Raw genomic sequence first — 72,089 nt, forward strand, 5'->3', positions numbered from 1 at the left:
TCAATGAGATGAATGGACTTGTTACAAACAGTTAAAATATAATAGCATTCGCACACACAGTCAGTGTAAAATATATTTAGATCATGTTTGCCATGGTTTAATCAGCACTAAGTGACAAAATAACTTTAAACTCCAAAAACTGTTTACATAAATTCCTGCAAACCTTATCTATAATTCTAAAAAGTTCTCAAAACACACACAGACACGCACACACAAAAGATAAAAATGATAAAAACAGACTCAATAAAGTGATAAATTATCAAGATTTGTAAAGAGAAATTCATAGAGAAGGGTTCATTCTAAGCAATAAATCCAAAACGCTTCGTAACTTAATTGTATTTGTTAATGAAGGTTATTCATTTTAATATTAGCTCAGTACATGCTTAATAAGACTGGGCTAGGTCGCTTATAGCATGTTAGCCACAGATCCACATCATCTTTCTGGATCAATTCAGGAAAACCTTCACTTGATACACCAACTGAATTCAATAAATGACACATACACATATCTAATAAGTAACAGATACATTATATTTACTAACTAATAACTATAATAGATGAAATGTATTTTGTTGTTGTTGAACGAAAGGCTTGAAGTCAGTAAACATGTTGAATCAATCCAGTGCTGGTCAGAAAACAGTGGATCGATCCATGGCAACAGATCAACATTAAAACACAGATGACTCAATATCCCTATAAAAACATGAAAATTTAATTTACCTGGAGGGGCGGATAAGCCCGTGTCGGGTGGACCGGCGGACGCCATGGTGATTCGGGTTTACTGGACCGATCCTGACCGGAACCAGAGCGACAGACAGTGTCCGGTTCCGCCCGGACCGACTCTCTAGCGCCCTTCACTGTCACTGACCTCTCCGAGACTCAACCACTCATTTAATAATGCAAAAAGCGTTTCTGACCACAATCTAAACTACCATTAGATATTTTACATAATATTTCATACGACGATCTAGTTTGTATCCCAATAATAATTTATAATCCAAATAATATAATGTGATATCCGCGGTTATACTGACGACAGTCTTGCCTTGTCAACGACCCATTAGTTTGTGAACCAAGGCTTTATGTACAGAGCTAAACATAACAAAACTGTTCACAGAACAGATAACATCTTGCACAGGTTGAGCATGCATGACTATTTAAAAGTCCTCATTGCACACTGGGGGTAAAAATTGTTTAGGCTATATATATATATATATATATATATATATATATAGGCTATATATAATGAATCAAATGATTCGCGATACACGATCCGATTGGAGCGCTTCGAAACAATGAATCGCTTTGCGACGCAATGGTTTAACTGATATTCGGAGTTTCAAAAAGCTTGTGGTGTTCTTTGCTCGCTTTCTCTATATAATTTGTTGTTTGAATAACAGTGGACATTTAATCATTACAATTAATAGGCCTAACGTAGGTCTAAAATGTTTTTATTAAACTGAGAACACTAAATAGTCTCCGTCGTTTCATTTCATTAAAAATTTCAAAAGCATCCGCCCTGTTTTCCCCCCACAAATCGCAATCTGTATATAATACATAAGAATGTAAATGATGCTGTGTGGGAACAACAATCATAAGACTTTATATTTATATATTATATTAAATATAGAATGTGTTATATTGTCGGGAACAAAACATTCTGAACTGTCCAAGCAGTTCAACTTGTATGAAAAATGCTCACAAATGTCTCTCGATAATCAACATTTTGCAGGAAAATTGCATAAAACAAAATATGCATTTTAAAAGACACAAACAAGAACTGTTACAGGTTTGGTTCAACTCATACTGATATATGTGCGCACTGCAAATAATGATCCACGATCAACAGAAGCTGGGGGCAGTTCTTCCTCCCACTGTCTTTATTTGTCTTGCTCATACAGTGCAGGAACAGTTTTGACACGGTTTTTGATTTTGGGTGCGCAACAATGAGGCGTCAGCAGCTCCTTGGCTTTACACGTCTCAGTCAGGTGGCTGTCAAGCTACAAGAAAATAATATAGATCGTTTTGATGTAAAAAGTTATGAGATGAAGAAAATTTGCATTTTTGTGGCGTTTAATCTTTTAGCCATTCGCTTTCTTAAAAAGAGACCGTTTAAAAAATAACAATAAGATTTATTAAACCGATTTTATTATGTGTAAATTTATCAGCATATGGAGCAAATTAACCAATGAGCTTGGCCTTGCTTCATCCTGTTTACATGCAAATCTTTCTTGTAACACTGGAGGGCAGCACAGTTCAACCATTTAATCTACAGAAAGATTAAGAATAAGATTCCTGTGGGGGGGGGGGGGGGGGGTAATTCGATTTCAGTTAATTATTGAAATAATTACATTTCCCAGAGCCTACAGTTTGCTGCATGTTAGTAAAAACAAAAACGAGCCATCTTAGAATTAAATAAAACCTTTTAGTTAAATATATATTTGGATTTTCATGGTCCTGAATCAATGTTTTGCCATGCACAAGGCTAACCATATCACACACTCTGCTTATTTTTAACCATCCTTGTTTTGACTGGCTTTCATGGTCACTGATGTCTGAAAGGAAGTGGATAAACCTAAACTTGGATAATTAAACAAAAACAGCACTGTATCATCAAGATTTAAAGAAAACGTGTTGGCATGCGTTACCTAAAATCATATTACAGTCATAGTCATGCAACGCTGAAGACTGGAGCAATGCCTGCTGACAGTTCAGCTGTGCCATTACAGGAATAAAAAAAAAACACTTTAAAATGTATTAAAATAGAAAGTGTTTAAGTGGTTTTTATTGTATTTTACTGTACTTCTCACAAACCACGTGCAAGTCTGTTAAACATGCAAGTTTGAGTGAAGCGGGTCTTCCATGCCCTGGACAGTTGTATGTGGATCACATCATGTCTTGGGGGCTGGAGGAGGAGCAGAAGGGCGGAGAGCTCCATCAGTGGACATATATCCTGGATCTGGGGCAGAAGTTGCAAAACAGGAGTACTGCTCTTCTTCCTTATTCTTTGCACAACACTCAAACTGCTGTCCTTCGGCTTTCTTATCATCCTTACAAAACTCATCAACCATCATCTTCCACTGAAATGGATAAAAAGAGAAACGTTACCATTTAAAGAAGAGATATAACGATTTATGAGTGACAAAAATCAACCATTAAACAAGAGAAGGTAATGCCAGTTTTTTCCTCTCTCTCGCTCTCTCTTATCAGCTTAAAGGAATGGTTAGATTTACTGCTTAGTTCTGCTGAATACCATTTCTGTGTATTCATATTTATAAGTAGCATTCTTTATGTTTTAGGTTCCTTATATTAAAATAGTTAGTTAATGAGCTCAGAATTAAACTGTAAACCATTTCGGATTCTTTTTGTCTTGACCTTCTTCTCAGCGCAGAGTTGCTTGCCCTTTTCCTCCTCACAGCACTGGTTATATTCTCTCTCCAGGACATTGATGGCGTTCGACTGACGGATCAGCCATTCATAGCCAGTGTTAGGAAGATGTTTGGGCATGTATCGTGGTCGGGTCTTGTGTGGAGCACAGATCTGTGCGATGTTGGAGGAATCAGGAAGGCCAGGTGGAAAGCTGATGTACAGAGCTTCGGTCTGCTCCGTAAGTGCTCCTGGAGAAGCCTCAGATGAGCTGGAGGATTAAAGAGAGAGGAAAGTTGAGCATGTTTAATATTCATACATTCTCCATTCATTTTTCTTTTTATCCAATTTGCAACCCTACAAATGCTTATGGTGGGATATAGTAATTTAGTATTTGTTACATCAACTACAACTAGAAAATGAAGCAGTGTTGAGGATGACCAATTCCTTTATATAGGTAGAAAAGATGACTTTCAATCCAACTGCATTTTGTCTACATTGAAAAATAAATAATTTCCCTACTTGAACATATTATAGTTCTGCTAATTTAAGGATTAAGGTGTTAAAAATCAGTTGGTACAATGGGCCAATTATGAGTGGTACAGTATGACAAACCTATTGAAATTAATTTGAAAATAAAACACTTTTGTAAAAGAGTTTTGTATTTCTTGGGTCTCTTTGCAAAATATAAATTAATCTCATTCATGAAATGGTCAAATTTCAGGTGGATGCACAAATGTAAAAGAAAAAAAAACCCATTCAAATCCGTTAATTGTAGAGTGAACTCTGGGGGGGTGAGTGGGCAAGAAGTTTAATTAAGATCATTTCATAAGATATTTATTTATTTTTAAACCTTATTGGACAACATTGTTACATTCATGCAAGTAAGGGATGGGCAGAATTTCAGATACATGCATTTAAAACAAAGTACTATTTTGTATTTTAAAGCCTTTGGAATTTTTTTTTTAAAAATACATTTAAGATTAGTATTTTCAAAATAAAAACACTTTGTGCCAGTGAACCTCTTTATCAGGGTGTCGATTTGTGCATAAACTAGTTCAGACAGCTCCCCTACTCTTAACATTTATGCTTGTGAGCCAGCCAATAGCGTTAGCCAATCAATTTTGGTTTTTTTTTTTTATCATCCATCTTGTTAAAGCATTACTGCATGTTAGGGCTGGGTATTATGACAGTACATATTGTGGCACATTTTTCCAAATCGTTAACCTAGAAAAAGACCACTTGGGCTATATGCACTTTTTAAGTTGGTGGGAAAACACTGGAGTGGAAAGAGAAGCATGGATGAATGATTGAGTAATGGAGGGTGATGTGCTTGGTGCAACTGTTATTGTAAGTGCAGTATGCCACAAAAGGAAACTCAAGTTCACACTCGCAGGTTGGCAGGCAATGTTGGGCGCACGCTCAAAGACCGTGAAACGCCGACAGGTAGGCCTACAGTTTTGACTTAAGGGGGGGGGGGGGGGGGTCCATATGACGATGCTAAATAGGGCTGTGTATTGACAAATCTGGTAATACGATATGAATCACGATACCAGGGTTGCGATACGATGTTGCGATACTGTAAACAAGGTGATATATTGGGATTTCTTATTTTAGAAAGTATATACTGTAAGGAAAGTTGTCATTAAGAACACCACCATATGAAACCTTATCAAATAATAATTACATCTGCTTAATAGCAATGAAAAATAAAGTGATAACCGGACTCCTAAACTAAATGGCCCGCCTTTCTGAAACGAGATTTTTACAAAGCTCATGGTTCTGAAAAGCGAGGTGTGCTCTGATTGGCCGGCTATCCAGTGCATTGTGATTGGGCGAATACCTCAAGCATGTGACAAATGTTACGCTCTTACCATAATGTGATGCAATGTCCTAACATGACGAGACAAACAAAACCATTATGAATGAGGCATTGGTTGCATCCAGTGGGGACATAATTACTTATGCTTTTTATGCGTTGTTACATCTGATGTTGGCTAAAAGCTATGATTTTCTGGAATGGAATTTTGAAAAACGGATTTAAAGGGAGACTGATTTCACTTCTACTTAACGATCACGGTCTGTCAGAAGCGCTTTACTGCTTCATTAGGGAAGTCGTGGCCTAATGGTTAGAGAGTCGGACTCCCAATCGAAAGGTTGTGAGTTCGAGTCCCGGGCTGGCAGGAATTGTGGGTGGGGGGAGTGCATGTACAGTTCTCTCTCCACCTTCAATACCACGACTTAGGTGCCCTTGAGCAAGGCATCGAACCCCCAACTGCTCCCCGGGCGCCGCAGCATAAATGGCTGCCCACTGCTCTGGGTGTGTGCTCACAGTGTGTGTGTGTGTGTGTGTGCATTTCGGATGGGTTAAATGCAGAGCACACATTCTGAGTATGGGTCACCATACTTGGCTGAATGTCACTTCACCTTCACCTTATTACACAAACAGACTAACATTACCCTGAAGAGGACAGTTTTTCATTGTTTATCATGATGGGCAAAGTCTATGACCTTTTGGTCAACCCTCGTATGTTTGGATAGCATTAGTGTACCTTGTAGTTAGAAAAGGGAGCGCAGTGCACCGGTGCATATAACAGACGGTCATCGGACTACTCCGAAAAGTAATTTCATCCGATCCTTCATCTCTAGATGTGAAAGTCCATTATGACGGTTGGTGCTAAAGCACCTCTGCAGCATGTTCTTAACTTGAAAGAACATTGCTTAAGGCAATAAAATTGCTATTTTTCTGCACTAAACAAGTGAATTTTGCCAAGATATTTCAGAGATGTTAGACAAGATGTTATAGAATAATAATTGAATTAAGTCCGAATTGACAAAAACCCCACTACATAACCTATTTTTCCAATTTCCTGAAAACGTCCCAACGTAACATCCGACAGGTTTTTACATTTGTGATCTGAGAAACAAAACAAGCAGTAGCCTAATCTACACCGCTCAAAACTCATGTTTAAATTAGTGGCAATTTTTTTTTTTTAAATATGAAAACTTACAGACTGCGAGTCAGAAGCGCCAGACTATTCTTGCAAAGTTGCAATAGCCCAACTGTATAGAAATAGACACCGTATTGTAGGCTGCTCTCCCAGGAAACAGTCCTTGTCCTCTGTAAAATGCGCTGCACACACCCGAATATTTGGGTTGAACGGTTCTGGAAGTGTTGTAAATACAACTTTACCACGGATTTCTAGTTGGCCAAACAAAGTTTTGCTTTCACAACTAAAAAGAGCGTCTCCATGACATGGCAGCAAGAATAAAAGTCACTTCTTTCTTTGCCTGAACATTTTGGCAGCGTTATGCAAGTCTTCCCACATCGTGACGTGGATATGTGGGGACATGTTTAAACAAGGTGTTTTAGGAGGGCGTGGAGGACTTAACTTTAATAAAGAATCTCTTAGAATTTAAGACTTTAGTCTTTACAAGTTTACAGATCTTCTGTATGCACCAAGATCTTGTAATACACTGAAAAAGGAGAAGAAAAAAAAAAAAAGCATCATGTGACCCCTTTAAAACCGGACGCAGCCTGCGGTGAATCACCGCGCAGGTTGAAGCCTCCCTAAAAGGACACTGCTTTGACACTTGCTCCCCTTCATATAATTCTGTGAAACAACAGGGGGCGACGGAGTAATTGTTCTCCAAACCATCAGAAAGCAACAGTGAGAGGAAGTAGTTTGCGGGGTACTTTGTCAAACAGAAGTTGGATTTCTTCAAATATAAACTAATAAAGGTTTTGGGTCATTTTGGAGAACACCTGAAAGAGAATTCAATCATGTAAAACACAGTAAGGGGCCGTTCACATATCGCATCTTTTGCGCGCTCAAGTTCGTTATTTCCAATGTAGGCGCGCGGTATGCGCGCTCCTAACGGAAGCGACGTGGTCGATGCGCACGTGGTGCGACGCGCCCCGTTTTTTCCAGGCTTGTCCGCACCACATCGAGTTAAAAACATTTCAACTTTTCAGAATGCCGCAAGCGCACCGCGGGTCATGTGACAAGAACTAACCATTCAGCTTCATCCTTTCCCGTAACAACGTTGAAAGCTCAGCCAAGATGAAGGAACAGGTGATCATAGCTGTATATGGATTGCCATTTTGAAATAAATTTAGTAGCAGAGCTACTGAAAGCGGTTTGTGCTGCAAATCCATTTATCCTTTCCTGAAATTTCCGCGTCTTCATGGAGAGAGCGCGTCATGGTTGCTTAGCAACAGCAGACGCCTCAGGGGGGCAACTGCCCAAGCGCTTTGGAAAGAAGGAGAATGCGGCGCGCCTAGCGTTTTCCAAGCATTTTTAGGCGTGGTGTGAACGGCCCCTAAAAAGAGCAAATAGTGAAAAATGCTATTTAACTGAATTCTATTGAATTAATTTTAAAATGGATGACCAATTTCACATGTATTGTGTAATTTCAAAATACTATATTCGTATTTAAATACATTTTTCCTAGGAGTACTTTTTTTTTAACAAATAAACCATTTTCATGCATTTATGTCCATATTCCCAGTCAATATCTATGAAAAAGCTTGAACATTACTAAATACTGTATGTGCATTTTAAAGTTAAAGCTTAAAATTGTACACCACATCAACAACACATTTAATTCCTGCATTAAATTTTAAAATAAATTTGAAAAGAGGCATAAAAACCATTTAAAACGGTTTCATTTGAGACTTTCAGATCTGTAAACTACACAAAAAGGGAGCCATTATGAAACTAATATGGTTTACAGAAATATACCATGAAATAAAATGTTAGAAAAGGTTAAAAGGTCTTAACATCTTTCTGTAATATATGCTAAAACCTCAAGCATGGTAAAGATATGTAGAATATCATAATTAAACATAACACTCAATCCAATTCACTTGGGTAACATTACAATCATTGACAATTTATTTTGTTTAAACCCCCCCCCACTAAACTAAAGTCACACTGCATGTAGTCCAGTAGAAACCTACCCTTTGCAAGCGCTGGAGTTATATTTGAAGTCTTGACTCTTTTGTGGACCATTGCCATTTGAGACCACGGAGGAGACGTTATAGGAGACCACAGAGGAGACGTTATAAGTAGTATTTGAAGCCCTTTTATCAAAACAGCTCCATCTGGCCATCTCGCTCATTTTGCAGCAGACATAGTGACTGGTCTTAACAGAGAATTCCTGAAAACAGTAGGCAGCCAGACTCTTCTTCCACTGATTGAAAAGACAATAGGCAGAAATAAAGGAAAAACACTGTAATTGCAATGAAGTACATCTACAATGAAAAAAAAAAAAAAAAAGCTGCAGGAGTCATGAGAGAATTATACATGCACAAACATCAGTTTACTTTGACATTGGTCCATTTCAGACCCCCAATGTTTTGGATATACTTTCTCACCAAAGACTAAATAGTGAAAGGAAAACAAAAGATTTGTCTAAAGACTCTGAATGTACTCGAGAGCACAGATATTTCCCTGGTGCACCAGATGTCCATATAAAGACAAAGTATACAATAGAATTAAGCAAAAAAAAAAATTATAGCCACACAATGTTGATGCAGTATTTTACAAAATGAATATAAAGCAGGGTAACAGAAGTCAGAAGATTTAGGCCTAAACCAGATGAGAGCGTAAACCAACGCAGAACCTGATTTTACCAAGACAGACATGTTCCTGGGACAACATCTCTGTTGTCCCTGGAACAACATAGTGATTAACAGATTTGAAGAACCAGTTTATAGATTTTGTGAAGTTTATGCTTAAAATCACTGTTTGGTGCTTGTACATCAGTGTTATTCATCTATAATTTCCTCTGATTTTAGGGATTACTCATGGTTAAGGATATGGTCAAGAATACATTTTTGGAGTAAAATGTTGCTCCAGGGTCAACAAAATGTTGACCTAGGAACACATCTAACTCAGCAAAATCAGGACGTGCATAAACCAACACCGCAACTAAAACATTGTTTGAGAGGGGTAATGCTGCTTCAAACAATAACAGAAGTTTGGTGCTGGATTGACAAAAATGACATGGAAACCTGTTTGGAAAATAGAAATAGAGTGCTTCAGGAATGACATGTTACTTCTAGAAATAGGTTTTAGCATTTTAGCACTTCCAGTTCCATTGTCTTGAAGTCAATGGACTGAACTAAAACGAGCTTGTGCATACCAATGTGATGACCAAAACATGTAAGAATTATACTTTTGTTAGTGACAGAACTTGCTTTCTGCAATAATCCAAAGCCAATAAAAAGCTTTTGTTGAGAGAAAAAGAGTGATGCCAACTTCTAGGTCGGCCAGCCTATAAAATGTCATCACTGCAGCATCCAGTTTAATTTGTTGCTGCTTCCATTTAATTTGGAGGCATGGAATTCATACACTAAAACGTTAAAGTATTATTTCCTAATTTATACTACAATAGAAGTACCAGAGGTAAAAATGAGCTTGGATAGAATGTCCTCTGAAAGCCTATCATGAGAAAGTATAATAATGTCAAGACTCTCACCGCTTGCTCAGCACAACAGATTTTCTCTTCCTGTGTTCCATTGATGCCACAGCAGACAACGTACCAGGACTGGAGTTGATTGATAGCATCAGCCTGTCGAGTCTCACAGCCAAAGCCATCCAGAGGAAACATGTCCTTAGGGTACCGGACCGGAGCTTTACTGAACTGACAGATATCTTGCAGGTTGCCGGTATTTGGACAGGCTGGGGGGAAATCAACCACTGGTGCTATGAAGCGAGGGCCAAACACTGGGTGATCTGATGAGAGAAATGTATAAACAAAAATCACCCAAGATTTTGACAGGCCAAAAAAATTATATATATATATGCTGTAAAATGCTGTTATTCAACCAGTGTTCTATTGATGGAACAGCAATTTCTCTCAACATACAAAATGTTCATCTAAAGACCACTCTAATTTCTTCCTCAGATTTTGAGACACACTGGCAAACAACACATAGCATGCAATTGTACCTATTGGGACAGTCTCAGAGGGAACGTTTGTGACTTCTTCCTGGGTCACGTCTGAAGAGCCTGCACCGAAATACACACAAAGAAACCCGGGGAAGGATGTAAAACACCATCCGACTAATTAAAATTGATTTTTCATTAAGAAACAGCAATGGAAACAGCTTGCAATCGCTCACCAATCACTTTGGAAAGTTCAGGGACGATAAGACCCTGCATAATCAAAACGTTCAGCCCTGAAATAAAACTAAGCATAAACTTTTTTTTTTTTTAAATTGGTTTGTGTGTAAACAGTTTACAGCTGCGAACGACATTTTAACAAAACCGATCCATTAGAAATATTACCCAATTGATTGATCAACAGGACAAAACAATCACTGCATGGCCTTACCCTCAGGGTTAGGTGGCAACTCTCGCTGAAGGCCATCTGCCAAAAAAAATTGATTGGATGAGTGTTGGGATATTTTCAATCCTTTTTATCACCTGGAGAACTAGAAACCTCAAAACAGAGCCAGGGCCGAGTGATAACAGAACTGTTTGTGAGGAGACCGCAAAATCGTTTGCTTGAAGGGTGAATTAAAATGATCGAAATTTAGTTAGCAATAAAGTTTCTCGGTCTACTACTGACAAAAATAAATAAATTTAAAAAATGGCTATGTATGAAGCACAGTTAATACATTAGACAAACATCCACTTGACACCAGCTTTCAATCTGTTGCGTTGGTGACTCGCAAAGTTTGATGCTTTTTTGGAACAAAACCATGTTAATGGCCTTTTTTTGTCTGAGTTGTAGGCTTTAACGAGGATAAGTTAATAGTAACTGCCCACTTATATTGTTTTTAATAGATAGGCTTATATCATACTCGCAATCATGCTGAACTAAACATTTGCAGATGAATCGCTGAGTGCTTGCATGGTTCCTCAAATCTTTCCCTGAAGGGCCAAGAGTTTACTCCAACCCTGATCAAACTCACCTACCTGTGATTTTCTTATGATCCTGAAGACATTGATTAGCATGCTCAGGTGTATTTGATTAGTGTTAAAGCTAAATTTAGTAAAGTGGATCTTGTGGGCCAGATTTGAGGTTCCCTGGGTATAAAGCTGAAAATATAAATCAAACAGACCTTTATGAACCACCTGGTCAGTAACTTCCTTTTGGACAGTAGGGTCTGGAAAAGTAGGACACATTAGCATTAGTCAATAAGAAAATAAATAATAAAAAACCTGTCTAAGATCCAGATCATCTGCACGTGTTTTTATGTAACTCGGTTCACAAACACTTACAGAACATGACATAGGCTAAATAAACAACACATCTGTCGTGAATGCCCCAAGAACTTATATTCGTTCGCTTAATTCTTGATCATAAGATATATAATATGCAAAAGTGATTAGTGTCTGACTAATTGCGACATGAAAACATTAGCATGACGCACGCCTGAAAAGATGAATTTAACGTTACCTTCCGATGCATCGCACAGAAGAGCGAGTAAAAGCATCAAACAAAATCCCACGCCGCGTGAAGAACTCATGGTCGGTGATGTGCCCTCAGTCAAACGCTTCTCGGTTGAAGTTAACGTGTTTCAGACGGGAAGCCCTCTGCTCTGACTGTCCGCTTTTAAAGGCAGAGCCTCCTGTCCATGAGCAGAACGCGCCAAGTTCAGGAGATCGTATGGTGGAGGAGGAGGTTGTTCTGCTTTCTCAGTCAGACTTGCTGACACTTTAGCTCCTTTCACAGGAGTTTGCTTCCGTGTTTTTTATTTTTTATTTTCAAGTAGTCTACCCTACTTGCACCGTCCTATCCTCTACCAGCCTAACCCCCGGGCCAAACAAAATAATGGGTCAGGACGAAAAGGAGGGCAGTGTTTACTGTAAAAAAAAATACACTAATTTCCATGTAATTTATTTTACCAAATTTGATTTAAAGTTGCCTTTCTAGAAATCTAGATTACTTTCTAGGAATCGCTTATGATGCCCATGACGCTTAAGAGTTTTTGTTTGTTTGTTTGTTTTTTAACCTGCGAGCCTTTCTTGGTAAGTTTACCAAAAAGTCATCCATTGATTATTTACTATAGAAAAAATTTCCCCAATATTTTTGTGGATGCATATATGTCTTTCCTACAAAAAAGTGTATATATATATATATATATATGCCTGTCATTTCCATTTTTTCCCCACAGAATAACATTTTTAATAAAACAGTAAACGTGTTAAAGGTGACTATACACTACCAACTATTTAATCAATTAAAAAAAATGTCAAACTTTAAGAAAAATGTATGAAACATAGTTTCATATATTTTCATTAAAATCAAACCTCCATCATACACTTAATTTGATTGTTATTTATTTATTTATTTTTATCCAATAGCTAATAAGTGGTAATTTTATTTTAAAGCTGACATTCAAAACTAGAGAAAAAAAGCACATCTGTATAACTGGACCTTTTACTCATAATCTACTGTAGATACTGGATGACCTTGTGAATGTGACAAATAACAACTATAGTCCTTCTCTTCCTGCTGGTCATCATCAGCCACCCCACACTCTAGTTATTGTATCAGCGTCAGTCAGTGAAAATCTGTTGACTACTAGTTTCGAGACACAACATGTTTCACATACGACATCAGCAGGGTTGGGTTGTCAGGTCTTGAATGTATTTTGGGTGGTGTGATAATGTGAATGTTTCTGTCTCTATAATACATTGAATTCCTGTCTAACAAGTTTAAACATTGTGCAATAATTTGATTTAAACCAATGTCAAGTAGAATAGAAGATTTCATTTACCATTCATTCTTTCTAAGATTCTGCTTTATACTCTGCTTTATACTTCTGCTGTCAGATATTCCATTTCAAAATTCATGTTTGTTGATCATATAACTAAGCATATGCATATTATCTTACTAAGACATTTTTGGGAGCTATAGATAAACAACTGATATTACTATGCATTTTATGTAATAGTCTGGTATGAAGATCTCGTTGATTTACATTATTATCAGAAGCATATGAACCATAAAAGCCTAAAAAAACGTTTTCTTGAGCAGTTCTGTTTAATTTGATATGTTAGGATTTACTAGTTCAGAGTAAGGGAACTGAACAAAAAACTCATTTGAATGTTATTCCCAGATGAATTTGGTTACAGTGTGATGGCTTACTGATTTTGGCTTCAAGTAGGGCTGGCAGGGATATCTCAGATGTGGAAATGAGCAATAGAAAATTCAACTGCTCTGGCATATCTTAGATAGACCATTGTCATGATAAATACATGAAATGAAAGTTATTTACTAAATAAATAGAGCAAAGTATGAATCAAAACTCTGTGACACCAAGAAAAACAGAAGTAAAATAACTCACAGTATAGGAAGGGAAATGCACAGTACATATGGTAAATACAGAGTTGTTAAAATAAAGAGTTAATTTACATTTATTAATTTACATTAAAAAAATCATAAAAATTGTAATGAAGAAAAATGGCTGATTTATTAGAAATACAAATATTAGAAACTCTAATACCTAAAAACTATCATAATTACACAACTGATTACATTCACAGTGCAAATTACCTGTGACTCAAAACGGATTAAGATGGTAATTATATAATAAAGGTCCTTACAGCAAAAGAACCAAAACACACAATGACACTGACCAAGCAAAAAATATATTAAACAACAAGATAAAAAATTACAAACTATTTGCATGACCCCACTCATGGAAAGTGGTTTGCAAAGCAGCAACTTTATAAATAAAATAGTTTCAGGACTGAAAAGCTACATGACATTTCTTAGTAGTGAGATGCAAAATGTTGCTGTTCTTGAAGCAGGTGAATTTACAGTTTCGCTAGAGAACTACTTCACACATGCTTAACCAATCTCTCTCTCTCTCTGTCTCTCATAAGTGCCTCAAGACTATTTTACTAGCTCTAAAATGAGATGTTGGAATTACAACCCTAATTCCAGAAAAGTTGGGACGTTTTGTAAAATGCAATAAAAACGCAGTCTGGTCTGATCTGGGTTTTATGTGATGTGTCCTTGCTTGTCTGGAGTAGAGACCTGCGCTCCCGTGGGAGTACTGCGGGACCCAACGCAGCATGGAGCGGAGTGGGAAAACTCTTGATGGGTGGGTGGGAAGAGACTCATGTGTGAGGGATGCGGGAGAAAAAAATTATTCACGGGACTCCTGCAAAATAGAAATGATCTATACAAAGTGTCTAAAACATATAAATCGTTATTTATCTGTTGCACAAAAGAAAAAAGAACAACTAATATTAACATTAAAATGATTGACATGCGCAAGCTTGACGTGGTTTCTATTTACAACATTTCACGAGTTCACCCTTACATCTAATCTGAAAGCGAATAGTAGGCATATTTTGGCGTGCTGTCCTGGGGGAGGGGTCCGGACCCGGAGCATAGTCCGAACCCAAATAACTCCCCCATCCCTTATTTGGGATAAATAGATTAGAAGTGAGGAGTTGGAGTGGAGGAGGGATGCCGAGAAACTGTCGTGGAACAGGAGATCGGAAGACTGGATATATATACACACTTGTCTGCTAGTTAGTTATTAGTTAACACATGATAGGTAAAAATTGATAGCCTCAATGCACTGTAAGTCGCTTTGGATAAAAGCGTCTGCTAAATGCATGAATTTAATTTAATTTAAATTTAGTTAAGATGATTAGCTAAATGAGATGCATCTGTGCCAAATTGGATGATTATCTGATCGTGCTCCTCCCGAACTTTGTTAATAAAACCCCATTTCACGAGTTTACCCTTACATCTAATCTGAAAGCGAATAGTAGGCATATTTTGGCATGCTGTCCTGGGGGAAGGGTCCGGACCCGGAGCATAGCCCGAACCCAAATAACTCCCCCTATCCCTAATTTGGGATAAACAGATTAGAAGTGAGAAAGAAGCTTAAAGGCATAGGACAGCAGCCAGAGAGCTAAATTTAGTTGCCCCCTAAAATATGCATGTTGAGAAGAAAAGCGCAGAGAGACCGGGAGGGCCTGTGCAGTGTTCGATGAGAGTTGTGGCTTGCAACGTCTTACCGGTGAGCCCTCCGTGTTGCTTATGAGAGGAGCACGATCCCGGATATATCAAAAAATGAGGGACTTTTGCTGCATCCGAAGGGAGCTGCGGCTCTGCTGCACCGGAAGGGAGAGTACCTCTTGCGGCTGACCTCCGACCTAAGGGAGCCAGCGGCTGTACCCCATGGGGAGGGAGATCTCTGGCCGCCATTGAGCATGCGACATGACTCGGACGGGGGGTTCAAACTGCAACCGAAAGGAACCGCGGGTCTGCTGCACTGGAAGGGAGAGCCCCGTCAGATGCTGAATAGGCAATGAGATTCGAGCCGCGGTTTGTTGCGTCGGATGAAGGGCTCCTAATGCAACCGAAGGGAGCCAGTGTCTGTACCCCATCGGGAGAGAGATCCCTAGCCACCATTGAGCATGCAACATAACTCAGACGGGGGGTTCACACTGCGACAGAAGGGAGCCGTGGGTATAATAAGCAGAGAATAAGCAGTGAAACGCTGATGGAGGGACTCTCGCTGCATCCGAAGGGAGCTGCGGCTCTGTTGCACCGGAAAGGCAGGTCCCCCTTGCAATTGAATGCGAGGCTTGGTTTGATCCGCCTGATGGAGGGCTCTCACTGCGACCGAAGGGAGCCACCGGCTCTATTCCACCGGGAGGGAGATCCCTGTCCAACATTGAGCATGCAACATAACTCAGATGGGGGGTTCACCCTGGGACCGAAGGAAGCCGTGGGTCTGCTGCACCGGTAGGGGAGCCCCGTCCGATGCCGAGCAAGCAAGAAAACGCGACTGATGGAAGGACTCTCACTGCATCCGAAGGGAGCTACGGCTCTGCTGCACCGGAAGGGAGAGTCCCCCTTGCGACTGGATATGAGGCATGATTTGAAGCGTCGGATGGAGGGCTCTCTCAGCAACCAAAGGGAGCCACATTCCTGCTGCCCTGGAAGGGAGAGCCCTGTCCTATCCTGAATAAGCAGTGAAACGCTGATGGAGGGACTCTCGCTGCATCCCAAGGGAGCTGCGGCTCTGCGTGGTTTGATGCATCGGATTGAGGGCTCCCACTGCAACTGAAGGGAGCCAATGGCTCTGCTGCACCGGGAGGGAGATCCCCCGTCCGCCACTGAGCGTGCAGTGCAACTCAATGACAGATGAAAGGCTCACACTGCGACCGAAGGGAGCCAATGCCCTTCTGCACTGGAAGGGAGAGCCCAGTCCGATGCTAAATAGGCAAGGAGATTTTTAACCATGGCAGGAGGGCCCTTACTTTGACAAAAGAAGCGATAACCAACTGCATTGGGAAGGAGAGCCTCCGATTAATCAAGTAAACAACATGATCTAAAACGGTGATTTTTTTTTATAATCAGGGCTACATGGGCTGCCTTTTTTGTAATGGAGTTGATCATACCTGATGTAATTTGTTTGATGACCAACAACCGAGGGCCTCTATCTGATTTTGTGAGAGGCCCTTTTGAGCTGCTGAAGTTGCTGCCCCGATGCGAAATGAGTCAATGGATTACGTGAACGATTCGTTTACCCAAAAGAATCGTTCAAAAGAAAGATTCGTTCACGAACGACACATCACTACAACGGACGATCTTCGCCGCTAGTGGAGGCAGCCTCAAACTGTGCCACGGCCGGAAAAGCCGCGGTGAAAGAAAGCTTGCAGCGGTGAGAACTGGGGTGCGGCCCAGGCTGGTAAATGCCTGCTGCTGCTGCAATCCAGCACTCGAAGAGAGCCCAGGCTTGATCGGGACGATCGTGGTGTCGAACGAGGCGAGTTCTGGGCTTTGCACAGTCTATTGGCCACAACGTGTGGCTTGGCAAAAAGAGCAGACTCGATGACGCTTGTTGGTGTTCAGCGGCCGTGTTTGGCTGGGTAGGAGTGATCATGGGGCTGGCAAAAAGCAGCAGATCTGAAAAATCCCTGGTATAGATCTCTTTGTTGGAAGAAAAAGTGGGTCTGTGATAGGATGACAGACAGAGCAAACCAAATGATGCTAAACCGTCCATGCCGAAAAACTGTCGTGGGACAGGAGGTAGGAAGACTGGATATATATCCACGCTTGTGTGCTAGTTAAGATGATTAGCTAAACTAGATGCACCTGTGCCAAATTGGATGATTATCTGATCGTACTCCTCCCAAACTTTGTTAATAAAACCCCATGTGTTACAACAGGACTATAAACAGGGTTGCGCAATGTAGCCAATCACAGACTCAGCTGTTGATTTCTGGAACGCAATGCCGAATCAGAGGTGATTAAGTTAGAATCCACACACCGCATTGCTGAAATTACGTGGTTACAAATCCTCTCATTTTAACACACGAAGTGTAAACACTGTGAAAGATTCATTGTGCATAAATTGTGTTATAATAGAGCTTTATGAGATCGCGATTATTTGCGATGTCAGCTTTTAGTGATAATAAAGGAAGTGTGCTGCTCACATTCTGCCATGCCAAACCATGCACACAGGAGCCCATGCTTGCTTTTCTGTTAAAAATAACAGTGGAATGTTGATGCTTAGCCTAAATAATAAATATTTTACCAGTTATATGGCCCTATTTTAACAATTTAAATGCAAAGTGTAAAGTGCATGGCGCAAGTACACTCAGGACGTGTCCAAATCCACTTTTGCTATTTTAATGATGGAAAAACGGTCCGTGGAACCCGTGGAACATTTTTGGAATGGGTTGTCCCTATTCTCTTAATTGGTAATGGGCGTAATGTTCAATACACTAATCAGTGTGTCATCGCCCGTGGAACATTTTTGGAATGGGTTGTCCCTATTCTCTTAATGAGTAATGGGCGTAACATTCAATACACTAATCAGAGTGTCATCTCCCATTCCCTTAAGAGCGAGATGTGCATACGACATGATGGATCGCTATTTAAATGGCAGAATTTGTTGGCGGAAAAGCTGAATGCTTCTCAAGCGAAGAAACCGATCTACTCGTGCACAAAGTTAAAGCATGCGAGCAGATCATCTACGGGACAAGCAGGAATCCACCAAAGCATCCCGAGGTGGAGAAGGCGTGGGATGAAGTAGCAGTGTAGGCTTTTAAATAGCTCCGCGTGATGAGTCAGTTAATATATATGTGTGTGTGTGAATTGGCATGATTGTTCAATAAATTCGCCAATTTCATTCATCGTGATAAGTAGAGTTGGTCTATGGTGCAGTCTATTTTCAGCTCCTTAAAATAGCAATATGCCAGCAATGTGCCTGAAAACACGTCTTTTTTGGACCAGCACGCCCATGGGTGCAAAAATGGGTGCAAATGCATTTGTTAATTAAACGGCGTGGCGCTGGATGGGAGAATGCGGATGTCACCGGACTGAAAATAGCAAACACACTTGCGCTGCGCCTTGTGTCAAATTGCGCCGGGTGTATGATAGGGCCCATAGTGTTTATGCTGGGATGTTGTGGTCTTGTGGAGCCATAGGAGATGTTACAGAACCATTTCATGTACATTTCTTGGATGTATTGAAAAAAAAATATACAGATTACTTTTATGTGGGCTTTTGTGGGAGGGAGTGGGACAAAACATAAATGTCACGGGCAGGAGTGGGACCAGATAAGATTTATTTCTGTGGGAGTAGGACAGAATCTTGTGGGAGCAGGACTGTAAAATCCATCCTGTGTAGGTTTCTAGTCTGGAGCACATGGTTGTCATTTGGTATTTGTGTTTGCCATGAGCTCTATTGTCTATTATTACCCCACCCCTTCTTGTTACCTGATTATCTTCTTAGGCTGTACACCTGTCATTAGTCACCCTTTATATGCCCCTCTTGTTTTCTGTCCTGTGCAAGATCGAATCTCTGCTCTGTTGAGTTAACCTGGCTTTAGTCTGTGTTGATTGTGCTCTTGTTTCTGCTGTTGTCAAGTCTAGTCTTGCCTAGTTTCCCTTCCATTTATTTGATAATTTTTTATATTAGGGTTATTTCTTTATGGACTAGCTTTGTGCTACCTGTTACCTTGTTTCTGAGCTTATAACTTTAGTTTCATTTTTGTTTTTCCCTTTCCCTTCTGCTCCCCAGATTACCCATCTGTTCTGGGTGCTGGATTCCCCACTCTCTGCCACCATACTCCCATCCCACGCTACCCAGTTCTACCCACTCTCCTGGCCTTCCTGTTTCTTCCATTCAGCTGCTCTGCTAATATCAGCCTTGTCCTCCAGCCCCAGAAGATTCCAGTCTACTCAGTCAGGCCTCTGTCTCCACCTTCCTGTTCCCATTCTTTTTTTTTGCCATTGCCATTCCCTGTTTCCTGGTGCTCTTTGATAACTTGTCTGTCTCTTTGCCTTTGGACTGTGTCTCTCAGCCATTCACTCCGGAACCCCCTTACCAGACACCACCTATTGGGCTGTCATTCACTTCCATGGACCTGACTGGAATCTCTCCTGGTTACTCCCTCAGACACTGGCTTAATAATAACTTCCAAGGTTCATGTATTCATGTTTTTGAATTTCAATAAATCATTGTTATCCCTGCAATTGATTCCTCCTCTTTTACAACCCTGACAGTTTAATCTGGCAGCATGGAATAAGTGGAATCTAACCAGATCTGGGCAACCATCGTCCAGCAGGGGGTGCTGCATGACTCACGGTAACTTCCAGAGAGGTAGATGTCATGTCTTCTCAAGTTACTGAAGTTATTAACCAGGTCAGGGAGTTGATGCAGGACCCAGACAGCCTTTGGTCTTCAGCTGTTGCCTCTGCTTCTGCTCCTGTTCTTGCCTGGGTAACTTCAAAACCTAGAGTGCCATATACTCCTCCTTATGATGGGGATCCTAAGGCATGTCACTCGTTCCTGTCCCATTGTTCCATCATGTTTACCCAGCAAACAACCACCTTCGCTACTGAAGCAGAGAAGGTGGCATTCGTTATAACCATAGACTGTATAAAAACATGGACATAGTGTCCGTGACGTCACCTGTAGTCTCCTGAAGTCTGTTTTTGAAGCCTAAAGTGTGTAGAGCGGGCCGTTGCCATCTTGGCAGCGCGTCACCGCGTCACCGCACGACTCTGCCGGACAATCAAAAATGGGCAAAAAGGCGGAAGCTAGTTGCTGAAGCCACACCCACCTAGCACGACGGCAGTGTCAGCAGTGGCAATCCACCTGTCACTCAAGTGGCTACGCCCTTAATTATGCAGAACTTTAAGTCTTAATATAATTTAAACGGATGAGTTATAAAAAAATTCCCCCCCCTCACAGTTGTCATGAAGGGCAAAATTAGCTATTTAGACCAAAATCATTTTTTGAACCAGGCTGTAAACATGTTTTTTCCTGCTGTAAAGTTGGGCATTTTAACATGGGGAGTCTATGGAACTGACTCCCTTTTGCAGCCAGCCTCAAGCGGCCAGTCGATGAATTGCAGTTTTAGTCACTTCCTTATTGGCCTCACGAGAGAGTCACTGGCAGCTGGCCTCATCCGTTGTTCCTCTTCTCCTGCAAGTTTTGGGTTCTTCTTGTGGGGAAGAAAGATTGCTCATTGCTCCCCTGCATTGATATCATGGGCTGAATGTCATTACTGTAATCAATAATTACCTCCTGCCATCGATGTCCCCGGCTCCCGAGCTGTTGCATGGAGCACAAATTTTTACAAAGCTGGACCTCCGCAATGCCAATCACTTGGTTTGAATAAGGGAAATGGACGAGTGGAAGACAACTATTAACACCCCTACTGAGCACTTTGAAATTCGAGTGATTCCCTTTGGGCTTACTAATTGCCCAGCTGTCTTCCAGGCACTGATTAACGATGGGCTAGGAATAATAATAATAATAATAATAATTCCTTACATTTATATAGCGCTTTTCTAGGCACTCAAATCGCTTTACATTGTCGGTGGTATCTCCTCATCCACCACCAGTGTGCAGCATCCACCTGGATGATGCGACGGCAGCCATATTGCGCCTGAATGCCCACCACACACCAGCTTACAGGTGGAGAGGAGACCGAGTGATGAAGCCAATCAACGGATAAGGGGATTTTTAGGAGGCCATGATGGTCAGAGGCCAATGGGCGAATTTTGCCAGGATGCCGAGGTCACACATCTACTCTTTTTCGAAAGACATCCTGGGATTTTTAATGACCACAGAGAGTCAGGTTTAACGTTTCATCCGAAGGACGGTGCTAGGAGACATGATCAATCAATTTTTCTTTGTGTACCTTGATGCAATTCTGATTTTTTTGTTGTTGTTGTTGTTGTTGTTGTAGGTACACAATATGTCCGTCAGGTGCTGCAGAGGTGACTTGAAAAACATATAATCTTGGTGGTGGGGGTTATGGTTGATCCTGCCAAGGTAAGGGACGTCTCAGAGTGGCCAGTCCCCGACTCTCATAGAGCATTGCAGCAGTTCCTGGGATAAATTGGGGTTGTACCACCAGAGGCTTAAGATAAGATGCTACATTCAAGAGTGTTTTGTCTCCAAAACCTGACAAATGATTTAAAGGAAATGTCTTCAGGAGTATTAACAGAATAATTAACTTGAACTATTAGAAAATAATGCTCAGCCAAGGTGTAACCATTACAACCTCAGGTGTGCACTATGCTCTCTCTCTCTCTGCCTCTCTCTCTCTCTCTCTCTAAGGTAACATTTTACATACATGCTGGGTACATTTAACTGTTTGTGTTTTATCTTCTCTTTTGTAACCAATTCAAGCGTAACCATAATTAAATACTGTTTCTGATAGATATTATTAACCTCATTAGTAGTCCTGTTGTTACATTACAAAGGATTTTCAAATAATGATATACACAGTGAAGCAGTGGATTAGGCATATTATGTAAAATATTTGTTCATCCAAAGTCATATATATATATATGAACAGAGCTATTTATCATTGTACATATAAAAAAGATCAGTGTACATATATAAAACAGAGTTATCACTGAACATGCATTAACTGCAGATGTTTAAGAATGTTTAAACTAATCATGTTAAAATTTATAGACTTGACAAAACATTAGAATAGTAGAATAATAAAAAGAAAGTAGAATAATAATCAGTCAACTTCCCATTTTTTGGGTTGAATGCAAAGTATATTCTGTACAAGTCCCACATCTTTTAAGTAAACACAAGTTGTTGTAATCTCATTGCACTTGATTAATTGAACATCAGGTGAAATATAATTTCCCCTAACTATCCTGGAGAAAGCAGTTACTGGTTGTCTATCTTAAACCATTTTAAACTTGGCTGTAATAACTGGATCAATAAAGGCGTAGCCCCTCTATCAAAACCACATCAACAAGTGATCTCACCAGTGCCATTGTGCCTGGTTCTGTTACAACTGCATGGTTAATTCTTCTGTCAGCTTGTCTTTGAATTAATCCTCTTTCCATTAATTATAGCTATTGAATAAAACTCACATCTCTCAACAGAATTGCTTCCTTTAGGTGTTGGCTTTCTGACTGTAAGATTATGTTTGTCTTTTTACACAGTTTGTGGCAAGTCTTTACCCAAGTAACACGGGCAACAAAATCCTTGCTTTTTTTTTTTTTACACTGTTGTGATAAACAGCTGTGAGCCTTGTCCCGGGCACCTATCAGCGTCGCCCTGGCAACGGAGGAGATCCACCTGCACTCAATCACCGCGGGCTGATCGGTCCCTGCTGAAAGGGCTCAGACGAGGACTACAAAAGCTGTACCCGAGAGGACACGGGTGAGAAAGCTCTCCAAAACAACGCCAGCTAATGTTGTGTCTCTTATCTCTACAGAAAGCGAATGACCGACCAGCCCGCCACCTGAGCACCGGACACCGATTCCCCTTGCACTCAGCCGGCCAGCAAACAGGATCACGCAGCACAGAGGACGAGCACCGGACACTATTGGCACATTCACGATCACTGTCATTAATAAACACACCCTCCGGGGCTTTAACAATTCATCACAGCCTGCCGTGTGATTCTTCAGCCCGCGACACTGGTGGAGAATGCGGGCAAGGCTCGCATGTCCGTCACCTGCGTCCACGGTGACACACAGAGTGTACCTACCCGAGTAGTGACCATCTCCACCAAGACCGGCACCGGGCCCCTGGAAGTGGGCGTGGTCAAGGACCTACCGGTACCTGTGCTGCTGGGGAGAGACTGGCCAGGCTTGAAGCAACTCCTCACCCAAGCTACCCAGCCTGCCAGCCCTGCCGGGAACCGCCCGAAAAAGAAGGACCTCCGCCGAGCTCCCCGAGGGAACCCTGTCCTCCTGGCCTCAGACAGCGCCCGAGATGGTGAGCCCCCCCCCCCCCCCAGTTCTAACCTCTTTTATGATGTCTTCCAGCAGGTTAGGGGTGGGGGAAAATTTGTGGAGGAGCAGCTCGGGGATGATCGCCTAAAACATTGCTGGAAGCAAGTACGGGTGCTTGAGGGAAAGGAGGTCCTTCCACCACCGCACCCGACCCCACACTTTGTGGTCCAGAATGGCCTGCTGTACTGTGTCGCACAGCGGAGAGGGGAGGAGGTGAAACTGCTGGTGGTCCCACGCACCAAGACCCAGATGGTAATCGAGCTCGCCCATTCCCATCCGATGGCTGGCCACCTGGGGGCGCAGAATACTACCCAACGGATCCGAGACAGATTCCACTGGCCTGGCATGGAGGCAGAGATCAAACGGTTCTGTCAAGCGTGTCCGGACTGCCAACAGACGTCGCCTCATACTCCTCCCCCAGCTCCGCTCATTCCGCTGCCCATCATCGAGGTGCCCTTTGAGCGAATAGGAATGGATTTAGTAGGGCCGCTGCCAAAGTCCGCCCGGGGGCACGAACACATACTGGTCATCGTGGACTATGCGACCCGGTACCCCGAGGCCATTCCACTGCGCAAGGCTACCTCCAAGGCCATCGCCCAGGAGCTCTTCCTACTGTTTAGCCGGGTCGGCATCCCCCGAGAGATATTGACTGACCAGGGCACCCCCTTCATGTCCCGGACGATGGCTGACCTCTGCAGCCTCCTTAAGGTGAAACAGCTCCGGACCACCGTCTACCACCCTCAGACCGATGGGCTGGTCGAGCGATTCAATCAGACGTTGAAGCAGATGCTCCGTCGCGTGGCTGCGGACGACCGACGGGACTGGGACCAAATGCTGCCGTACGTCCTCTTCGGCATCCGGGAAGTCCCCCAGGCCTCCACCGGATTCACACCTTTCGAACGATCGAGCACGTGAGGGAAATGAGGGAAAGGATCGACCGCGTCATGCCCCTCGTCCGGGAACACCTGACAGCAGCCCAGGAAGCCCAACGTCGACGATACGACTGGGCGGCCCAACCACGGGAGTTCCAGCCAGTTAACTACGTGTTGGTTCTCGTCCCCACGGCAGCTTGCAAATTCCTCGCGAAATGGCAAGGCCCATATATCGTTACGGAGAAAGTGGGGCCCGTGACCTACAGAGTACGCCAGCCTGGACGAAGGAAGGAAAGTCAACTGTACCACATTAATCTCCTGAAGCGCTGGGAGGGAACGAGGACTCAGGTCGCCGCACTCGCAGCCGTCTCTCCCATGGTTGTTGACATCAGCCCCCAACTGTCGGCCGCCCAGAGGACGGAGCTCCAACATCTGGTCGGTCAATTTTCCGATGTGTTCTCCCCACGTCCCGGGCAGACCCACGTACTTCAGCATGACGTACGCACACCCCCAGGAACCATCGTGCGACAGCGGCCCTACCGAATCCCGGAGGCCCAGCGACACGCGGTCGAAAGGGAGGTACAGGAGATGCTGAAGTTGGGGATCATCGAGCCCTCCCGCAGTCCGTGGTCCAGTCCCATCGTCATGGTCCCAAAACCGGACGGCACCCTCCGGTTCTGTAACGACTTCCGCCGCCTTAACGAGGTCTCCGAGTTCGATGGATACCCGATGCCCCGTGTCGAAGAGCTGCTGGAACGACTGGGGGGAGCCCGGTTCATTTCCACGCTCGACCTCACCAAAGGCTACTGGCAGGTCCCGTTAACAGAGCCCACCAAAGCCAAGACCGCCTTCTCCACCCCCAGTGGCCACTGGCAGTACCGGGTTCTCCCCTTCGGGCTGCACGGGGCTCCAGCAACATTCCAACGGAAGATGGACATCGTGCTGAGACCCCATCAGACTTATGCCGCGGCCTACATCGATGATGTCGTCATCCACTCGGAGACCTGGGAGGACCACCTGGAGCGGCTCCGGAGGGTGCTTCTCGAACTGCGGTGGGCTGGGCTCACCGCCAATCCCAAGAAATGTCACCTGGCCCTACCTGAAGCAAAGTACCTCGGTTTCCGGGTGGGCCGGGGTCTGGTCCGCCCACAGGAAGGAAAAGTAGCCGCCATCCTCTCGGCCCCAAGGCCCACCTCCAAGAAGCAGGTACGGGCCTTTTTGGGATTGGCGGGGTACTATAGGTGCTTTATACCTAACTTCTCCTCCCTAGCGACCGCCCTGACAGACCTCACCAAGAAGGGACAGCCGGAGAGAGTGAGATGGGGACCCCCGGAAGAGGAGGCGTTCAAGGGGATAAAAGCGGCGCTCACGTCCGAACCGGTATTACGCGCCCCCAACTTTAACTGTCCCTTCTTGTTGCAGACGGACGCATCCGACACCGGGTTGGGAGCCGTGTTATCCCAAATACGAGACGGTGAGGAACACCCGGTGGTCTACATCAGCCGAAAGCTGTCCACAACGGAACAGTGGTACGCGGCGGTGGAGAAGGAGGCATTGGCCGTCAAGTGGGGAGTCCTGGAGCTGAAATACTATCTCCTGGGACGGAAGTTCACCCTCATCACTGATCACGCTCCTTTGCAATGGATGGCCCGGGCTAAGGATACCAATGCCCGGGTGACACGGTGGTTCCTAGCGCTCCAGGACTTCCACTTTGACGTGCGACATCGAGCTGGAACCGCCAACGCCAATGCCGATGGACTCTCCCGCCTGTGGACAGCTTTCGCAGGTCTGTCAGGTATGACTTCCCCCCCAGCCCCCACTTCCCCACTCGCCCGAGGGACCAGGACGACGCTTAGGGGGGGGAGTGTGAGCCGTGTCCCGGGACCTATGAGCAACGGAGGAGATCCACCTGCACTCAATCACCGCGGGCTGATCGGTCCCAGCTGAAAGGGCTCAGACGAGGACTACAAAAGCTGTACCCGAGAGGACACGGGTGAGAAAGCTCTCCAAAGCAACGCCAGCTAATGTTGTGTCTCTTATCTCTACAGAAAGCGAATGACCGACCAGCCCGCCACCTGAGCACCGGACACCGATTCCCCTTGCACTCAGCCGGCCGGCAAACAGGATCACGCAGCACAGAGGACGAGCACCGGACACTACTGGCACATTCACGATCACTGTCATTAATAAACACACCCTCCGGGGCTTTAACAATTCATCACAGCCTGCCGTGTGATTCTTCAGCCCGCGACACAGCACATAAAAGTTGTGGAATACTTTGTGGAATACTTTGAAAAATAGAAAAGCTTCTGGCTGTAGTACAAGTTGTAGCTATCAGAAAACTCCCAATTCACAGATATAGGAAGATGTGAACACTTTTTACAAGCTGGTATCTCCTAATGTTACCCCGTGACATTCAGCCATAACAGAAGTGGGATTTGAATTACTGACGACTCATTTAGGCTGTTCAGAGTAGATTCTTTTTTTTGGGAGACAATAACCTTATTTATCATCCAGATCGTTTACATTCGCATACAACTACATTACTGCATCAAAGGAGATATTGGAAATTCTATAATATAATATAGTTATAATGCTGTAATATAGCATGAATATGAAAAGCTAATAATTAAAACATAAAGAAAAATAAATCATTTAAAAATAACATCAGCCAAAACAAAACCCTAAAAAATTTTATCTTTTATTTGTTTACCTGCATTTCATGTGACCATTAACCAATTTCAGAGAACCCTGAACATGCAAATGTGATAACTGTTAAAATATTTTCTGATTTATTTTAAAATCTCAGGGGTTACTTTGAGAAAATAGGCCTATATTAGGTAAAAGAGGTTCAGATGTCAAAAAAGTTTGTGAGTGCCTACATTACATAGGGCTATAAATAAGAAATAACGCGCATGAGTGCAATTTAATGTGCTTGAAAGACTAAAGCCTTCCAAAGCTATAGTAATATGAGGGATAATTCAAATAAAAATGAATGTGTTCATCAGTAGCTGATGCATGTTGAAACATTGAAATGATTTTTGTAAATCTAGCGGTCAAATGCTGTATAGCCACCCGACTAGTGACTTGTCTTCCTGTGAATGCCCACACAACTGGAAGATTTTCTGAATGTATATAAGCAGTAGGCTATTTTAGAAAGTATCATTAAAAGATGGAAAAGAGGAACTACTGTAGGGAGAATCAATAAATGATGGGTCATTTATTGCTATTGTGTGAATAATATGTTATCATGTAATCATTAAAAAAGTGACTGAGTTCTAATGTAAATGTAATTTTGTACTATTTTAAAATGTAATCTTTTAAGAGACTCACTAACAACATTATCACCAAACCGGCTCAATAACAAATTAACTGCAGAAAGATTCACTGAAAAAATCCCATTGCTTTTAGACTAAACATTGGCTGCATCCACATCAAGACACAAATCCAATGTTTCTGTAACATCTGATCTTTTTTGAAGTGCCTTTATCTCATTGCGGCATATATATCCTTCACTGTCTATGATATCCAACAATCCTGTGCATGCACAGGGCAGTTTTTTGTAAAATTAAAAATAGCGACTGTTAGGAGTGATTAAAGGAATTATGACTCAGTTTCTCCCAAGAAGTAAGCATTGCAGCTATTAAATATTTGCTGGGTTATGACTAAAGCACACCTACATTCTAGTAAGGTGATCAGAATTGTTGTCATGTTACCAGAGTCCTTAGGTGTTCTCATATACACATCCTGTGAAGTCATTTACTGTCTTAAGATATAGACGGTCTTTCACTGTGTTCTGTTCCCCTACTATTCCCTAGTTTGTTTTGAGGTCTTGTAGGGAGAAGTTCACCCTGTTGTGTTTGCGTATGACAAAGCCTTTCCAGTTTGCTGTGAGTCAGATGATCCAATGTTTATAATGAAAACCAAATGAATTTGGTGTTTTTTATATGAGAAATGATGAAACATGTTGTGTTGGTGCAATTCTAACAAATAAAATTGTTATGAGATCTATAAATATGTAAAAACAATTAGAAAGTGAGCAGTGAGGGCAGTATGACATGTGTGAGTCAGATGAGTGAGTAAACACTCGGAAAGAAACAGCTTTCAGACTTTGCTCACAATTCAGAGTCAGGAATGGGAAACAACTTTATATTTTCTTGGATAAAAGAAAACCCTTTACACTTTTCAGAAGTTTATTTGAGGCCTTTTCAGCAAAGCAACACAACAGATAGCAAACAAGTGTTTATGCTCCAAAACTGACACAATAACAGGGTTTCATGAACTGTGTGAGTTATAAGTTAAAGCTGACACAAAATACAACATGGAACAGAAACTGTGCCAAAAAAAAAAAAAAAAAACCTAGAACATTTACGGAAAATGCACAAAGACTTTGGTTAAACATAGATTTATAGAGCACACATACTCCTTCAAATAAACGTACGGACATCTCTTTATAGATTTCCACAAATTCAACTGTGCAATTAAGACAAAATAGAATTGTTGTCAATCTAAGTGACTACTGTACACAAGCATATTGAATAAGTTTTATTTTATTTCATTGAAGTATTCCATAATGTTTTAGAACCTTGAGCAAGTATGGTAATTATTTGAATAAACAGAGAAAATCCAAAAACACATCTTAAGATGGTCTGTTTGAAGGGAATGGTGATTTCAAGAACACAATCCACCATGAAGCAACAGGTTCTTTTTAAATCCGTGTGAAAGAAAAGCATTATAAGTGCCAAGACAAGCTTTAACAGGAGGGGAGAACAAAAATAAAAGCTGACACAAAATAGATAATCATACTTAAATTAATGCAATATTATAACTGGCTATAAGTAGAAAAATGTATTAAGCATTCACGTCTGTACCGCCTGAGAAGTCAAGAGGGAGGACAGAAGGGGACTCTAATGTTGTAAATAAAGCTTGAAAATCCACAGTTGCTAACTGATGCTGGTTTTAAAATACCAGTTCCTTTTTCAAAGATGCTTTGAGATCTGCAAATACCATTATTTGTATCAAAACTGATCAGGCTCTATAAATCACACGATGATGATCAGAGCTAAAGCTCCTCTATACCAGCTAGGATCATTGAAAACTTCAAAAACATTAAAACACATCCTCAGACAAAACAAAAAAGACAAAAAAAAAAAAAAAAAGTTTAGGAATACTGAATAGCATTTGTAGTAATATTTAGCTTTTTTCCTACAGAATAGAATTTGCACAAAATACTGCATACTTCTGTTAATAATATTTTCTGATCTTCTGAGATTTAGAAAAATATATTTAACTTCTTATTTAGATCTAGACTGCTTACACTATATGTAACTGTGGGTGCGTTGTGTGCGATGTCATTTCATTTCTGCATCTGCAAATGAAATGTGTCTGTGTGTGTGTGTGTGTGTGTGTGTTCAGTGAGTAGTCAGTGTCAGTATATCTGAGTCAGAGCCAAACAGCTCTTTGTATAGCGGAGGGAAGTGGGAATGCACTGTGAGAGGGTAAAGCTGCCGGAACCATCGCAGTTTCTCAATATGCAGCGCACACAGAGACTTCAGCACTGGGACTCTTTGATACAGCTGGAAACACACAAAAACACAACATTACTAGTTAAAAAATCATTCCAGCCAGTACAACTCATTACTTTCTGCATTGAAATCCTTTGTCTTTCCTTCTTCTCCATCTCTTTTACCTTATGCAGTAGACTCTCTTGATTGTCTCTGTGCAGAATGTGACTAAGGGCAAGCTCCACATCTCTTCTGACTCTCTGTACTCGTTCTCTGTCCTCCAGACACGGTCGATCTACTCAAAATGTAGAGAAAGATTCATTGATTAAGCCCGTTGTACCTCGAAGTCAGGGTTTCTGCGTAATGTGGTTTTGCTGTGCTCGCCTGCATTGAGGAGGACCAGCGCAGTGAACACGGCCATCTGCTGTTCAGTCAGTCTCAGCGCACACAGATTGTGAGCAAACTCAAATACAGCAGCTATTAGATCACCGCATGCTGGAAAAAAGAAAAAAAACAGGGTTTGAACCATGTTGCCATTAGGGTGAAATGACTGATAATAAGTTAATAATGAAAAAAGTGAATCAGCGAGCAATTATTCCTTGTAAAAAAGAAGTGTAATTGTATCGAATGTGCACTTGCATATAAAATTAATGTTATAAAAGGCCACTTAAGTGTACTTAAAGAATGTACACTTTCTAAAAACACTTTACTACACTTTGTAATAATGTCAAATTAAATGTTTTTCTTGCATTTTTAGATTTGAATGTTTTAATCATCTTTTGCTGTTTGCTTATTTTGACACGTGACTAATTAACTAAGTTAGTTAATATATTTTAAATGCACTAAATTGCAACTTCATCATTTTTACAAATACATTCACATTTAAATACATGACAAGTTTCAATAGAAATTGCATTAAAGTATATTTTCGTTTACTATAAATCTTTGTTAGTACATTCGGCTGTATACTTTAATCACATTTCAAAGGAAAAATAATTTTGATAATTATATAATTATAATATGATAATAAATTAGTTTGTGATTAAAAAATCAGCACTCATGCAGTTATGCTAGTTACATTTAATATTAATTTAAGCTACATTTACTGTATAAATGTAACTACATTTTAATTTAAGTGCAATACAATTACGTTTCTGAAAACATTACATTCAGTTCACAATTAAGTATATTCTCTTAAACTATATTTTTCCATTGGAAGGACTTCTTTTTCACAAGGGATAAGATAAATGTGGCAAACAAGTTTTTATAAATAAGCTGACCAAAATCCTCTGGAAGTCTAACGTGCGATCGCTGTAAACCACAATATCCCTTTAACTCACCGAGGGATTTGAAAAGTTCTGTTCCTGCAAATTTGCCGTCAAAGAATACTGTGTTGTTTTCTGTGTTAAACATCCGACTCATCCGAACCAGAACCACTTCCATGGACCCTAGTAAGACAGAAAGGCACGCACAGAAAAAGGCAGAGAGGAGAGAGCAACGTACACAGAATTACAGAAAGAGAAATGAGAATGGAAGAGGAGAAGACAAAGCCAGAAAGGTGACAGGTTTTTGAGAGATAGACACAGGACAGAGAGAGAGAGATGAGAATGGAGCTATAAACCTTGTAAACCTTACCAGCCGTTACTGATTAACTAGTATGTTGCATGGACAGCTATATCTCACCACTCTTGAGGAGAGCAATTTGATCATTCTGACCCAGCTGACGGAATCCTGGGATACGTTTAGCAAACTCCACCACGTACTGAACAGCATCGGTCAGCCGCACCGCACAGTGCTGCCACATCTCATCCACCGACTGCAGAGAGAGGAAGAGAGAAACCTGAGTGGAGACAACCATACGCTACAAGACAAAAGTTTGCAAACATACTGAAACACTGGTATTAATATTTAAATGTGAGGCATGTGATTCCCTAAATATAACAACAAACGCATTATAAAATAGCAGGAATTTACAGGAATTCCAGGCCATCTTTAAATCTTTAAAGGCTGTATGTAGATACGTTTTTGTCAGTTCTGCAGTTCAGAACTCCATGTTTTTACTCGTATCTGATGGCAGTTCAAAGGTTTTTAACATTCAGAACACTTAGTTTGTCAAGATTTCTTTCGAAAAAACATTGCACTTGAAAAATTAAAATCCTCGTAATAGACCAGTGGCAGTTCAAATGTGTTTAACAGTCAGTTTTGCACTGACGACTTTGATCATTTAGCTTAATTATGACTTTATTTCTCACAACTTCTTTCTGTGACTTTACATCTCATAATTGAGATTCTATTCTGACGTGTGACTAATTTACTAAAGGGTTTTAAATATGAAGTTAATATATTTTACATAACTTCATCATTATTACAGATATATTCATATTTAAAATATATATTTAAATACATAACATACAATAGAATACATAACATTTCAATAGAAGTGGCATTAAATTAATAATACTTTAATAATACTTAAACCACATTTCAAAGAAAAAATAATTCTGATAATTATAATTATAATATGATAAATGATCATAAAGAAGTAGGTGATTCAAAAATCAGCACTCTGAAGTTATGCCAGTTACATTTAAAATTAATTTAAATTACATTTACTGTATATATGTAACTACATTTTCTTTGATTTAGTTTGAAATGACATCACACTTATTAATTCTTCGATTTAGTTTGAAGTATATCAGAGCCTTTACAATAAAAAAAAAAAAAGCTAAACTTTTTCTCTGCTGTGAAATAATTTTGCTTAATTATGACTCACTTATTTCTGACTTTACATCTCACGATTGAGATTTTTAATTAATTAATTAACACCGTGTCTACACTGGACGATTTGGTGTGGCATGATAAAATACTACAGAACTCTTTACAATCAGTGATGCTGTCTACAAATTTCAAATATGGTCGCTTTTTCGCATCCAGTGTTGACACACTTTAGCGGTTGTGGCGCGGCGAGTGTAGACATGGTGTAAATCACAAAGAGAAATGTGTTACTAATGCCACTGTTTCACATGGTCATCAGTTACAGCTGTGCTAGTTACATAAGAGAGGAGGAGATGTACTTTGCTCTGGTAAGCGTGGATCTCCTCTCTGCTGAAAACCTTCCATCTGAGAGCCTGCAGCTCTTCCGGCCGATACTGAGTCGTTTCTCTGTGAGAACGTACGATACTTGCAAAGAGCTCCTCTGTCAAAAAATAAACGGAGACATGTTAATCCAAAAGCAAAACCACACTACTACAGCACCACAAGGTGTGATCACATCCACTTTATAACACCACATATTACACATTAATCTTTAAACTGCTTGTGGTTCTCACCTGTGTGGAGAGATGTCTGGTAAGAAAAGAACAAGCTCTCAGGGTCAAAAGGACGAAACCCCATTTCACTGCCGCTCATGTTCAGAATAGCCTCTGGTGTAGACCCAGTGGAGTCAAATCCTGAAAGAGAGAAAGAGAGAAAAACTATAAACCACAATATCATATGAGATTTATCTACAAGATGAAAAGTACTTCCTTCGGTGTTGAATTTCTCACCTCTCCCAGCTGACAAGCTGTTGCTGTCCCCTCTTCTGTGGGAGCCCCTGTAGGCCAGACTCTGAGCCTGGGCCTCGCCTATGCGACACTCCAGGTATGGATGCACCTCTGGAGGGCAGCCTTGCAGGTCAGGCTCTACAGAGTAAGGGTAAGCTGGAGGTAGAGGTGGGATGAGATGTGGTGACTGTTCTCTGGGCTCTTTGCTGGATCGGTAGGCTGGGAGAGGCTGGGGCTCTTGGACTGAGTTGGCCTGAAGACGCTGCTGCTGCCGATGTCTCTCGACTTCTGCAAACAGAGAGTCTCTCTGGCGCTTAGACATACGACCAAACTTCACCGCTGAGGGAGATGAGAAAACATAACTTCAGTTATTAGACTGCATAAAATTTTGAGTGAATTAAAAACAGCTTTAATGCACAAACTGAGCACCACAATTGTGCTTTCCAATAAGAAAATAAATCACAGATCCATCCATGCTTCTTACCGTCGCGGCTCATTCCTTGAGCGACACATTTTTTGAGGCGGCAGCTCTGGCAGCGGTTACGGCTGGCGCGGTCAATGGGGCAGTTGCTCTGTCTGGAGCATGAGTACTGCACGCTTGAGGACTGACTTCTGCGGAAGAAGCCCTTTTGGGAAAGACAGAGAGGCGGATGGGGTTTAGAACAATTACATGTGATGTGTTAAGGAAGCAGGGCATCCTGTTTGTGAATCCCTTACATCCAGCTTAAATTATGACTATTTTATATTAGTAAAGTATTTTTTTCTTTTCCTTACCTTGCAGCCCTCACAAGTGATGACTCCATAATGAACCCCTGATGACTTATCTCCACAGATCTTACATGGGATCACCTCAATCTGAGCTATAGACGCAAACAGAACAATAACAACACAGACAATGAAGCCTTGATCATGAGCTTTACCACAAATGTGTTGAGACTTCACAGTTGTTTGAAATAATATGTAATGCTATTAATCAGATTAAAATTCTAGCCAGCAGAGGGCAGTGTATGTTTTTAACATAACACTGATAATGAGAGGAATTGTTTGAGAACCAGTCAGAATATTAGAATGATTTCTGAAGCATCATGTCAAACTGAAGACTGGAGTAATGGCTGCTTTAAAACTATATTACAATTCAAGACAGTTGTAAATGTAATCATATTTTACAATATAACTATTTTTACTGTATTTTGATCAAATAAATTTAGACATGGTGAACATAGGTGACTTGCAAAAACACACACACACAAAAATTTACACAGTTACGTATATATGTATATGTATATAAACATTTTAACCGAACTATTTATCAATAATTATATGCAATTAAAGCACAGGCATTCCAAGGGGAAAAAAACTTTTTAAGTTAAGTTTAAGACATCAGTTTCAGTGCTTTCAAATGTTAAAATGGTCAGAGAAAAGTCTTACATTTTCCAAACAGGTATTTTGTGATGGAAGAGTAGACTAATTAATATGATTAAATGAAACACTGGATGATCTGGGGGGGGGGGGGGGGGGGTTTGTAGTAGATATCCTTATGTGTATTTGCAGTTAAATACAAACTCAAAGTATTCAAGTTTACAAGCACAAATACACAGGAGTAGATATACACAAACCTGCTGAAACACAAACACACCCTGGTTTTGTAACAGACTGGAGATAATCCCTGAAAGCCACATTAAGAAATCCTAATCTAATGAACAGAGGGAGCACGAGGAGGAGGAGGATGGAAAGGAAAGAGAGAGGTATGAATGAAGCGTAGCTGTGCTGTTCTCTGCTACAAACACAAACACACATGCACATATATGCATATTATTTGTCAACTCTCCATTGGTGACTATAGCTTGTATACTAGGCTAATGATATTTTAATGATATACAAGACTGTAAGGAAAACATAATTTATTTTTTCAGGTTTCATAAGTGGGGACATTTGGTCTGAAAATGTAGCACAAACCTGACACACAGGCGTGCACAGCTGCAGACCTACATTAAAAGTGAGATTATAGTGTATTTAACAATAATATAAGAAACACAAAATGCACAGGCACATGTTTTAAAACCCATTAGTTTAAGTTGCAGTATAACAGAAGTAGTGGCTGATATTGTCTTCTGAATTATGGTTTACATCCAAGTGAAACAGATTATCAGAAAGAAAACCCTGTAGAACGGGGACTTTCTTACACAGGTTGTTGACTTGATGGAGACGGATCTGAATGCAACTTGTGATCCGTTAGGTAAAAAAACGTATGCATTGATAAATCATTTGTTATAAGATCAACAATATGCATTTTGAAAATAGAATGAATTATCATTTCATGCTTATTTACTGTATATTCTGGAGTCTTGTCGCTTAAGATAGAGAGAGGTTTTCTTACATTTCCGGTGTATTTGAAGGTTTCTAAGCTAAAACCCAAAATGTATGTGTTCTGTACATTAGTGTGTGTGTGTGTGTGTGTGTGTGTGTGTGTGTGTGTGTGTGTGTGTTTAGTCAAAATGACAGTAAATCTAACCTACTTATTTCTTGGAATCCAGCAATGTGTGTGTGGCTATGTGATGTGGTCACATCGTCCAGTACCATGGAACATGAGTCCCTTCCCTCAAGCATGCATACACACCTACACACACACACACACACACACACACACACACACACACACACACACACACACACACACACAGACACACACACACACACACACACACACACACACACACACACACACACACACACACACACAGACACACAGACACACACACACACACACACACACACACACATGCAGGTGGGAGGAAGTACATATACAGTGCAAAAGGAAGTGAATCAGAGAATGATACAAGGTTAAAGTTCATAAGTTTAAAGATGCATTCCACAGAGGCTTATTACTAAAAGAAAAAAAGAAACAGAAGAAATTTCTTTTATTGAGAGCTGCCCTTATGGGATTACATTTGAAATTGTTTACCAAGGGTCAAATTGAATCGCTGTTGTCAAATTGAAATTGAGTGAGGAATTATATTTTGCTCAACATCGTAACTGACATTTGCTGAAAACATGTCATTGTAGCAAAAAACACTTAATTTCATTAATATCTTGAATATATGAAAGGAACATGACATTGCAGATTAGATTTGCTGTTTCTTTGGCTGATCAGTGGTGCTCTGCTGTTCATGCACATTATTTGTGCCAGCAGCAGTTTTGTCTTATGGGAATTCAGAGTGTATTGTGAGGGTGGCTTATAATGTAGACATGAACTCTGAGCTTTCTGGATTTACTGTGATACGCCACAGTTCTCAATATCTGTGAATGTAGCACAACAACATTGGGCTTAAATGTCAGGTGAATTGTCAGTCATCAACATTTGTTGCAGCATATGATGCTGCATCTGTAAAAGATTTGTCTTTTATGCAAGTCCTCTTTTTGGCTTTTGTGTTGATCTAATTTCTTTATAACCTTCTCTCTACCTTGCCAATTTTTTTTCTTCATAGAATTTTCCAAATACACAAAAAAATGAAGGTTCCATTCTATCACGATAGAAGAACCATTTTATATTCCCCATTCACTTACTTCACTCCTGAATGAATCAAATTAATGAATAAATGACTTAATCATTAAGACATTAACCACCACCTACTGGCAGTTTAAGTTTATTATTTTGAATATCATTTCATTAAAGAAATAATTTCCTAGTCATAATAATAAAATTAAGAAAATAAATTATTAAAGTTATAGTTCACCCAACCAAAAACGAGAATTCTGTCATCATTTACTCACATGGTCCAAAATAGTGGGCTATATTAAATAAATTTAATCAAACAAAATATTTCTTCCTGAACCTACTTTTTGTAATGCCTGATGCTTTGCACAACAATGACTTTAAATTATCTTTTGGGAGTCATTTCTACAAATTTGATGCGCGATTAATTCGATTTATTAATCACCACATCATGTAATTTATTAGATAAAAAAATGTAATCGCTTACCAGCCCTAATCTAAATATTATATATTGGAATTATTAAATTAAACCATATTTAATTATATTTTAGTTACTTATTAAAATCTATGGAGGGAGAAATGAAAAGGATAGTTAGATATCTTAAAAGGAAAATAATTTGGTCATGTATTCACCCTCAAGTTGTTCCAAACCTGTAAGAGTTTGTGTCTTCTGTTGAACACATAAGAAGATATGGTCCCCAACAACTTCCATTGTGTGGAAAAAATTAAAAATACTATGGAAGTCAATAGCTACCGTCAACTGTTTGATTCTTCAAAATATCTTATTTTGTGTTCAACAGAAGAAACAAACTCATGCAGGAAAGTGAGTAAATGATGGCAGAAGTTTCATTTTTGGGTGAACTATTTCTTTAAGGTGGTCTTTTTGAATAGTCAAATAATTTAAATAATATTTTGACTTTTGTTTCATTTAAAATTGGCTGGTGTCCAAAAAAATAAAATAAAAATAGATGTTAAATTATTATTTAAAACCATAAAAGATTTAAATAAAATAAATCTTCCTCACCTCCCACCTTTTAGTTTTGGAACACTTTTGGTCCGTTACCGTGCATTATTAATTCACACCAGTACCCTTCAGAATAACACGTGCAATGCTGCTTAACCCAGGGTTAAAAAGGGCTTAACCTGGTGTTAAAGAAGACATTTACTAATTGAGTATAGTGTGAACAGTCTATAACAATAATGGATTATGCTATTATTCTGAAATGAATATATCATTTCATAAAAAGGTGATCTGAGTTCAAGTGGAATCTGAATGTGTCTTGTCAGCCTGACCTTTTCATGTCAGAAATTCAAGCTTCTTTTGATGAGTTTTCCCACCTGGTCCATCAAAGCCCTTACAGTGGGTGAATCAAAGAAGGGCATTTTTCTCACAAAAACAGCTAAATCAAATAACACGTCACAAGAAAACAGGGAGATTCACCGTGACTGACTTATACTGGGGGAATATTGAGTGTGAGGAGGTGGACGCGAAGGTGTTAACCTCAGAGTCTTTTTAAGTGGTTTACTGGCTTCTCTTTCACTCTGACTTTCCCTCTTTCATGCATTATCTCGTTCTTTCTTTCCCTCTCTCTGTCTCGCTCACAAAGGATGCGACTGCCAGTAATATGCTCTTTCATCTGTGTTTTGTACTGCCAGGAATGTCCATCCCCCTCTTCACCCCGCCTCTCTCTTTCTCATCCTCTCCTCTCCAAATCCCACCATCTCCCAAAGGAAGTTTAATGGAAATATTAATCTGATACGGCACTCATAAACTTGTTTTTTTTTTAAACTACATCACAAGAAATCAAAACATCTCATATTTCTTGTCTGAAATTGACTGCAATATTAGTCATGCAATATCATGCACATTTATAACGTGTTATAATAAAAAAAATGATGTACAGATAATCAAATAAACATAAGTTGCTAACCTACGTGTCACAAGCTGGACATGGACATTTTTTATGATTAAAGGCCTTTGACTAGTTAAAAAAGTATGATCTATTAACCATATGGCAGAAGGCACATACTGGGTTGTGTATAACAGGTATTTTCAGCAAAGTTTAGATCGCATTGATAATTTAGAGAAGGAATTATTGCATACAATAATTCGAGTGTGCATGTTTCTGTGTCAGTGTGTGTTTATGTCACTGTGTCAAGGTGTCTTTATTTAGGGCACAAAGGAAACTCCTTGCAACAGTTTTTGCAAGAGTGTGTGTCTCATGTCAGAGTGTGTGTGTCTGGAGAGAAGGTGTGAATGTGGGTTGACGTCCTATCTACTGCATGTGACATTACTGCCATGTTTGTTTGTAGTTTTGAGTCAGTCGATAACTTAAATGCCATATGATTTATAACTCTGGAGCTAGGTAAACGACAGCATCACAGTTCTTGTTTGGCAGATGGCACCACAGAAATAAGCATACATAGTTATTTTCACCACTGATGAACCTGAGATGTAAGGCAGTGTTTGATTTACATTCCAACAGTCCATTACAATCATTTATGGGCCCTAAAGACAGCAGCTAAAATGTCTAACATGAGACTTAATTATAATTTTTAATTTCAGTTGTCATACATATTTTTTTCCATTATTGTAGTACGTCAACTTAAAATCCACTTAAACGGAATGAAAATGTTTTAATTTAGTTCTAAAAATGTTGTAAATGTATTTTATTTTAAGAACATTTTTTTTTCGTTAACTATAATTACCCTGCTCATGATTTTGCAAAAAACAAAAAATGTATTTCATAAGGCCATACAGCTACTTTTGGATAGCCGTTGATGGAAATGATTGAAGAAAACTTCATTTCCTGTAACTGCGTACTGAAACGAGAGCCAATAACAATGAACGTTTATCTCCCGCCTCATTTTCAACGTTTTCTTTTCTTTCTTGTGCGCTCGTAGGAAAAGTCTGTAAAATGGAGCACAATGTACTGTGCTAATTTGAAGGAACTGATTTTTCACCTGTGCTTTACTGTATTTTGAATTGTTCATTTCATTTTGTTATGTTTTAGAGTTAAAGGAAATTCGTATTGTCCTAACAGAAAATTGTTCGTACCTTTTGTGTTAGATTGTACTATCTAGCACACTCACATGCTACACAACACTTTTAACATCTCCATGAGGGATTTCTTTACTAAGGGGGTCTCTGTCACACACAAGCATAATCTAAAAAACAATGTCTTCCTGGGTGCCTTGCTTGTGTTTTCTGTCTGCTTGTGTTTAAATTACACCTTGCACACATAAACTCCAACTAAAGAGAAATATCTGCATAGAGACAAAAAGCTTCTCATTCTCATGATATCGCTCTGAAACCACATGCTGATAAAGAACATTTCTCTTCTTCTCTTCTCTGCTATCTGTTCACCTAAACCACATGCTGATACTGACTAAAAAAGCCTTCTTGTTTCTCATTTCCTCTGCTCAGATGATGACAAATATACCAGAAAATAAAAGTAAAAAAGAGAAGAATTGCCTAAATTTCTGTGATTTTGAGATCAGAATTATTACAGAGTCCTGCAAAAAAAAAAAATCTGACTCTCAAACTGAGTTTGAATATTAGGCCTCTAAAAAATACTGCAATTTTTTTGTTTGTTTGTTTACATTAGATTAATAACAATTATCACATTTGCTAATGTGAATTAATGTAGTATTACCACAAATGACTAATTATTAGCAGTCATTAATCCCTGAGGTACTCACCACAGATGAAGATCAACAGAAAGCATTGACGTATCCATACAAAATTGCAGAAAAATTAAGGCAAATGTTCGCAATGGAGAAAAACTGAATTAAACACTTTTTTAAGTTTAAAACTGAACAAACTTTTGGAATTGTACTTAAATTATGCACTATAACTGTGAGAGATTTCTATATGTATATCTTTCAGGTCATACAGGTTTCCAGAAATGAAGATACTATCTCACCTATATATATTGCTGCTTGACTGTAAGTAAGATGTGAGCTGAGATATGTCGTAAATGATTATCTCTGATGTAGCACTGATAGAGAAAAATTACATAAAACTATACCGCAACTTCAGTATTTAGGTCTGAAAATGCCACTGCAGATGGTGCAGGTCCTCCTACTTTTTTTTTTTTTTTACATCTTTTTTAAAAATGTTATGTTTTTCTTTATTAATAGAATTTTTTTCTCTCTCAATTTGAACATGCAGGCTTTAGACTTTGTGTGAGACACTCAACTTTATATATATTTATATATATATACTGTATATAATTTTCTCACACTTCTGTTCACACACACAATAAAGACAGTGAAGCCAAACATAAAAAGCAGTTACAAATGTAAAGTACATAGAAAACTATAGTTCTGTTTATATGATATTAAGTTATTGGATTTGATATGTTATAACATATGCATGTTATTTTACTGCTTTAGCTAAATGCAATATCTGTTCTCAGGACAACAAATGAATGTCTAATGAAATGTTTAATGTGGAGAAAGAAAGCAGAAAATGTAGAATCTCCAAAAGCTCATATTAAAGATAGTCTTTGGATTTAAGACCCCATATTGTACCTTCTTTAGAAACAGCATTCTGCACCGTAAACTAGTGAAAAACCTCAAGGTTCCACTAACGGAAATACTCGAGTTGAACACGAGTGCTGTGACAGGACAAAAAAAAAGAAAAAGAGTCACCAAGAGAAAGAATGAAAGAGAGAAGAAGAGAGAACCTGGAAACATCAAGAGCTTTATAGCGTTCAAAGAAAGACAATTAAACAGATACTGATGAGACAAACTGAGCAATTCTGCAAGATCCTTATTTGATGCAGCACATTTGATTAATATCTAACTGAATAACATATCTGATGCTAAGACTTGCTAATAAAGTGCTAGAACACTATTGTTTCCCTATAACAGCTCAATGTTTAAAATAAAAAATCACAAGCTTTTGTGAAACAAAAATGAAAAAAATGAATGTTTACTAACATATAATTAATGTAAGCTATTTCTGAAATAAATATTTATTTTTCTAAAATAAAATATGAATTAGTAATAGCAATTAGTTTACCTCTCTCTCTCTCTCTCTCTCTCTCTCTATATATATATATATTTATATATATAAATTCACAAAGCAGCACACACACAAAAACTTCTTTTGTCACAGGAAAGGGCCAGAAGATAAGATGAAATAAGCTGAGCTTGATAAGACAGTTGTGCTTAGCATGCGGTTTCAGACACACACACATATATACACGTTTATATATTTTTTCATTGTCTAAATTAATAATACATATGATCTTAGGTTTTAAAGGCACTGAATTATCTTTTTTTTTTATCGGTCTGAAAAAGCTTGGTAAAGAATATCTTTTGGATTTTCAAGGCTTTAGTCACAGAGTCATAAGTCAGAGATATTAAGACATTTAAGAACAAGAGTGAAAAAGGCAAAAAAAAGCGCCAAATTTATACATATATCAGTGTGCTGAGCACATTTATGAGTTTCAGCTTTCCTTTTGTAAAATTCAGTTTCATAAGCATTCTGTATGAAAACAGATGTAGACTGATTTTTTTTTTAACTTTTTTAAACATAAGCCAGTTCATAAACTTTTGATCTTTTTGATTGCACTGTTTTACCTGGTAACAGAAAAACTAGCCAAAATGTAGGCGATGGAAAAATAGCATTCAAACAAAAGCTCTGCATGCACACCTGTGCACATACACTCACGTGTGTGTGTGTCGACATACAGACTCACACACAGGGACTGAACGGGTGACCACAGCGCAGAATAGTCTTGCAGCTGGCGAAGCTTTCATTGGCAGTAAATTCAGAAAGTATGTGTGTGTGTGTGCAGTTAGAATCTAGTGCAACGTAGCAAAATGCCACATCTACATGTTTTCTTAATGTGCGTATAAAACCAAAAAGTGTGTTCAATAAAATCTAACAATTTTCTTTCCAGTTGCGTTCATCGGATAAAGATCAAAACAGCTATCCCGGAAGGTCTTTCTGCTCGCACCTTCCTCTCTGCCTCAGTCTGACTGACTAAAGCAGTGCTTCTCTCTGTCTAATACAGAATTAAAACAAGACCTTTTAGGCGTTTATGCAGAAGAACAAGAGTGAACTGTTCCCATAAGGTTCAGATATCTCATGATTCTATTCTTAAATGTCTTAAATAAGTTGTATAACAATTTACTAAGCATATCATCAAACCAAATTCTTAAAAAAAAGTTTAACTATAGTTTTTAATAAAAAATAAATAAAGTAAAACAAATTAATAAAAAATATCACTAAGGACTGTCTTTACAAATCTTTAAACATTTTATTGTATTGAAAGGAATTTTTCTGATACACAAAAAAATGGCATAACTATAGCAAAAAACACATGCGTTTGCAGTCTGGACATGATTACCTTTCATAATTAAAAAAAAAAAATACTAAAGTTAATAAAACATGAAGTAACATATAGAGGTGTGGAAATGATGCAGTGACTAAAATATGAAATAAAATCAAAACTATCTTTTATTTTAGTTTCTACAAAGAAACTCGCAACTTACAACGCACACTGTTCATCTTCATGAGGTGCATCCTGGGATGTTTTTCCAACAGTATTTGTTTATAATGTATTTTATACATTATATATAATTTGTTTAAATGTAAACAATTTATCTAGCAAAGAAATGGATAAGTATTGTAGACAGTTTATATCTATCCAGCATTGAAGCTTTTTTAAGATCATGAGAAACAAATGAATTTGCACGAGTACGTACACAATAGAAAATGTATTTTTGAAATGAAAATCAATGCAAGAGGTGAGACACTCTCAGTTGTGGTTGGAATCTGGAATTATTTTATAGTGCCTTAAGTACTTTTCTTAATCACACACAAACACATGTTTTCAGTGCTTTCAGTAGGGTGCCGGACTACAGCGAGAGCTTCAGTGCAAACCTGCATCAGATAATGCAAAGTGATAAGATACAGCACAGCTGAGTTCAGCAAGTTCTGCTAGATTTGTAGCAATTTTGATGAGTAGATATTTAACCACATACGATATGTGGGCTGCTACGGAAAATTCAGTTTTAGGGGATTGTACAAAAATGCCTGTTTAAGAGTCATTTCTGAAGGGTGTCCACATCCACAAGCCTCATGAACGAACATCATCTGATACAGTACTCTCGGCGTCCTTAGGTTTTGTCTGTGTGGGTTTCAGGATAAAGTAAACAAAAATACAGGGAGAGTTAAAGTTCGTCTTTATCCTTTTAGCAGTTTCTTCGCCTTTATTCTGTTAAGGCCACACACAATGACTCAGAACTGAGGATGTTATATTGAGGCAGTTTCTGAAAGCGAGACCATATCTTGCAGTGTTCGTTTTATAAATGAGATATTCTTCAGTTAAGCCCTTTATCTGTAGGCTCCTCATCATATCTATAGTTGTGGTACTAATCATAACAACCACAAAGCACAAGATAAACTAATAATCAACTGATACTGTGGCTTCTTCTGCTAGGTTCCTGACTAACCGTTTACCAATCTAGATTAACTGATATTGTCTCAATTTATTGTGAGTGCATGGATCTATCTAAAGTTTATATTTATAAAAAAAAAAAAATCTAAATAATTATCTGCCTTATTTTTTATTTATTTTTTGTTAAGAAACACTGTAAAAGAACTGATAAATAGATAATTTAGGATAATATCACTTAATTGAGTTATTATGATTATGTTTTTCATATGTTTGAATGTCAGAGCATAGCACAGAAAAGTCCTGTTATTTCAAATCGTTTATAAGATTTTGTACAGATTGAAGAAAGTACCCAGTTAAATCTAGAGTTTAAAAAGGGTACTTTCCATATCAACTTGATTATTCACTTTTTCATGTCAAGTCAGATTTTAGACTAAACTAACGTTGTGCTTTAATATGAATTGTGAAAATGGAAATGGCATACTTGATGTTGAATGTGTGAAAATCCCTCTTACTAAACTCAGTGAGAATGAGAAGAGTCTCACACCCACGCTGGATCCACTTCACACATACACACACACACACACACACACACACACACACACACACACACATACGTTTGTTTTTGTGAAAAGTGGGGACATCCCATAGGCGTAATGGTTTTTATACTGTACAAACTGTATATTCTATGGCCCTACACCTAACCCTAACCCTCACAGGAAACTTTGTGCATTTTTACTTTCCCAAAAAACTCATTCTGTATGGTTTATACGAGTTTTGAAAAATGGGGACATGGGTTATGTCCTCATAAGTCACACTCTCCGTGTAATACTTGTGTTATACCCATGTCATTATACAGAGTTGTGTCCTGATATGTCACAAAAACAAGAGCACACACACACACACACACTACCCATGAGTCTACTGTTAAAGCCATTAATAAATTAATAAATAAGGTAAAGGTAAATATGAAGCAAGTATGAAAAATAGAACAAGAACAAATGTAGCTACATGGCAAATTTGTATTAAGTACTTTTCTAGTATATTAAACCTGCACAAGCGTCTTATCATGTCAATTTGAATATTTTAAGAGCACTTTAAATTATAAAAAAGGCACATGGATTCTATTAAAAACATTGGTTATTATGTTGTGCATTCACGCCATCTTTCATCCGTCATGAGGTCATCAGGTTCATCAGGCAATGCCAAGGCATTTTGAATTTATAAGAAATTATAAATCAAAATCCTGATCTCAAAATCAGATCTACGCTGCTTTTTTGTATTCCTACAAAGTCCTGCATATCATACAATCTCATCCTCCATGATGTGAATCATCCAGCTCTGACTTCAGTGGTTCAAGACACCTCGGACGTTTCATCTCCCTGCTAATATGGTGGAACGAGTCACGTACAACTACAAACAACACAGCGAAACTCCAAAAAGGTCAATCTGAAAGTATATAATCACTACATCCTAAACTAGAGTTTGATGAGCAAGACGGAAGAACAAAACGGACACAAAAGTGTTTTGCAACTTGTCCTTTGCGATATAAGTTGAAATCATTACTTACAAAGACATGAGGATGCAACTGATGTTTAACATACATTTGTCACACACCAGCACAAACCTTAGTGAAAATACATACTTACTAGGCCAAACAAAAAACACAAATGCCTACCTCGCATCATCTTCACAGCATGTGTGAACTGCTGTCTTTCTCTGGTGAAGATACACGTCAAAATCACTCAGTATGGTTGACAGCACTGTGTCACAGTTAATCAAACTTCTAAACAGATGATGCTGTCGCAAGGTGAGAGATGACAGAGAGATTAGGTGGTTGTCTGTCCGTAGGTGACAGAGAGAGAGAGCATTTGTGTGTGTTTGTATCTGTGAGTGACAAAGAGGGAGAGGGCCTGTCCCTTTCAAACTGTAGATAGATACACCTCTTTCTACCGCGCACGCATTCTCTGTCCGTCTATAGGTGGACTCTTCTTTCTCTTTCTCTTTCCATTTCAGCAGTGAGCAGCTCACCTCTGTATGTTTGTTTTCAATGCATCTGTCTTTCTGAAATCCTGAATTCCTCACTCTATCCTGCTCCTTTTCCAAAAGTGGACACACAACTAAAAACTCCCAAACACTATCAAACTATCCTGAATCATTTCTGTTCCTTGGTTTGTGCTCTCAGGGAAAAAAAGGGCCAAAAGCTATCTCTGGGACAGTACCCTTTAAAAATGTACACTTTTGTACCTTATTTACCCCTAAATGGTGCATATTAGTACCTTAAAGGTAAATATTAGTGCCTAAATGGTACAGGTTAGTACACCTATTACAGATTTTGTACCCTTTAAACAAGACATGCAGGGTTTTAATTGTAAAGAGCTGACTTGTCTTTTGTCTATTATTTTTAATGACGAACCGTTGAGAAAGGATATGAGGCTGTCTGATAGGCGCCAGAGCTTATTGGTGTAAACAACTTGGTCGTCATGTGATATTGTTGCCGCAGAGTGTTATTATTGCTTTTCATTATGAATCATGGTTCAACCACGCTCTGCCTGTTTTCTAATCCACCTATAGTCACACTCAAACAAAGCCAGAACACTAATATGATATAAAAACATACTTTTTCCTAACATTTTTATAGTGAATTTGACTGCTAAACAATGTATGTAATTGTAATGATACAGAGGTTCTGTGGATGCTGTCACGAAGGTCAAGTTGAAATGCAAAAACAAAATATTAAAGAAAGAGCAAAAGAAAAAAAGATGAGAAATACTTAATGCACGCTTGTAATCAAACAGAGGCGGGAAAAGTTTTAAACAGCATCTTTTCACCAAAATACTCTCAGATCTTATCCTCATTCAGATGCACACACCCGTAGCTGTGCGCACCTGTGCGTGTGTGTCTACGGTAGCTTTGCTCACATTTAAACATACAGCTTTTGTGGCTGAAGTAAAAATATATGTGGATACAGGTGCATTGTGTGAGTGTGTTCTTTACAGGTGTAATAATGCACCGCTTTGCTACACTGATATAGGCCCCCCTCCTATAACCACAATGGAGGGGTTCTCTGATATGCAAAAAACAACATGCATGGGGGTTAAACAAGCCACCTCTCAAAGCATGCAAACACGCATGCACACACTAGGAAACTGATATTATACTCTATTATACAACATAATAGCACAGCTACACAAAGGGAACAGACAGTGCATAAGTGATGGTTGAGATTCTCAGTTGTACTTACTTAGATGGGATTTCTTATGCACTGAATTTCCTAAAGAGAGACAGAAAACAATAGTCAGTTATGGGCAATTAATACGTTTAATGCAACTATACATGTTCTTAATATGTTAAATATAAAATCCAACATGACTGTAATATAGCATGAAAATACTAGCTGTAAACATGTCAAATGTCTCTGTTGATTTTCTCATGTCACTACATCAGTCACTACATTAAAAAAGTGAAAATCACAATATATTGTCAAAATGTTGAAAAATCTTAATTATCTCTACTTATATATATACTTATATATATATACTATATATATATATATTTAATTATTTTACATAATTAAAATAATTCCATTTCATTTTAATCACCAAAAATTTTATATTCAGCTTTAAACTAGTTGCATTTGTTAAGCTTTCAGCCCTGTTAATCCATAGATCATAATTATCAAACTAATATTTTTCCAAAAACTAATAAGTTTATCAATAACTACAAACCAAACTTTGGTCCCAAACTAGCTAGACTCTACCGAGTTACAGTTTATATTATTATTATTATTATATTATTATTATATATAATTTATACATTTTTAGTTTGACCATTTAGTTTAAATGGACAGTCCACACAAAATAAAAAATATAAATTCTGTCTTCATTTTCTCACCCTCAAGATGTTCCAAACTGTATGAGTTTCTTTCTTCAATGGAACATAAAAATATTCGTTGATTTGGTAAGTAACCATACAGTTCATGGTCCCCATGGTACGGAAAAGAAATTATTATATGGAAGTGAGTGGGGACCAGGAACTGTTTGGTTACCCACATTCTTCAAAACTTCTTCAATCTTATTTTGTGTTCATCAAAAGAATGAAACTATCTCAGTAATGATTAACATTTTGAAGCATATCTTTCTTGAAGAAAACCCAGCATTTTTTAAAGAGTACCAGGGCTAAGTTAAGACCCTATTCATGGAAAGTGTCAGTGTTATTCACACACCCACACATACTGAACAACTAAAATTATAAAATGTATGCGTGTACACACACTAGCACATGTACACAAACACACATGCATGCCTTTATTTGCATGAAAGCACAAACACACATTATCACTTACATAAAAAGCCCACTCAACCCCCATCCAAGCCCACACATGAGCACAAACGGCAATCTCCGTTGTCTGACGTTTGACCACACTTTGAGAAAGTTCAGATTTGATGCTTTGTTGGCCGTTTCCGATAGGTATTTTTAGCAGTGTGTCTGTCTGAAGACATAAGGCAGGTACGATAACCATCACTGGGAAGAAGACTTGGCCTCTGTCTCTATTACTTTCTCTCTCTGTCTCTCACTCCGGCTGTCTCTCTCACTCTTCTTCTCCCTCTTTGAAGGGCTTTGTGGCTTTTTGAAAAAGTCACTTTTGCTTATGTAGCGGAACACACACAAATAGGTGCGTGGCGACTTGCAGACGCACTCGGAAACAAAGACTCTCAAAGCAGGTATTTCACAACTCCATCTCACGATTTGCCTAATAGCAAAAAAAAAAAAAAAAAAAGAAAGAAAAGAAAAGAAAGAAACCATGACCGGTGCCATTTTCAGTGTGAGTTTTCAGTCAGTGGGATGGTCAATTCTCTGGATTTTCTCACATTCTACAAAAACAATGACACATTTTTGAGTGTATGTATGATTATAGATGTAAAAGAGCAGTGACATTCATCTTTTGATCACAGATTAAAGGATTCTCTGAGGTACCTGAATGATTGATATAAGGCACCATGGTAACAGATCTAAATGCAGTTGGATCACACAGCCAAGCCCTGATTACACTAATTATCGCTCCATTCTGGCCACCTAGCACAGGTACTTGACCATGATCGAGCTATTACAGGACCAGAGAGAAAAAAAGAGAGAGATTTTGAGTGCTTGACTTAATGATCAAACGTTTGTATGCAGACTATGTGTCTAGCATTATTGTTAAAATAGCAATTTCAAATGTACATACAAATACAAAACCACATATATACAAATTAGCAAATCAAGTCATTAAAACAAGAAAGTAAAAGTCTAGACACACTGAAAAACACAGATAGGGCAAACTGACATGTGGGCCTCTGTTATCATTGTATGAAATAAACTTATATCTTCAGTCTTGCTTGCAGTGAACAACAATTGTCAGGTGACAGCTACAGTGTACAATATCTAGGTCTAAGTCATCTGCTCTCCTACACATTTAATAGGGCTACAAAAAGGAACCATACTGAAGTTAACAGATGTTTATGCACTTAGTATTTGTTTTTTGTTTTTTTCCTCTTCAAGTCACATAATTTTGTGATTGCATTCCATCTCTTTGCTGTTAGTGTGATTTTACCAGGATCTATGAAGACACTGAAGCTTAAAAGCATTACAAAGGTACAACAGTGAACATTCCCAGAGCTGAGCGTATTGTGAAAACACAATGCCCAGAGAACAAGACTCACTTTAAAGGAGGAATAGGAGATATCTGTGCATGAACATACAGCAAACGCAACACTAACATAACTATTTTTCTAAGTAAACACTGCTCTTAAAATCAGTTTTTATACTCTAAATTTTAATGCACAGATCTATTTTGACATCAGAATTGTTGTCCCATTCATTGCACTGTGTCATCCACTTTGTTGGTAGTAATGAAAGGACTTGTGATTGTGCAGTACTTAGTCGATGAACTCACGCTGAACAAAAAACATCTGTTTTGATAGGTATGGAGTGGATCCCTAGTAACTTAACAACTAAACTTAAAACACATCTGATAAAAAAGAGAAATACAGTAAATAGTCAATCAATCTTGTTGACAAAACGAATTTGTATGTCTATGCATTGTATAGATGTTTACTTCTACTTCTACTTTCGCATGTAGCACAAGTTGTGGGAATCTCCTCGACGACCTAGATGATGCAATGACCCTCATAATGTCCCAGAAAAGGCATTGTCCACATTACGACCAGTACCCATGCAGACCGCAGGGCCCCTTCTGACTTCTCTAATGCCTCTTCCTCTGCAACCTGCATCTACGATGCATCGAAGCATCCTATAACATGAATCAGTCTACTATGAAACAAACTTTGGAACAAGCAAGGACCTTGATCAACGTTGTTTGTTTTCAACGAGTTTTGACAATGGGGCAGCCCTAGAAACAGCCAACTCTCCGGACAGTGAAATAAGAGGTCAACTATCCAAGTACTAACCAGGCTTAACCCTGCTTAGCTTCAGTGGGTAACCAGTCAAGAGCTGCAGGGTGTTAAGATGCTGGAAACATGAACTGTGAGCTGGCAGTAGTCCTCTGTTTTTCTTCTATAACAAGAAGTCTCTGAGGACCCCTGCTGCTATACAAGAGAGATCAACAAGTCAACAAACATCCCATAAAAACTGACCCATCCTGAGAGACTAACTTCTAAAAAGTACTTTGAACTCAGCTAGCTGTAAATGACAATGAATGTATATAAATAACTGTAAAGATACAACACAGAGCATCAAAGTTATTTCAGTTTTCAGTTGACAGCCATTGACGTTATCACGAGTCTCAAGATTTGCCTCATCTATGTAGATTCATTAACCGCTATAAGGTAACACATGCCATATCGTCGTTGAGTGTTTCATTACTTTGTGGTTTCCTTTTGTCGCACCCATCTCTTCCTCTGTTCAGTCTTTAAAGTTCGTTCACACTCCCACCTGTATAAAATCTCCCCCGTGTTTAGTCAAATGTCACTCTACCTTCGTAATCACCATATTCACATATTAGTTTGGGAAGGAAGAGTGTTGCAAAGTGTGTGAATCTATATGATTGGTTTGTGTGTGTGAAAACAGGTAATCTGTGTAGTGGGGTAGTGGAGGTAAAGCTTTTGGATCTCAGATTAGCCAATCGGCTTCTGGAAATAGATCAGGAATCCAAAGACACTCGCTAAACACTAATCTTTCCTTTAATCCAGATTATGTCCATTCTTACCACACACAGAATTATTTACAGTATTTCTGGCAAGGTGATGTGAGGGTAGGTTAGAGAGAATGAGAGAAATAGAGACTAAAAGCAAGAGAGAGAGAAAGAAACTGAGAAAATGCTGAATGAGAAATGAGTTTTAGGGTTAGTAACACAGAGCCATCTAACATCAGAAGAGACTGAACTAGATTTCTGCATTCAGGAGCGGAAAATTGTGGATATGATATAAAAACTAAAGGTGGATAAACCCTCAGTAATAACGTCCACACACACGGCCTAATTCATATTGCTTATGCTCATGAAAGCGGAGTGCTTTGCTTTTTCATTAGAAGCGGCAGTTATTAAAACATTAAGATAATGTCTGGGGACCTATGAAATAATTATTTGATGACTCTACTGTGTAAAGAGGACAGATTCGAAAATCATGAAGGCAAAGAGATGCAGAATGCATCTGGTGATGAACAGTTATCAGGAGGGTCCACAATATTAAATACATAAAGGTTTTGAAAAGACCCAAGGATTTTACAACCTGATGCTGTAGAACATTTATAAGATCAAAAAATATATGTTTTTTTTGTTGTTGTTGTTGTTCTTTCAGAAAATCATGTACAGTTGAGCGCTAAATTAATGAGTTCGACACAGGTTAAGCTTGATTTAAGCTTAGGTAGGCTCAGTTTGTAAAAACAATCATCTCATGTACAGTACAGTAGTGCATTTACAATGGACATCTATGGAACAGAAATGAGTTTAAATGAATAATTCACCCCCCCCCCCCCCCAAAAAAAAAAAAAGAATCTGCCATTTATTTACCCTCATACTGATCTGAACATGTGACTTTATTTCTTCTGTGGAAGACATTTGGAAGAATGCTGGTAACCATACCGTTTTGGTTCCCGTTGACTTCCACTGAATGGACAAAAAATCCACTGAGACATTTCTCTAAATATCTTCTTTGATGTATAAATGCATATTATAGATGCATAAAATGGAAGAAAGCCATGCAGGTTTGGAATGACATTATGGTGATGATGACAGAACGTTCCTTTTTGTGAGAACTGTCCCTTATTTGAAGTTATTGATGCTAATTTGTAGCTTCTTCAGACCACTATATTGACTCTACGAATCAACAATTAACAGGAGAAAAGTCCAACCCTCCTAGGTCCTTATAATGGAATGTCAGATTCTGTCACAGTGCTCTCATGTTAACATATAATGTACTAATATAATTTTGAAACAATGTTTATCAATGTAATTCCAAAGTCTTGTCCCATATATTTCAATTATAAGGGAATTATATAGGCTTTCTTCACTGAAGAAAGACTTGAAACTATTGTCTTAATCCACAGACACATCTGATAGATCTTAACTTGTACTGAAACCCGGAACATTCCTTTAAAGAACCCAGGAAGGCTTAACCTATTCTCTGAATAAGCTGCAATAAATATCATAAGAGCAATTTAACCAATTTAAGAACAAAAAAATGGTTCTTCATAAAAAGCTTGAAAGTAACTTTGATTTTAAAAGTGTAAATGTCTGTGACTGAAAATACAAAGACGCTGATAAGCACTAGCTTGTGCACAGGTGAACACAGGGATGAGATGTTGACTCAGAATGAGAAAGTTAGGCTTACATGATGTACACAAGAGATATGAAGTGCAAGTACACAGGTGCAAGTGGGAGCTCATCAAAGAACACAAGCAAACAGAACAGAACAGAAAATGTATGTGGAGGAGTTCAAAACAGAGGGAAAGTGTGTTTAGATGATTCAGTGAGAAGAGCAGAAAGGGAGTGTCAGATGGGGAAGTGTGAGAACAGGGATAAATATGTTTGATAAAGGGCTGCATGAAGACAGAGTAACAGTGATAAGTCAAGAGGTGCGTAACAAGAGTGCAGGAGGGTATGACACAGGGTTTATATTTTCTTAAAATATGTATTATATGCATTTCTTATTGTTCTTTATGGCAAGTCCTATATTTACTGTTTGTGTAGCATTAAAAGTTAAAAATACAACATTGAGCAAACAAATCTAGCATAATATAATATATTAAAGTGCAACAACCTTTCATGGCATTTAGACTGAACATTTATGTAAAAAAAATGATATTGTGCCAAACTGTTTATTTGATCTTGATTCAAGTAATGTTAATTAAGTCAAATGAAATATTATACTTTCCACACAACATTTTGCCTAAGTATGTATTGCATGAAAGGGGTTAATGGTTAACAAACTAAATATCTGCGTTAACTTAGTTTACACAGAAAAAGGTCACTGAACAAACTGATCTCATTGAAAGAATTTCGTAAGAGTGAAATGGCCAGAAGTTCAACTTCAGATAACCCAATACACCAGTTTCCATTTAAAGCAATACTCTTTCGGTTGAATAAGGCCCTGAAGAGACCTATTGGGTTACAAGATCCTAATAAGACACCCCTGAGGGAACCTCATTTCAGTAACTAAAGTATAGTCGTATCTCTTTGTTACCTGGTCAATGGGTATCGCATTCCTTTACTTTTTTTTCTCTCTCTTTTTTATTATTTGTTTCTTCCCTCTGCTCTCGAGAAACAAGCGGACCTTTACATTTCTGGCACAAAATGAGTAATGTCCATATATATTATGGACATTACTTTAATATAAGTTAAACATAATAAAAAATTAAATAACATAAAAAAAACACCTGGCTACAGGCCTACTATTCAAACACTTGCTTTTACACATTTAGAGAGGACACATTCTTAAATTCTTCTTAAAAACAGAGATTCCAAAAGGTGATTTTGGAACCATTTTAGATTCTCAAATAATAATCTACAGAAAATGTTTACACTATAACAGTACATTTTGTACAATGCCAAGATTCCATCTATGTAAAAGGTTCTAAATGGGCTCATTAATGCAAATAAAGGACCTATATTTAAGAATGTAGCTAATTAGAATTATTCAAACTTTACAAAGTTAATTTGTCAAACTGCAGAATACTAACTCCTAAGAGTGACAACAGCACCGTAAAAATAATTTTACGCTCAACAGTGAGGATATGGTTGAAAGTGACACTGCACGTTCCACAAGAATAGATAAGCCAGCACAACACACTCTTACGAATGCAGGCTGGATCAGAGGGAGAAGTGACAGAAGTCACAGCGTTGTGGTTTCGCTGGCTCGCGTGGCACAGGCTTGGCACAAGCGCTGTGGGTTAGTGTAGGACTGCTGGCGCACAGACAGGCACTTCTGTCGCATAAAGGGGTGTATTTTTAGAGTGCCTCTGGTCTCATATCTATGACTGAATGTGTGTGCGAATTTGTTCCTACGTTTCACAAGTGTGTGAAACTCTCGCTCTCTCTCACTCTCTCTCTCTCACACACACACACACACACACACGTAATCTGAGATTATTTCTCACTAAAGCAGTATTGAGGAATGTAATGGGTTAATCAATGACACGCTTACCTCTTTTACTGGTGTCGTGGTTCGGGTCCGGCGATGCGGGCTCATCATCTTCCATTACTTTCCTGTCAAAACTCTCTTCGCCAACACCTCCTTACCGAATCTCTTAGTTGTGATTAGTGGTTTTATGTAAACTAAAGCAGTTAAACTAAAATTCAACTAAAAAATACAAATAAAATTAGAAACAGAGGGGAAAAAAGACAACTGCTGACACTAACGACCAGGACGCCGCAAACGTTTTAACAAGCACATTGCCATTTTCAATTATTCCCTAAAAGTTGTCGCGTCTGGTCAATAAACATAGAAGGATTATGTCAACACGTTCCTTTGCTTCGCTGTCGTTTTAATGTAGTAACTAGCATGCGTAATTGACATTTCAAAGGCAAAGACAAATCGTTGAACGGTCCCAGAGAGAGAGAGAGAACGAGAGAAACGGACGGGCACTTGTTGGATAAATAGAGCGAGTGGCCTCTGGCGCGCGCAATGACTCTGTCCAGGCTCGCGCTGCGCTCGCGCTGTCCCGAGCCAGTACGGTGTTATGTCATCAATCATTATGTAATGGGCGCTGGATGCGAGAGAGTAATGCTTTTAACCGAAGAGCAGTTTATGCGCTTTTTTGGCCAATCCACTTTGATTTTATGTGTTTATTTAAATCTATAATTACATCACACTACACTACAATACACTTTTTTTCTGCTAAAAAAACATGTCATTTCATATTACCTACAGTAACTACCAAACTACAGAAACTGGATTAAATAATAATAATATTTTAATGTAACTACACTGTATCTCTGAGATGGTTCATCTTTTTTTTTTTTTTTTAGAGAGGAGTTTCATTGGTTGCGGACACAGGGCCAATAATCCGTCAGTGCTGTGTTATGTAATGTCCCTTCAGCACTGAACTGCCACTGGATGACAGGAGCCGACTATGTGAGTGTGTCCACACACTATTCAACGATTACATATTTGTAACATTCATCATATCCTTATCCCTATATAGCCTACTATTTTATGATCATAGATCTTGGGCATAGAAATGTACAGTCCTACATTACTGGTATTAATATTAAAAGGATAGTTCATCCAAATAGGAAAATTCTGTCATTTTATAATTTATCCGATGGCCATCGACTTCCATAGCATTTGTTCCATACTATGGAAGTCAATGGCAGTTAACTGTTTGGTTGCCAGCTTTCTTTAAAATATTTTCTTTTGTGTTCAAAAGAAAAAAAGAAAGGCATACTGGTTGGGAACAACTTGAGGATGATAGGATTTTAATTTCGGCGTATTCTAATTGAATGCCTGTTCCAGACTTTTAAGTGGAGCCAGAGACCAGGCCTTCAAACTGTCATGGTCCTCGATAATCGATTTTTACATAGGAATCCTTAGTACAAGCAGTGCAAATGACCACAAGATCCCCTAGTCAATGGCATCACTGGGCCCCTTGTACAGTATATTGCATTGGGCCCCCTTGAAATCACATTCTGGGGGTGGAAGGGGTTAGGGAATCCCCCTTGAGTAACAATCACATTCTATTAGTGGGGGCAGGTGTCCCCCTGTGTAGAAATCATGGGTTGTGTTGTGTTAAAACTCTAAACACGTGTTTCCTAATTCTTCGAACAAAAAAGCAGACACAAAAGCACCATTGTCTATTATCAATAGAATAGAAATGTACGAAGCACAGATCACAGAGAACTCATTTTAAAACCAAGCAGTTTTTGTTGGTCAGTGCAGCAAATTTTTGCGTATCCAACTTGCCCCTGATGTGAAATCTGATGTGAAACAATTCTATTTTTATTTTTAAATTTGCTGATTAACAGTAAATATTATCGCACCTTAAGGGGTCCTCCACAGAGAGTTTGTTGTTTATTGTTATTTTTATTAATTACGGTTATAATTGCAAACAGTATAAAAAGCCAACAGGTCTCAAAAACATGTCCAGTGTTCAAAGTTTTGACAAAAATTTTTGAACTGCCATTAAAATGGATCTAAGCAGAGGCAATGGTGAGGTGATGGAAATGGCATTTGGTCAGACCCAGGTTTGAACGTTAACACCACACGTGGAAAATATCTCCCCGCAGCACTAAGTTGAAGTGTTCCCACAGAAGCCATCACGCAAAGCCCACTTGACCAGACACTCAACACCTCTCCATAGATAGAAACCCACCTCAGACTGTGTCCTACATACATCATATGTGAGAGGCCTATGGGAGACTACAGAGGCCACCACAGAGATGCAGGCTTAGATGTTCTTTCAATCTAAGTCAGAATCATGAGGATAGCAAGGCTAACAAGACAAAAAAATTATACATATATATATGTCTGTAAAGCCCCAGCTTCACATGCCCATGAGTGCTAGTAAGGCATATGAAGTCGCACTGTATTGCATGACAGTATTTACACAGAGATGCTGAGTTTAGAGTCTCCACATATGAATGTACACTCCTGTGATGTGGACAATGTGTCATTCATTACCGTAACACTGCGGTGTCAGTCAATTCTCTTTACTGGAATATATGCAGAATGTGAAACTTAGATCAAATGGATTTCATGCAAGCACAATATGGATACGTTGGACATCCATCCTCCCTGCTTCTCGCCATAGGAAAATCAAGGTTCGTAGGGCATAGAGATTACTGGTACCATTCCAAATTAAAGGGGTCCTATTAGGCTTTTCACTTTTTCAACTTTAGTTAGTCTGTAATGTTGCTGTTTGAGCAAAAAAAAAGATCTGCAAAGTTGCAAAGCTCAAAGATGAACTTAGAGTGGTTACAATCATCTGGTTTTAAATCGCGCTCAAATTGATTTGATTTTGACACAATATTTACACTGAAGCTGGCAGACGGCTATGGTAAAGGGTGTGACATTTCCCGACCAGGCGTTGAGTGCTGCCAAACACAACACACACTGGCCCAGCTAACCAATCACAGCACATTTCATATTTCAGAAGGTGGGCCTTCATTTGGTACAGGAACTATTCGAGCTGTTCATGCTAGACTGGGGAGAGATGTGTTGTAATAATGTAAAATATTTGAAAAATAATGTGTTTTTCAAACAACCTAGTGTGAGAGCCTGTTCTACTACACCCCCAAAACAAAATCAAGACTTTGTTAAAGAACATAATAGGACTCCTTTAAAACAGGATTAATTTGCTTCATTTCGAAATGTCATTGTTCACGCTAGATTTCATAGTCCATGCATTTAAATCATTGAGGCTAATGCTGATGGGTTGATTGATAAATTAACGGACTCATATATAGACAGTACTCAGGAAAATAAGAATTCCAATTATACAAAAATAAAACTCATTCCTAATAATACAGCTGAAAATACACCTTTGTAATACTGTTAATACTATAGAAACATTCTTAACCTCAGAAAACTCACAATAAATAAATAAATAAATAAATAAATGTGGTATGAACAGTTTTACCCATTTTGATAATTATAACAACTCTTCAAAACTTCCACCCTCAAAAAATTATAATAAATCAATAAATAAAAATAACTGCAACATGATAACTAAATTGGCTACAAAAGTGTGTGCCAGCTCCAACTTTTTATTTCTTTTTACTGTTTTTCAGTCTAGACAGACACAGGACACTTATTTCAGCCATAGCTGTCAGGTAGTGGGAATATTTCATACATATTCTAGCAGAAATCGCTTAGATTACTTTTAATACAATTTCATTTATATAAAAAATTTGTTTATTATTATTTTTTTTTAATTTCGGAATATGAGTGAGAGGTGCAATAGAGTGGATTCAGTGTAGTGCTTATGTGCACATTTACAAATACCTTATTCAAGGAGATTAGATTAAATATCAACTAGATCAGTTGGTCATTGCATACACACACACATACACACACACACACCCATCCTCAAACACACACCTGTGATCTCACTCACGTGTATAGAGATGTGTGCACATGCACATGGTCTGTGGTGGATTTTTGGCTGCTTTCAGCTTCGTGCTCCAAATAAATAACCCAGTTTTATTGACACAAATAGAACAACCAGGAGTGAAACAGGGGAAGAGAACGAGTGTGAGAAAAAAAAATAGATATAGGGTAGATAGGGTACAAGTTCCTAGGTGAAATCTGCAGTGCATTTCCTCTAATGAAGTGTACCATGTAAACGTGTCTAGAATAAAGAGCATCTGTTCAGAATGATAAACACAGAACAAACAGATAACTGTGTGTTAAGCAGAAATCTGTAACGGGAATAACCCGCAGATGTGCAATGAGTCTACATGGGTGTTTGGACAAAGTGGTTTCAGGTAGTCCGATTTAGTTGTGTATTAATGCATATTTTCACACTTACTGCATCAATGACATCAGGTTGTTGTTGCATAATATAAATAGAGAGTATTCCTGCAACCTGTTGCATAATATTTATTTAAATTAAAATTTAATTTATGCATTTAGCAGACGCTTTTATCCAAAGCGACTTACAGTAGATTCAGGCTATCAATTTTTACCTAATATAATACCTTACATATATATATATATATATATATATATATATATATATATATGTGAGAGTATGTTTACCTGAAACCTCAATAATGAGTTTAGGCTCATAAGTGCTGGTCACTTTACATGTGATGACAGTTTTCTCATCACTTTCTCTCATCTGCTTGATCCTGAGTGCATTGGATGAAAACCACACTACCCAGAAGCGCTGAAACAGAAAGACCCACACTGATGCCCAATCCCTACAATCACTCGATCCATTGAACAAATAAGGGCAGTAAGATTAGCAGTCATTGTGTCAATCATATTGGTTACGCCTCCCATGTAAATAACTGCCACACAGGAAAATAATCTGACATCACTTCCTGTTCTAAGACATAACATGGGACTCCCCCATCCTTCACAAATTAGGCAGGGTTCATTCGGCCTTGAAACTGTGGCATTCATAATTTGAGGCACTAGATTTGAGGAAAAGACCTTGAAAGATTCAACTCTATTATTTCAGACTCTGGAGGATCCTTGATGCATCAGAAAATTTTAATGACACACTTTGATTTTTTATTTTAAATCTAATATTACTTAGTGTGTAAAGCACTTCTTTACCTAAATGGCCCCTCCAGAAAATATCTGCCTGAAAAAAAAAAAACAAAAAAAAAAAACAGATGGCCCCTCTTGTTGTCCTGGAATTTCCAGTGTCACTCTCACACACAAGGTACATAAAAGTGGTTGTATTCTGTGCATCTCTGGATGATAAATTCAGCTGAATAGAGAATGGAAACAGCGACATCTTCTGGAAGAAAAATAGGTTTCCTAAATGTTTAAATACATTTATATATAAGGCCATTTAGATTTCTCAGAATGTAACTGTGGGAGGCCCCTTAGAATGTGATAGTTCTGTAAATTGTGAAATCATATTGATATTATGTCATGGCAACAAGTCCTGCAGCTTTAATTTGCTCATTTTGCATGGGTCAGTTTAGCTCTCATCGTAAGTAAGCAGAAAAAGATTTTTGGTGTTAAAGAGTAGTGGGAATAAGAAGAAAGGGAGAAAGTGGGACACCTTTTTTTCCTCTTGTTGGAAAGCTGGTAAAACTAAGGAAGCATTGATGCTGGCCAGTCTCCATTCTGCACTGCACCGAGTCTGATTGAAGCACTGATGTCCACCAAACTCCAATTTGTCTCACAGAGCACTCTGTATCACATCTAAAAAGGCAGTTGGAGAATAATGGGACAGAGATGAAAATTAAGGAAAATAAAGTTTACTGCTGAAAGTATACCTCAAAAACATTCATTATTGGCTTTCAGTGCAGACAAGATATTTAACATGAGTTTGGTAATATAAAATATGAAATAATTCAAAAAACGTGAAGCATGCCACTCTGCAATACACTGCTCAGAGTGCTTGACATTTCATATATATATTATTATTTCTCTTTTAATAGTCATCAATTTCTGCTTATATGCGATTGTACTTGGACTTGTCTTCTTGCTTTTGCTGCCAGCACAGCCAGTTTAGAAAGGCTTTCTCAAGCTGCTCAGTGATGATCTTATCACTGCCTAGATGTTCCTGTCACTGACTTAAACCAAAGCCAGGACCAGGACTTCAGAGCAAGTGTCTGAAGAAAATCTAGTTTAAGATCTCCCTGTCTTCAGATGCCCTTGACCTCAATAAAAATGTAAATTATATGCATGCATTGAACTGACCTTATGCATAATAAAATGTAAACATGTTTTACTGTCCAGGCCTTTAAATCTATGCAGCCCACCAATAAGCAGGTAAGATGAAGAAGCAGGTAATGAAGACAACATAAAGACAAGGCAAGGCATATTCATACTGTCACAGGGTGAAGAATCACTCGACAAGGTTTCGTGAATGTAAAGCCCCGGAGGGTGGATTTATTCAAAAGTGCCTGGTGAAGTGAGGTGAGCCGCTTCGTGATGGCTGGTGCTTCCCGTGCGTTCCTGTGCTCTTCAGTGCAAATCCAAAGTGAAAGTGGGTGTCCAGACGTGCTCCAAGGTGAGTGGGCTGTCGGTCACTCGCTGCTTTCTGAGGAGAAACGAGAGAAGGATTAGACCAGCGTTTCATTCGGCTCGAGACCATCTTGTGAGTGCAGCGTGTTGTAGTGGCGCTGTTGGGCCTGCTGAGTCTTGGAGAGGTGTTCCCAGACTAATGGCATCACTCGGTCGATCCGCTCCCTCATCTGTTGGACATGCTCGATGACGGTGGGATGAGGGGCAGGCTGCTGCTCCCACGCTTCCCTGGCCACGTCAAGGAGCCCCCGTGGTTGACGCCCGAACAGGAGCTCGAAGGGGGAGAAACCAGTTGAGGCCTTAGGGACTTCACGGATCCTGAAGAGGACGTAGGGTATCATGAGGTCCCAAACCCGCTTGTCCTCCGCCGCCACACGTCTGAGCATTTGTTTGAGGGTCTGGTTGAATCTCTCTACGAGTCAGTCTGTCTCGGTCCTCAACTGTTTCACCCGCAGCAGCCTGCAGAGATCCGCCATCAGCCGGGACATGAATGGAGTCAGGATCTCGGTGGGGAGGCCGACTCGACTGGCCAGCAGAAACAGCTCCTGGGCGATGGACTTCGCCGTGGCCTTCCGCAGGGGACTGCTTCTGGGTAGCGGGTGGCGTAGTCGACGATCACCAGGATGTGCTCATGTCTGCGGGCAGACTTTGGCAACGGCCCCACTATGTCCATTCCAATCCGCTCGAAGGGCACCTCAATTACTGTGTCACCCCTCAGCTGGGCGACACAGTACAACAGGCCGTTCTCGACGACAAAATGTGGGAGAGGGTGGGGCCGTGGGAGGATGTCCTTCCCGTTGACGACTCGCACCTGAGTCCAACAGTGCTTGAGTCGGTCGTCCTCCCGCTATTCCTTGGTGAAAGAGCCCCCTCCAGCTGCCTCTTGGAACACATCATAGAACAGATTAGTGGTTTGGGAGGGGGACTCACCTTCTCTCCCACTGTCGGAGACGAGCAGGGCCGTCCGGCGGCGGGGTCCAGGCGGCCGAGTAGAGGCGGTGAGCAGCTTGTCGAAGCCGGGCCAATCCCTCCCGAGCAGTACGGCCACCGGCAGGTCCTTCACCAGGCCTACCTCCACCAGCCAGATGCCTTGGGGGGACGAGATGACCATTTCACGGGACGGTACCTAGCGAGTATCTCCGTGCACACAGGTAATCGGTAGGAAGCTTTTCTGGTTGCTTCGGGGGGCGCACAACCGTGACTGGATGAGGGTGACCGCACTGCCTGAGTCCAGCAGGGCCCGGAATCGTCTCCCATCCACAGTCACCTCGGCTTCGGGGGCTCCCGCTGGTACACGCTGGTGGACGATGCAGCCTGCCAGCCAGGCTCACGGGGGTGATGGTGGTTCAGCGCTAGGCATGGGCTCATCTCGCGGTGGGGGAACCGTCGGCCTGCTGACCGGTCGCGGGGTGCCTTCGAGCGGGCGTCGCTCCTGGACCACCCTCCAGGGGAATGGCAGCAGCCGGTCCCCGGCCTCGCGGTGATGGACAGCATCCGCCAGCTCGATCGCCTCCATAAGTTCCAGGATGTTGGTCGGGTTCCTCATCCCGACGGCTTGACGGTGGGCGCGAGGTAGCAAGCTGAGGAGGCAATCGACCACCACTCATTCCGCTACCTGTGTTGGGGTGGGGTTTCCCTCCAGCAACCAATGCTGGGCGATGCGGCCGAGTTCGGCTGCCTGGGCACGGGCTGGCACCCGGGGCTTGAATTCCCATTCGTGGAACTGCTGGGTGGCGCAGACAGGGGAGAGGCAGAGCCTCACCAGGATCTCTCGCTTGACTTCGGCATAGTCGTCGGCGACCATCAAGGGGAGCGAGAAGTAAGCCCTTTGTGCTTCGCCGGTGAGGAGGGGTGCCAGCGCCCGTGCCCATTCCTCCTCGGGCCATTCCTCATGGTGGGCGGTGTTCTCGAAGACCTGTAGGAAGGCCTCCACATCGTCATCGGCTGTCATCTTTGCTAACAGGCGGGTGGCTTGTGCATGAGGTTCAGGTAGCGGAACGCGCTGGGCTGCGGAGGCCCGGACGGCGGTGAGTTCATCCTCCTTCCTGCTCAGGCGAGTGGCGAGGTGTTCCACTATTTGCTGCTGGCGGATACTCACTTCGGCGAGGCGTTGCAGGACTTCTTCCATCGCGGGGACGCGCGCGCCGCCTTCCGTGGTGCTGGGGCCACAAACAAGAAAAGAAGAAAAAAAAGTTAGGGGTTGGAGCGGTGAACTTGTCGGTGATCCTTCACTAATCTGCCCGCATTCTCCACCACTGTCACGGGGTGAAGAATCACTCGACAAGGTTTCGTGAATGTAAAGCCCCGGAGGGTGGATTTATTCAAAAGTGCCTGGTGAAGTGAGGTGAGCCGCTTTGTGATCGCTGGTGCTTCCCGTGCGTTCCTGTGCTCTTCGCTGCAAATCCAAAGCGAAAGTGGGTGTCCAGACGTGCTCCAAGGTGAGTGGGCTGTCGGTCACTCGCTGCTTTCTGAGGAGAAACGAGAGAAGGATTAGACCAGCATTTCATTCGAGACCGTCTTGTGAGTGCAGCGTGTGCTGCTTAAAAGTGAAAAGTGCGCAGGCTGATGGGGAACAGCTGTGACCGATCAGCCGGCGGTGAGGACGTGCAGGTGTTCTGCGTTGATTGCCAGGGCGACGCTGATTCCTCCGAGGACGCTCGTCACAATACACAATGGTAATTTAAAGTGCTGTACATAAAAAATAATTAAAATAATCACAAAAATAAAAGCAGAAAATAAAATATAAAAAAAAAAATGATTTAAAATAAATTAGAACAGTTAATAGGCTAAAAAAATTAGAATACATAAAATACACAATCATTATGATGCACCACAGTGCTCAATTGTGTTTTGAGTCTAGATTTAAATGTGGCTTCTGTTTTTTGCACATCTGATCTCTCCTGGAGGCTGATTCCAATGTCTGCATTTAAATTCAGTCATTGGCTCATCATAGGAGACATGAAACAGATGATTCTTCTGCACAATCTGACTTGCTGCAGCCTGGAATTGAACTGCTGGTTTCGTCTGGTCAGAGGAGAACTGGCCCCCCGACTGAGCCTGGTTTCGAGTGGGATCGAGTTTCGGTTCCTTGCCGCTGTCACCTCTGGCTTGCTTAGTAGGGGTCACTTCATCTACGGCGATATCATTGACAAGATGGCAAATAAATGCACAGACACTATTTAAACTGAACAGAGATAACAACACTGATTTCAATGATGAACTGTCATTTTGCATTATTGACACACTGTTTTCCTAATGAATGTTGTTCAGTTGCTTTGATGGAATGTATTTTGTATAAAGCGCTATATAAATAAAGGTGACATGAGTTGACTTGACATGGGTAGATGTAGGTTGAAGTAAAGGATATGGCAAAAGGTGGCATGTCGAAAGGTGAATGCTTTAACAGAAACTAACCCCTAACCCTGACCCAAACCAATTAAAGAACTGTATCTACACTCCTACCTTTCGGCATGCCCTAATATTTTGCTATGCCCACTGCTTCACCCTTCAGTTATCCCTACTTGCTTCAGAGGTGGTTTGATATTTTGACAGGTTTGGGGTAATCTATAGGGCACACATGTCCTAGCAGCAAACAGATTATTTGAAGGTTTTTGCTGACAACCAAGCCTAGGTGTCGTAATCCCAGTTTATGTTCTCCTGTCTTGTGTTTTGTACTCTTAATAGGGGTTCAAGCACTTAGCACTGAAACCCTATTGTAATTGTTAGAGTGGCCAAGGTCAGCATTCTTCACCTAAAACTGATTGGGCAGACCAAACTGTAAGCAAAAGTACAAACAGACAAAGGTGCTGATGGAGAAACTGGACAAGCTGGCATTTGACGAACACTTTTCACTCAACACTACTGGGGTAGAGCCCTGCTCTTCAAGCAATAACAGGAAGTCGACAGGTCTGACTCAGTTGCAAAACCAATCATAACTTCCATTTCAAATCGTGCTTTGCTTTGACAGTCAATCACTGGCGTTGGTGTTTTGAATATGCATCATTAGCTTTCAACATTTTAGTGAACTTATGAGCTACGCTCTGTTTTTAAATTGCAATTTTGACAGCTCCTGAAATGGGTCGTACCACTGATACTACCAGAGCAACTCAACAGTAAAGTAAATAGAAAAGTCAGGTGATAGAAGGACGCAGTTATTGCATGTATGATCTGGAGACTCAGGAGGCCATGGTGGATCCTCCGTGGCCTTAGCCGACTCGGCCATGGGCATATGGCCCCTCATCCAAAAAATATTTCCTGGGGAAAACTAGGTATCTTGATGGGCATTTTGGGACTGGAGCCGACACTGGAGCAAGCTCTGGGGCTGGCTGGAGTTCCAGAGCCTTACCTGGGCTTAATGGGGAATCAGGAGCCTTCCCTGGGATTAATGGGGAAACAGGAGCCCTCCCTTGGCTTAACTGGGGTATCAGGAGCCTTCCCTGGGCTTAACGGAGAAACAGGAGCCCTCCCTAGGCTTAACTGAGGATCAGGAGCCCTTCCTGGCTTATCAGGGGATCAGGAGCTGACAGTGGGCTTAACGGGGGAACAATAGTCCTTCCTGGGCTTAACTGGAGATCAGAAGGCCCCTCCTGGGCAGAACTGGGGATCGGGAGCCCCTCCTGGGCTGAACTGGGGATCGAGAGCCTGCCGTTGGCTTAATTCGAGAACGGGAGCCCGCCGTGGATTTAACTCGGGATCAGGAGCCCTTCCTGGGCTGAACTGGGGATTGGGAGCTCATCATGTGCCTCACTCAGGAACAGGAGCCCATCCTGGGCTTATCTTGGATATAGGAGCCCCTCCTGTGCTGAACTGGGGATCAGGTGCCCTCCGTGGGCTATACTCGTGATCAGGAGCAATTCCTGGGCTGAACTGGGGATCGGAAGCCCCTCCTGGGCTGAACTGGGGATCAGGAGCCCTAATTGGGCTTAACTGGGGATCAGGAATTTCTGGCTGACTGGTTCCGGATTGGGATCAGAGACTCTCCAGACACCGGATAACTGCCTCCTTCCAGCCGAAGTTGGTAGTGTCTGGGAGCTCCGCGGGATGGTAAATTATCCCAATCCGGAACAGCATCTTCAGGGTTTCCCCCTCGATAGAGCTTGTGAGGGCAGGTGTCATGAATGACCTCGTGAACACATATGGGTCAGGGCTCGCCTGAGCCAGTGATATGCAGATTGCTCATTCTTCTTATGTGCGGCAGAATGAGCGGAAAAAAAACTGAGAACACTATTTAAACACATGACACAATGGGACACACCTAGGAATAAATGAACTAATTGATGACACACAGCTGGAACCAAATTCACATAAGGACAGGAACAGGAAGGACCAAATAACCAAAACAGAAACAAACATGTGACAGTGTGTAAAATGCATGCACATAATTGAATGGTAAAGCTTACCCTCATTAATAGTGCAGTTTAACCAAATGTACAAAGCTTCGTACAAAGCTGAAATAAAGTGCATGCCTTTTTACATGCACATAACTGACAGATAAACCCTGGTTTGCACGAAAAATCTGTTTCTTTGCATGCACTTTGGATGTGTGTGTAGTACAGAAAAGTCTTCTTGTGCTTAAATGGTTTAAAGTCATATTAATGGCACAATGTGTAAGTGCTACGGAGTGAACAGAAGAAGCGTGTAGATCCATATGCAAGGCTTTTTTGAAAGATGTGGTCAAAACAGACAAGGATCAGACAATGTCAAACAGGTATATAGTGGGCAGGATATAGTCCAGTAAACGGGCATGGTTGATCTCAGGCAAAACATTGTCCAAACTGGGTAATACAAAAGGTTAATTCAAAACAAAGGCTATGGTCCAGGTGAGGGGTAATCAGTATCAGAACAGAGTGAAACGAGAGGGGTAATCCAAGAGGCGAAACAGGGGGAGGGACAGAGGGCAAGGTCCATGTGGAAGTGTAAAAAAGACCAGAGACTGGGGCAGTGCAGGGTACCTAGGCTGGACCAGCAAAGCAGGAATCCAGGACAGATCTGGCAGTATGGGTGGAACTGAGGACCACCACGACAAAGCAGATGGAGCAACAGACCACCACGGCAGAGCAGAAGAGCACCAGAGCCAGACAGGAGAACACCACAGCGGACCAGAATACCACCAGAGCGAGACAGCAGACCACCATGGTGGAGCAGGTGGGGCAGAGGATCACCACAGCAGAGCAGAGGGAACATAAGACCACCACAACAGAGCAGAAGACCACCAGAGCCAGACAGCAGAGCACCATGGCGGAGCAGATAGAACAGGTGGAGCAGAAGACCATCACAACTGAGCAGAAGACCAGAACAGGAAGACACTTAACATTGGAATCCTTGGCCAAGACTGGTTGAGTTGACAGTTCATAACTAAACTCATTGAGTGAAACTGGACAGGCAGTCAGTTCAGTGACTGAAACTGGACTGACAGAAAATGCAGGCTTATTATTCAAAATTGGGCAAAAAAAATAGATCAAAGTCAAGAGCATTGATTAGAATTGGACAGACTGACATGTCACACACTGGTGCGTTAGTAGAAACTGGACAGATGGATGGTTCAACATCAGACTTAATTAAATCGGGACCAACAGATCATTCAAATTCAGACTCTACAGAAGCATTAGGACAGACAGCCCAGGTTTAGGTTCCTTAATAGAAAAGGGCAAGACAGACAGTTCGAAATCAGACACCTTAGTTGAGACAAGACAGACAGACTGTTCACAATCAGCCACCAAGGTTGTTTCAGAACGCAGCGAAAGTTCAGAGTTGGCCTTCTTGGTCAGTTCAGAGTGAGATAAATGTTCATAAATGGCCTCTAAAGCCTTGACAGGACTGCAGACATTTTAAAGATAGCCTCCATAGCTGTTACAGGACAGGCAGAGAGTTCACAGATGGCCTCTATAGCTGAGACAGGACAGGCAAAGAGTTCACAGATGGCCTCCATAGCTGAGACAGGACAGGCAAAGAGTTCACAGAAGGCCTCCATAGCCATGACAGGACAGAACAGGCAAAGAATCCACAGATGGCCTATCTAGCCGCGACAGGTCAGGCAAAGAATTCGCAGACGGCTTCCATAGCTGTGACAGGACAGGCAGAGAGTTGATAAATGGATACCACTGACACCTCTTGAGGTTTTGCAGTGGTTGCTGCCAGCTCTGGAGGTTTTACATCAGTATCATAAGGAAACAGGCAGAGTTCATCACTGGGCGCCACCGCTTTGCAAGAAGCTGAAGCAAGCGTCGCCACCTCTGGAGGATCTGCAGCATGAGCTACCACCTCTGGAGAAACTGCAGCGAGCTCCATCGCCTCTGGGGACATGACAGAGTGAGCAAAAATTTCAGAAGGTTCTGCAGCGTCACCCGCCATCATAGTGGCCGCCACCGTGTCTGGAAGTTCTGTGGTGATGTATGCAGCCCAAACACACTCTAAAGCGATCCCCATTATGGGAAGCACTACAGGCAGGGGAATCAGTTCAGGAACAGAGGGACTAGAATAAATGGGTCTAGGGATTCCATCTCAGACATATATCTAAATTATGACCTATGCTCTCAATGTCAAATGCAGAATTGTTAATACATGTGTTTATGACCTCAAGCTTAGATTATTGTAATGCTTTATTGGGTGGTTGTTCTGAATGGTTAATAAACAAACTCCAGCTGGTCCTTACTTCTTACTGGAACCAGGAAGTATGACCATATTAGCCCCGTTCTGTCAACACTGCATTGGCTATACCTATTAAACATTGTATAGATTTTAAAATCTTGCTTATTACTTATAAAGACCTGAGTGGTTTAGCACCTCAGTATTTGAACGATCTCTTGTTACATTATAGTCCTCCACATCCACTGCATCTTCAAAACTCTGTCAGTTTGATAATACCTAGAATATCCAAATTTACCGTGGGCAGCAGATCAGTTTCCTATTTAGTGCCCGAACTCTGGAATAACCTAGCTAACATTGTTCGGGAGGCAGACATACTCTCTCAGTTTAAACCTAGATTAAAGACCCATTTCTTTAACCTGACTTACACATAACACACTAACACATTTCTATTATTCTAATCCGTTAAAGGATTTTTACCTAGAGAGAGAGCCACCCGGACAAGACCACAGTAACCGGTTAAGTGCTCTCCGCAATGAGAATTGAACTGCTGGTTTCGTCTGGCCAGAGGAGAACTGGTCCTCTGACTGAGCCTGGTTTCTCCCATGTTTTTTTTCTCCATTCTGTCACTGATGGAGTTTTGGTTCCTTGCCACTGTGACCTTTGGCTTGCATAGTTGGGGATATTTCATTTCCAGTGATATAGTTTTCTTGATTGCACAGATACTATTTAAATAGAACTGAGCTGGACATCACTGATTTCAATGATGAACTGCCTTTAACTGAAAAATTATTGTTTACTATTGTCATTTTGCATTATTGACACACTATTTCCTAATTAATACTGTCCAGTTGCTTTGACACAATCTGTATTGTAAAAAACGCTATATGAATTATGGTGACTTGACTTGACTATTTTCCAATCTTATTTGCATAATCCCCACCTTCCAGCGAAATATGAGCACTCTGACCTGTCCTCAAACACTTCCTCTCGTTAATGTCTTTACATCAGGTCGAGAAGACTTTTTTTTGTTTTCAGCCACACTGGGCATACTAACACAGTTCCCACACGTGCACCTAAAATAAGTAATTAATAATAATAACGAATGTAATAAAACTGCTGTGACATCACATAGAGTACCACATACAATGTTTAAATTTACAATTGAGAAACGTTCTGATCAAGTCGAGCTCGCGATGGAGTTTCTGGTTGAGTAACCTTATAGTGGGGCTGCACGATTAATTGAATGCAATTGTCATGCGCATTTTTTTAATAAAGCCAGTTCTGTGATCAGCGTAGCTGTCTGCATAGCTTCTCACTGAACTACGGCTCTGTGTAGTAAATGCTGCTCTATCTGAAAACATGTGAATATACCACATTTAATGACATATTTTTACTTCAAACTCACTTCATAACTTCAGATATAAGGCACACAACATTTCATAGTATTCTAAGCAGTGATAAAGGCATTGCATTATAGATATACTTTATTTTAATGAAAATTATAATAATAACTCATATATAAGCATATATTGTCATAATTGTGTGTTTATCAGACAAGCTGAATCAATAAAAGCAGTTAATCTTCTGTTTAGCCAGCTACCTCTATAGGCATTTCCTGGGTTTCTTCTGCAAGGTGTATTTGGAGTGGCATGAGAGGGCCCTCTGGACTTTGGATGGTGATTTACTGCTGATCACAGAACCGTGCTTCACTGAAAGATAATGACAATCGCAGCTTCTGTCAAATCGCGATCTCGATTCCTTTTCGATTTATCGTGCAGCCCTACCTTATAGCATCTTTGATTACAAGTAACTCTGCTGAGCAAAAAAATAATAATGTTAATGGGTGTTTCGTTGTCGACATTTATTGTATACGGAAAGACCAATCACAACAGACTTGGCCAGCTGACCAATCAGAGCAGAGTATGCTTATGGAAAGGAGGTTACAGACCATAAGCTCAGACCTGGTTTGAACAAATCGTTTCGAAATCATTGAAAAATTATTGTAATATTAAATGTATATTCTGAGAAAGTTACAATGTTTTCTATCGGGCGCCGTTTGTAAAGCTCCTCATGCTGAAAATAACAGCAACATTTTGTCACATTTAGCTTCAAACAATGTTTAAAAAACTGGTATGAATTTTTGACGGTCACTTTTTAGCACATTTACAACAATATTTGTCAACTTAGAGATATTTTAAATAGTTAAATATAAATATTAAATGTTACACTTAAATGTTAAATGTTAAATCTAAATGCTAAATCTAAATCTAAATCTAAATGTTAAATCCAAATCTAAATGTTAAATCTAAATGTTGAATCTAAATCTAAATGTAAATATAAATTAAAATCTAAATGTTAAATCTAAATCTAAATCTAAATGTTAAATCTAAATGTTAAATATAAATATAAATCTAAATGTTAAATCTAAATGTTAAATCTAAATCTAAATCTAAATGTTCAATCTAAATGTTAAATCTAAATGTTAAATCTAAATGTTCAATCTAAATGTTAAATCTAAATCTAAATGTAAAATCTAAATGTTAAATCTAAATCTAAATCTAAATGTTGAATCTAAATGTTTCGGTTGAAACTAAATATTTAGCTAATATGCAAATTCAAAATGCCGGAAGTGCCAAAATAAAAGCCCGATGAGGTCAGTGTGTGTCTATAGCATCGTGTTAAATAAGGAACGAATAAAAATCATCTCATCCGAGGAAATTGACTCTTGGACATGGATTATCTTGATAATGACTACCTAAAATAATAAACTCGTTTGGAGAAACTGTATTTGAAGAGTACGCTAGTGTATGTAGATATTAATGTTAGGGAACAATGTGAGTGATGTGTATGTTTAGTAGGAAAACATATTATCTGATCCACACTCCGGAACAGAAGAGGGCGGTATTGCGCCAATAAGCTGGATGCCAACCGCCGTTAA

The 72,089-nt window shown here is 40.0% G+C and overlaps 3 protein-coding genes across 6 annotated transcripts in view; all 3 read right to left on the bottom strand.

The window, feature by feature from the left end:
• LOC132102793 (phosphatidylinositol 4-phosphate 5-kinase type-1 alpha-like) overlaps positions 1-1,023 on the bottom strand; it is a 25,949-nt gene extending 24,926 nt beyond the window's left edge. The window contains exon 1 of one of the 2 annotated variants that reach the window (XM_059507442.1): positions 721-1,023. In XM_059507442.1, coding sequence (XP_059363425.1) covers positions 721-766 — 46 coding nt within the window. In that variant the 5' untranslated portion in view covers positions 767-1,023. The remainder of the gene's footprint in view (positions 1-720) is intronic. The other variant, XM_059507443.1, reaches the window with a different exon arrangement.
• Positions 1,024-2,838: 1,815 nt separating this feature from the next.
• On the bottom strand, positions 2,839-11,990 carry LOC132102796 (extracellular matrix protein 1-like). The gene is made up of 9 exons (XM_059507445.1): positions 11,782-11,990; positions 11,444-11,488; positions 10,711-10,746; positions 10,499-10,555; positions 10,326-10,385; positions 9,853-10,109; positions 8,330-8,562; positions 3,376-3,637; positions 2,839-3,080 (listed from the first exon to the last, which is right to left on the bottom strand). The coding sequence occupies exons 1-9, from the start codon at positions 11,849-11,851 to the stop codon at positions 2,892-2,894; spliced, it is 1,209 nt and encodes a 402-aa protein (XP_059363428.1). The 5' UTR covers positions 11,852-11,990; the 3' UTR covers positions 2,839-2,891.
• Positions 11,991-29,620: 17,630 nt separating this feature from the next.
• Positions 29,621-55,551, bottom strand: LOC132102798 (nuclear receptor ROR-alpha A-like). 3 transcript variants are annotated; one of them, XM_059507450.1, is made up of 13 exons: positions 55,052-55,551; positions 47,662-47,691; positions 46,096-46,136; positions 34,284-34,369; positions 33,994-34,135; positions 33,513-33,848; positions 33,297-33,416; positions 33,042-33,163; positions 31,651-31,783; positions 31,308-31,415; positions 30,352-30,462; positions 30,153-30,262; positions 29,621-30,039 (listed from the first exon to the last, which is right to left on the bottom strand). In XM_059507450.1, the coding sequence occupies exons 3-13, from the start codon at positions 46,103-46,105 to the stop codon at positions 29,875-29,877; spliced, it is 1,443 nt and encodes a 480-aa protein (XP_059363433.1). In that variant the 5' UTR covers positions 46,106-46,136; positions 47,662-47,691; positions 55,052-55,551; the 3' UTR covers positions 29,621-29,874. The 3 variants fall into 3 exon arrangements, with proteins under 3 accessions (XP_059363433.1, XP_059363430.1, XP_059363432.1); XM_059507447.1 differs by lacking the exon at positions 46,096-46,136; XM_059507449.1 differs by lacking the exons at positions 46,096-46,136; positions 47,662-47,691.
• Between the last annotated feature and the right edge of the window lie 16,538 nt (positions 55,552-72,089).

Source organism: Carassius carassius, chromosome 24 (assembly GCF_963082965.1).
Source record: "Carassius carassius chromosome 24, fCarCar2.1, whole genome shotgun sequence".
NCBI lineage: Eukaryota > Metazoa > Chordata > Actinopteri > Cypriniformes > Cyprinidae > Carassius > Carassius carassius.

Excerpts from the sequence above, each read along its gene's own strand:
- LOC132102796 (XM_059507445.1), bottom strand. The coding sequence starts at position 11,851 with ATGAGTTCTTCACGCGGCGTGGGATTTTGTTTGATGCTTTTACTCGCT. Across the intron at positions 11,489-11,781 it reads TCTGTGCGATGCATCGGAAG|ACCCTACTGTCCAAAAGGAA; the intron begins GTAACGTTAAAT and ends CTACTTTTCCAG. Across the intron at positions 3,638-8,329 it reads AACTCCAGCGCTTGCAAAGG|CTCATCTGAGGCTTCTCCAG; the intron begins GTAGGTTTCTAC and ends TTAATCCTCCAG.
- LOC132102798 (XM_059507447.1), bottom strand. The coding sequence starts at position 55,112 with ATGGAAGATGATGAGCCCGCATCGCCGGACCCGAACCACGACACCAGT. Across the intron at positions 34,370-47,661 it reads GCATAAGAAATCCCATCTAA|CTCAGATTGAGGTGATCCCA; the intron begins GTAAGTACAACT and ends TTGCGTCTATAG. Across the intron at positions 30,040-30,152 it reads AAGAGAGTCTACTGCATAAG|CTGTATCAAAGAGTCCCAGT; the intron begins GTAAAAGAGATG and ends GTGTGTTTCCAG.